This window comes from Nansenia antarctica, assembly GCF_963989245.1.
Source record: "Nansenia antarctica genome assembly, chromosome: 7".
Lineage (NCBI taxonomy): Eukaryota > Metazoa > Chordata > Actinopteri > Argentiniformes > Microstomatidae > Nansenia > Nansenia antarctica.
Window position 1 is genome coordinate 13,728,859 of NC_137677.1, and position 72,089 is coordinate 13,800,947.

The 72,089-nt window shown below is 44.0% G+C and overlaps 3 protein-coding genes across 3 annotated transcripts; all 3 read left to right on the forward strand.

Annotated features, from left to right (window-relative positions):
- The first annotated feature begins 2,365 nt into the window (after positions 1-2,365).
- scinla (scinderin like a) lies at positions 2,366-12,432 on the forward strand. The gene is made up of 17 exons (XM_080537156.1): positions 2,366-2,421; positions 4,718-4,902; positions 5,437-5,591; positions 6,803-6,964; positions 7,301-7,450; positions 7,719-7,808; positions 7,978-8,110; positions 8,583-8,671; positions 8,782-8,997; positions 9,132-9,265; positions 9,428-9,518; positions 9,700-9,870; positions 10,439-10,613; positions 11,235-11,350; positions 11,555-11,632; positions 11,816-11,876; positions 11,973-12,432. Exons 2-17 carry the CDS (start codon positions 4,722-4,724, stop codon positions 12,131-12,133), a joined length of 2,163 nt encoding a protein of 720 aa, XP_080393282.1. The 5' UTR covers positions 2,366-2,421; positions 4,718-4,721; the 3' UTR covers positions 12,134-12,432.
- Positions 12,433-28,007: 15,575 nt separating this feature from the next.
- dr1 (down-regulator of transcription 1) lies at positions 28,008-31,431 on the forward strand. The gene is made up of 3 exons (XM_080536104.1): positions 28,008-28,829; positions 28,995-29,158; positions 29,954-31,431. Exons 1-3 carry the CDS (start codon positions 28,610-28,612, stop codon positions 30,098-30,100), a joined length of 531 nt encoding a protein of 176 aa, XP_080392230.1. The 5' UTR covers positions 28,008-28,609; the 3' UTR covers positions 30,101-31,431.
- A 37,887-nt stretch (positions 31,432-69,318) lies between these two features.
- On the forward strand, positions 69,319-70,260 carry gng12b (guanine nucleotide binding protein (G protein), gamma 12b; the record flags this gene model as incomplete). The annotated part of the gene is made up of 2 exons (XM_080537175.1): positions 69,319-69,411; positions 70,135-70,260. The coding sequence occupies 2 exons, from the start codon at positions 69,319-69,321 to the stop codon at positions 70,258-70,260; spliced, it is 219 nt and encodes a 72-aa protein (XP_080393301.1).
- Between the last annotated feature and the right edge of the window lie 1,829 nt (positions 70,261-72,089).

Sequence of the window (72,089 nt, forward strand, 5' to 3'; positions counted from 1 at the left end):
GTGCTACATTGAAAACAACTCACTTGCTTCCTCTATTCTATTTTCAGACATAAAATAAATGCTTGATGACAAGATGATTGGGAGATGTATTTGATGTTCATGAGTATATAGCATCCAAAGTGAGAGGTTACTTTTTGGAGGATTTACATTGTTGTCCATTCAAAAATAGGAATAATCCTCTTAGAACTTATCTACCGTAGAAGTTGCAACTTTATACACTCAGCGAAATGACATGCTCAGTTTTGTTTAAGAAGATATTTATCAACAATATCGATACTATTTTCGAGATATAAGAACAGTATTACAACTTGTCTGTCTGTTGTCGATTTTCTTTAAGATTAGCTTTAAACTACGTCTCCATGAAGCACATGAACATTCGTTTACTTCTTCACTGCAACTGTTTGTGCCAACAATACCCGTCCATCCAGTAAAGCACTGTTACTGTGATAATAAATGACTAATATTAAACTACTGTGAGACGTGGCAGATTCTTATGCCAGATGGGTTTGCTTTTTTTTTTTAGAACTGTTTGACTGTTCAAAAAGATGCCATTAGTATTGCTTTGCTGTGCAGGAGTAAGGGCTGCTGCAGGAAATTAAAGTGGAGCAGCATCTGCAGCCGATTTGATCCTAATGCTGCCTCCAAATCTTTTCCTCCACTCATCCTAGATCTTGTGAGTAGGCAGCACAATACTGCTTCATTTAGGTTACAGGTGAGAAAGAGGCCACTGACTTCAGATCTGTCCGTTTGCAATGTCTATCATGGCATGGTAAGGATGGACTAGTAAAGACTCTGCTACTCAAACAGTGCTCACCAGCTGTTTGGGTGGGCTGGAATGTACATTTCCATCACTTGTGGGTTAGGCTGCTGTAACTTTTGCTCAAGTTAGGACACGTAAGGTGGTTTGTAGATTATAAGTTATGTGTTGGACAACAATGGTGGTTTGTGTCTGGAATTGTTTGAATGTTTGTGAGTATGTCTGTGTCTGTCTGTGTGTGTGTGTGTGTGTGTGTGTGTGTGTGTGTGTGTGTGTGTGTGTGTGTGTGTGTGTGCGTGTGTGTATGTGTGTGTTTAGAGCTGACAATAGTAGAATGTGCTGATGCTGCTCTCTGATAGAGGGAGTGATGGACCCAGCCTGAACCTGCCAGGCTCAGTCATCCAGCCCTAACACACCGAGCTCAGTCATCCAAGGGCTCACATGTAAACATGGCACATGCTATGGCCAAATACCCCGGCTGCTGACAGGTCACCACTACACAAAAGCGGCCAGTGTCAGGCCCCCTGCTCGTCCAAACGAAGTCGGAGTCGCACTTGATTTCGACTCTGGTTTGACAAACTAATATGCATATGGTCCGATTTCAGTCATTCTTCTCCAAAAATCATGCTATATCATGTCTATATTCGGATAGTGACTCAAAATTGAGACAGCTGTGATATATCCGTTCCATTTTCACAAACGGTCTTGCACGTGCAATTGAAGCTGCGTGCAGAGGGCTTTTATGGATGGATCTAGAGGGATTTCATGGGGAATATTAAAAGGAAAGCTTACTCGTTTTCAGTGCTGGTGTTCTGCCACTGGTCTGAGCCAGCTGCCAGGAAGTGGCTTTTCAACAGGTTGAGTTGTACTGGGAGGAGGAGGGCGTGGGGGTACAGTCACAGCACAGGACTTAAATATTGGGTGTGGATCCCATAATACTTGGAATGCTGTATAACCTGTAAGTCTCAGAAAGTCAAACTATCTCTAAATAAGATTCTGGGTTATGAGATGGTTACCTTCATTTTCATTTTTAATTAATTAAGATTCTACTTATTGTAGTTTAAATCCAATGATTTTATAGGAGAATATTGTGAGCACTTCAACATCACATTTCTCACCTATGAATGACTCCATTCTCCTATCAATAGGGCATACCATTTCATCCACCTCATTGTTGGACTGGAGTCAAAGTCCATGTTTATACTTGTGTCATAACATAAATCATCCTCATACATGTAATGGCACCGTAGTAGGGTATTGTGAAGGTGACGACTTCAGTACCTCACAAGCTCCCAGTTTTATCATATCCCCTGACAGATGGATGATGGCTCAGTAAATGATCAGCCCTCAGTAAATGACCAGCCTAGACATAGGTCTACGGTAAAGTACATAAAGTAACATCAATACATGCAAAACAATTATAAAACAAAAATTAATTTTAGTTGCAAGAAGAATTGGTTTTGGGGGGAACAAAAAAAGAGTAGCCTATTGTTTTTTATGCGCACGCTGGATTGGGCGTGACAGAAGTGCGCTGTCAAAGTCGGAGGGCTCTATATATAACAGCCTCTTTTACGGTCAATCTTTGCAGAATCTGGAATAGATCTTCACAACATCCACTTTTGCCGGCTCCACTTTGTACTTCTTCTTCAAAGCCCAACCATCAGGTAAATAGAAGAGGCAATTTGCATCGATCATTTACATAAACACTTCTCATTAGGCTTAATAATGTATTGGCGTATATGAAGTGAATAGTTTTAAAGATCACAAAAATGGGTCTGAAAGAAATGTATAATGTTCATCAGTAGGCTGCATGATTTACGTTACATTAGATGTATGTTTATGTAATTAGATCATCCGTGGATGCGGACATTACTCTGCCGTTTCCTCTTGATCATTCTATCCAAGGCTCCGAAGGGCAGATGGTTCAACTGAATCGATGTTTATTTAAACGTTTGGTATGGAAGTAACATGTTGCTGCCTGTCTCTCTGTATCCTGATATAATCATACCGTTTCCTTGAGTGCTTTACTTTTTCAATCTGGCAATTCGGTTTCCTCATCTAGAGAAAATCAATTAATGTTATTCCCTGAAATGAATAACGTTCAGAAGTGTCTGAAGGTTTATGTTTTAATGTCTTCTTTTATTATGTCATTCATAATTTCGGATGAACTGCTGCTTTAAAATTCTAGTGGGTGGGTCCCACGTCTTGATAAGAGAAAATATAATGTATTGTATGTTGGAAAGACTTTGACTGTTCTGCATTTTTACTGTTCTGTTGAATTGCTGTGTCAGCAGTTTGTTTACTGTTAACAGTGAAAATCTAGAGTGAGAATTACCCCCCCCCCCCCCAAAAAAAAAAAAATATAAAACAAATATAAAAAGGGGCATACTAGGCTATAGTGGTATTGGTATCAGAAGTTAGAAGAAAATCTGCATGAAGACGCATAGTGACATTTTTGCTTAAATTAGGTTTAATTTATTATTCATGCTTGAGTGTATTTTCTTCTAACTTCTGTCTTCAGAAGGTTGTAAAAATGTGATGAGGTGGGTTCTCACGCCATCTTTCCACTGGAGTGGTTTTGTGCTGTGAGTCATCTGAGGTCCAGGGGGACAAGCCATGTTTAGACTAGAGAACCACTTGGGCGTATGTTGTGTATGGATTCCTACTCTTGGGGGAAATGTCTCTTCAAACCCAACCCCATAAATCCCAGAATATTATAGACACACCATCACATTAAGTTTACCTATATATTATTGTATGATCTATTAGCTATTATCCTGATATTCTTAATGTGAATGGTTTAGAAAAAAAACTAATTACAGATGTTATGTAATGCCTTGAAAAAACGTCTGAAAATCTATTTCAAACATTGGAATACAACTTCAGTTGTGGAACATTGAGAAATGGGAAAGTCATCAGAGTACTAAAAGTGATGGAAAGGGAAGTTCTTCTATGAGTCAGATCATCCGATTCATTCTGACATGTGCACCACCCTGTAAATCAACACACACACATTGAGCAATTACAGTCACAGTTAACAGTGGGGGAGGAGGAGGGTATGATAATACAAAAATGCATTTGAGAGATATACTCTTTGTGTAAGTTGGGTTATGGAGATGTTTGACTTGAAGAAAACATTGTAGGGCTTATTACTAGTTTGTAATCCAATCCAACAGACATGTTAGTATTTTAGTTGTGTGGATATAATTAAATAGAATAGAATAGACTACACATCCGTGGTAAAGAGCTGCACTCATAACACACAAATATTTTCTGAGTGGTAGTTCTGCCATCATTTGTTGAATACATACATACCTGTCACATAATAGTATTGACAATAGCACCATCTGATGAGAGCTTTTCAGTGTGCCAATTAGAACCTGTTTGTCTGAAGAATATATTTACTCAAAGTGGAGAGCTCCGTTTTCACCCCTATGGCTTCGTTTTGCGCGTTCACGTTTAGGGTAGGGGTGTCCCAATTCATATTTCATCTAGGGCTAGGGGTAAGGGGGAGGGCTTTCCATGGCTTCGTTTAGAGCGGAATCATCCTCACCATAGCAGAGTATTGTGAAAGTGAGCACTCTAAGTTATTAAGCTACTCTAAGCTACTAATAAGCTTTTGGTATTAATGTCGGGAGTTAACCTTTAACGCTACAGAAGCAAATGCCAAGAAGCGATAATGAGCCATACATTTCATTTCACTATCCTTGACTTTACTCTGAATCTGGATGTTTGGTGTCAGCAATAACGGCAGCCTCGTAGTGTGCGTGAGTGAACTAGGAGACTTAGACATGGGGGTGTAAACTAAATAAAAGAGTGAGCTGGCCTGTGGAGCAGTTGACCCATGGTTATCTTTGTGTACACCGTGACCGAAGAAAAATGCAGACACTCCAAAAAACGACTTTCTGTTTAAAACACAATCTGGAATCCTTACGTCAATCTTCTGCTCTTTCCCCTCAGAACCATGGGGGTCCACAAAGAGTTCCAGACTGCAGGGAAGGAACCGGGCCTGCAGGTGTGGCGTTTGGAGAAAATGGACCTGAAGCCCGTTCCTAAACAGCTCCATGGGAACTTCTACTCTGGGGATGCCTATGTCCTGCTCTACACCACTGCTGCCCCCTCCTACTACATCCACATGTGGCTGGGTAAGAGACTAAACAGGTTAACTCTATGATGATAGACTATGACTCATCTCCTTCTGCTGTATCTTTGCAAGACACTCAGTCTCCATGATCCTCCATGATCCTCCATGATCCTCCATGATCCTCTATGTGCAGGAAATTATAATAAAGCCATATCAGACGATTGCATGCAACTGTTCAAGTTCTCCTGTCATATTTATTTGATTATTGACTTAACTATTGGTTTCCCTCTAGTGTGTTTATTAAGTTCTTAGTATTAGCTTTTTCGTGGCCTGGGGTGGTCCAGTGGTCTAGTGCTGCGGTCTGCGATGCACACATCATGCCCATGTCGGCATGGGTTCGAGTCCGGCCCATGCCCTCTCTCCCATCTTCTCCTTGCTTTCCTGTCTGTCTTCACTATATCTGTCAAATAAAATGAAAAATATGAGTGGGACTGCCCCCCTCAGAAAGAAATACTAAAAAAAAAGTATTAGCGTTTTCATTGGTATTCCTTAACATGATCCCTCTTGTCTCTGTGTTTGCTCCTCACACCATTAGGAAACGAGAGCTCTCAGGATGAGAAAGGTGCTGCCGCCATCTTTACCACCCAGCTGGATGACTTCCTGGGTGGTACTCCAGTGCAGTTCCGCGAGGTCCAGAACAATGAGTCGCTCGTCTTCTTGGGCTACTTCAAGTCTGGAATCAAGTACAAGGTAGGACACATTCACATATCTCACGAGGACAGCATATCAGTGTACTCTAGATATTCAGCTCTAAATCATTTCAGAAATAACTTCTCACTAACTTCTATAACACAGCCAATGTTATCCTTATATACTGTATATATAAGGATAAAAACCACTGCTTTTTGGTCAGGCTGCATTTGCAAATAAGAATTTGTTCTTACATGTTTGCCTGGTTAAATAAAGGTTAAAAAATAATAATATATATACTGGTGACACTAAGTGAGACTGAAGTGTACATGTATTGATCAGATCCTGCTTTAATTAGTGATATTCTAGTGACCATCCTAACTAAGTGTTGAAATACTTATGACACCATTGGAGTAACATTCTCCAACGCAGGTTTGATGCTCCTGTTAGGGAAATATTTAAGTATCTAAATATATATATATATATATATATATATAGTATCTAAAGTATCGAAAATAGAAAAAGGTAGCCTGATTTCTTCAAATCGTATAGAAAGCTATTTAATTGTCTTTTGCAAAAGGAAAACAGTTTACGAGCATGTCAAGATAAGTCTTGGCAGTGAAAGGTCCTCAGAAAAGTAAAGACAGAGAGGAAAACATGGATTTTTATACACAGGTAATCAGTCCCGCCCTCGGGTAAGGTTCAAGCCAGGCATTTCCTGTCTGCATCTGTGATGAGGAGGGGGTCATATGATGCTAGTCTCTTCTAGGTGCATGTTAAGAGAAAAGAGAGTAATTAGGTCTTTGTGATCATTTAAATGTGTTTGTTGTCTAGCCAATGTCAAGTTTCAAGTAGAGAAACTGTTTTTCATTGTAGAAGAGGTTGAGGTCGTTTAAGTATGTTAATCCTGCCCAGACAGTCTGACTCAGTGACTGACTCAGTGAGTTGCCATAGCGAGTTTGAAATGGCAAACAGACTGAGGGAGCCGGACACATCTGTGTCTAATTTCAGAACGCCAAATGGCTGCATATCTGGCAAGAGTGTAGGAAAGCAGAGTCGTCTATGGCTGTAGCCACTGTTGTATACGACAAGTAAGTAAGTCATCCACTGACAAATGTAGTTACGTCTGTAAATGAACTGTGTGAATAAACAACATTGTTAATGATATGGGTGGTCTGTTGTCAATGTTACTCACCTTGAAGTTGCTTAACTATGCATGGTTCTGTTGTCAGAGTTTATATGACCCAGTGTTATCACTGTCCCTCCCCCAGCAAGGAGGGGTCGCCTCTGGCTTCCAGCATGTGGTGACCAACGACATGAACGTTAAGCGCCTGCTGCACATTAAGGGCCGCCGGACGATCAGGGCCATAGAGGTGGCCATGTCCTGGACCAGCTTCAACAAAGGAGACTGCTTTATCATCGATCTAGGAAAGGTGATCTTGGATAGTAACTAATTAGCACAATAGAAGAAGAGGACCTCACTCACTATTTTGTGGAGCATGTATTACCACAAGCCATATCCGAAATGTGTCTAGCCATTACCAAAGTTACAGGTCATGTCCTATTAGATAACTTTCCTCAGGGGCCTAGGTGGTGTAGCTCACGTCCCTGGTTTGATTCGGCCATTGACCTATCCTCCGTGTCATCCTTCCTCTCTCTCACCCATCCTTCCTGTCAATCTCTATTAATCTCTATCCCAATGAGGCCGAAATGCCCTAGAAACATATATATATATATTAAAAAGATCACTTTTCTCCCTCAATTTGTAGGATATCTTTCAGTGGTGTGGCAGCCAGTGCAACCGCTTCGAGCGTCTGAAGGCTGCCCAGGTTTCCATCGATATTCGGGACAACGAGAGGAACGGCCGTGCTAAGCTTCACATGATTGAGGAGGGGGAAGAGCCACAGCCCGTCACCGACGTGGGTCATTTTTTTCCACCACTTCCTATAACACAGGAAACACTAGGACTATGGGAGGGTTACAGATATGGCATTGATGCTCTTTTAATGTCACTCTAAACAGCAGAGACATAACACAAGACAGAGAAAAGCTTGTTGGTGTTCTTGTGTAAAGGTCAGCCATTCTGTTTATGCAACGGTGGAGTCTCTGCTGGGCAGAGCTAATGAAGATACTGCAAGTTACTCCCCTTATCACAGAAATGCATTTGTATTTACTGTTTATTTTTAGGCTCTTGGACCCAAGCCCAACATCCCAGCCGGAAGTCCTGATGACGAGTCCGTTGACAGAGCCAACAAGAAGAAGGGAACTCTCTACATGGTCAGTATTTGTTGTGCACTATTTGTAATGACCATAAATCAAGATGCAGTGTAACCATACCAGTTAAATTTTTTGTTAGAAAGTACTTGATATCAATTTAGAAATAGGTGAGGGAGGGATGCAGATTCCTGTGTTGTAGATCATGTGAGCTCATCAGTATGTTTTGTAGATCTCTGATGCTGCTGGCTCAATGAAAGCATCTGTGGTGGCCCAGAGCAGCCCCTTCAGACAGGAGATGCTCTCCGCCGGCGAGTGCTACCTGCTGGACAACGGAGTGGACAGCAAGCTCTTTGTCTGGAAAGGTACTAGAGAATGGCTACTGAAGTTTTGATTCCATCCATGTGTGTACCACATGTACAAAAGAAGAGATTTGGTGAGGCTGCATTCTCATTTTATGCACCCAAATTGTGGAATGCACTGCCAGTTTACATTAGGGATGCAACCTCAGCAAATATGTTCAAGTCAAGACTAAAATATATTTTTTTAATATTTTGAATATTGCCTTTAAATGACTAAATAATTAAATTAAGATTATAAAAACCCATCCTTTTAATATTGCATTTAAGTTACAAAATAATTAAATTAAGATTATATAATGATTAAAGCACTTTGAGCTGCAACGTTTGCAGGAAAAGCGCTATACAAATAAAGTTATTATTATTATTATTATCCCAATTATTTGTTTGGTTGTTTGTTTACACCATTTAGAACTGATATCATTATCAAGCATTATACAGTAGGCATCTCTAACTGGTACAACACAATGAATTGCAGGACCCAGTGCCAATACTGCAGAGCGCAAGGCTGCCATGAAGGCTGCAGAGCAGTTTGTCAAGGAGAAGAACTACCCCAAGAACACCCAGGTAATGTCACACTAAACATGCCTCTTTACCCCCCTCTCCAATATCTGTCAATGCCTATACTCCGCTCTGGGACTGATCCAGTCCTGTGCTCTTTTACTGTCACCCAACAGATCCAGGTGATGCCAGGAGGGGGCGAGACCACCCTGTTCAAGCAGTTCTTCTGCGACTGGAAGGACAAGGACCAGACCTCTGGCCCTGGCCAGTCCTATAGCATTGGCAGGATTGCTCACGTGGAGCAGGTCCCCTTCGACTCCTCTACTCTGCACACCAACAAGACCATGGCCGCCCAGCACGGCATGGTGGACGACGGCTCTGGAAATGTTCAGGTACATTTGGACAATATCAGTGATAAAATGCTGTGATCTGACTACCTAACGCTACTGGTGTGAGAATTGTTTTGAACGATTAGCAATGTAACAATGAGGTCTGTGAGGTAAAGGTGTGTTTGATTGGTTCACAGGTTTGGCGTGTGGAAGGGGGTGACAGGGTCCCTGTGGACCCCTCCAACTACGGACAGTTCTACGGAGGTGACTGCTACCTGATCCTGTACAGCTACCGTCTGGGAGGTAGAGAGCAGCACATCATCTACACCTGGTGAGTGTTTTTTATGACCTTATATGGTCAGAAATGGGAGGCATCATTAGACTATAGTCTGTCCCCTGCAGTGACTCAGGCGATTGGCTTCCAACCTAATTCACCATCCAAATCAACATGTATACCTTGATTAATTGACACATTGGGGTTTGATGTTCTCAGGCAAGGGCTGAAGTGCACTCAGGATGAGTTGGCCGCCTCTGCCTTCCTCACCGTCAAACTGGACGACTCAATGGGAGGGTCCCCTGTCCAGGTAAGACACTTCTTACACAGATTCATCTGATTTCTGATGTACCACACCAGTCATTCAAACACAGAGTTCAAGGGGTTAATCTGAATATCACCTGCTTGAGTTTATTGATTGGGTGTGTGAAGCTTATGGTTGGACGGATGTGTTGAAGTGTCCCCTTTTCGAAACCTTTTTCATCCGTTAGGTGCGTGTCACTCAAGGCCAGGAGCCGCCCCACCTGATGAGCCTATTTAAAGGGAAGGTCATGATGATCCACTTGGGTGGGACGTCCCGTAAAGGGGGCCAGAGCCGGGCTGGCAGCACACGCCTCTTCCACATCCGTCAGAGCTCTACTAGAGCCACACGGGCCGTGGAGGTGAGTCAGAATACACAGACTTTATCACACCATGCCACAAGCTTGGAACAGTCCTTTTATTGATTATTAGTCATCATTAAATATAGTGTTATATATACTGTATATATATACTGTATGTATATGTTACGGTACATGTGAGAATACGGTACATGTGGGAAAACTAGGGTTAGGGTTAGGTGCTACGTCGACTTGGTACATGCTGGCATGTCTAACCCTAACCCTAATCTTAACCCTAACCCTAACCCTACCCCTAACCTTAACCCTAGCACCCTAGCACCTAACCCTAACCCTAGTTTTCTCACATGTACCGTATTCCCACATGTACCGTAACATATATATATATATATATATATATAGATATATATATATATATATAGTGTTAATCCATGAATTAGTGTTATTCTCTACATGTACATGTACAGTGATTCATTGATAATTGTGTTAATGGACTGGAAGAAGACACATTCTGCTTGTTGATATACAGTATATGACTTTAGAATGAGTATAAGAATCTCTGTACCTTTTATATATACTGTATGTTTATCCCTCTTCTTCTCTCCTGGTGTAGGTGGAGCCCTCTGCTGCCTGTCTGAACACCAACGACGTGTTTGTGCTGAAGTCCCGTGACGCCATGTTCCTGTGGAGAGGAGTGGGCGCCACGGAGGAGGAGATGGCTGCAGCCAAGTATGTCACCAGCTTCCTGGGAGGAAGTACCACTGACGTGTCTGAGGGCAAAGAGCCTGGTAGGTGTTCCCTCAGCCCCGTCACAGGCCAGGTGCCATGGTTGTGCTAAAATAGCTCTCAGGTCTTCTGACGCTGGTTTTCTCTGTGTACCACATGTACAAAAGAAGAGATTTGGTGAGGCTGCATTCTCATTTTATGCACCTAAATTGTGGAATGCACTGCCAGTTTACATTAGGGATGCAACCTTAGTAAATATGTTCAAGTCAAGACTAAAAACCCATCTTTTTAATATTGCCTTTAAATGACTAAATAATTAAATTAAGATTATAAAAACCCATCCTTTTAATATTGCATTTAAGTTACAAAATAATTAAATTAAGATTATATAATGATTAAAGCACTTTGAGCTGCAACGTTTGCAGGAAAAGCACTCTACAAATAAAGTTATTATTATTATTATTATTATTATTATTATTATTATTATTATTATTATTATTATTATTATTATTATTATTATTATAGGATTCGGTTGTGTTGTTCTTTTCTCCCGGGATGTTTTGTTTTGAGTCTATGCCCGTTTTTTCTTTCACTGTGAAATCTTTGAATGAGATATGATTCTCTATGCTTGAGGTATGTTTTGTTTTAATGTACCATAATGTACTGTTTTCATCGTCTTTCAGCTGGGTTCTGGTCAGCATTGGGTGGGAAGAAGGACTACCAGACCTCCAGGAGTCTGCAGAAGACGGTTAAGCCGCCACGTCTGTTTGGCTGTTCTAACAAGACCGGCAGGCTCATTGTGAGTACGGGAGTCTCTACCTCTGAGTGAAGTGACAGAGGTCTGGATTAGAAATACTCTCTAGTATACTCACAAGTATCTTTAGCATGCACGTTCTATTCTCCATTGGTTTGATTTGGTTTGTTTACTAGGTGTGTGGAGCTAGAAATAAATAGGTATTCTCTGTATTGACTAACTCTGTATGTATTGTTTTCTCTCTCTCAGGCAGAGGAGGTGTCTGGAGATTTCAATCAGTCAGACTTGGCAACCGATGATGTCATGCTCCTGGACACCGACGACCAGGTGAATTTTTAGCCTGATTATTGAAAACCATTATATGATATCCACATAAATGAACGATGTGACTCTCTTACCACTGAAGTCCTGTCATAGTTCTTTAGCAAAATGGTCCAATCCCTCCCCACATACTGATTTTTACTCTTTCCTTATCTCTAATATCCCCCTCTATCCCTACCCTCCTACCAGATCTTCCTCTGGATTGGCAACGAGGCGAACCAAGTGGAGAGGACTGGATCAGCGAAAATTGGTATGATTAATAGATAAGATCCATGACTTTTTTACCATTATGCATTATTGTTACTGCACAGTGTAGTTATTACCACAAATATTCTGTACGTTTCAGCCAAAGACTATGTGGAGTCAGACCCCTCTGGGCGTCGTGGCCTCCCCATCACCACTCTCAAGCAGGGCACAGAGCCTCCCACCTTCACCGGCTGGTTCCAGGCCTGGGACTCCAAGATGTGGGACACAGACCCTCTGGACCGCATCCGGGCCCGCTTTTAATCTCTGTCATCTGCACACCCATACCTCTGCCTCGCATGGCTTCGCTGCATAATCCTGTATTCAGCAAGGCCAAGACAAGCATACAGCGGTTATTGTCCAGCCGCAGTTGGCCTTATATGCACAATAAAAAGTGTTATATTATTGGACCAGTTTATAGCTTGGATAATTGTCTTAGAAAATATATTTCTTTATGTTATTATAGTACTTTAAAACTGTTGCCTCTAAACAAGACAATGTGGCCATTATCATGATGGCCATTTTTCCAGTGAATTATTGTTATTTTGATGTAACTCTTAGTCATAATTCCTATTCTGAATCAAACAAGTTACAATTCACTTTTGGAATAGAATTTGCAAATAATTGTTTAGTGAATTCTTTATGAATTAATTTATGAGTAAACTTGTTTTGGATAATTTGTAATAAAACAGCCTGCTTTTTGAAAAACTCTTGTGTCTTTTTCATTGAGTCTTCTGATTATGTGCAGAAAGAAAGTCTTTGCAATGTAATCCCATTCATAGAGTTTATGTGTGAAGTAGATTAACTATGAATCCACCATTTAATCCTATTTTACATATGCAAGCTGATGATTGATCCCTGTTACTCTGCTACTCCCTTCTCCCTAGATACTCAAATAACCAATCCGTTTTAGAACATAAGCATAAGCCTCAGTAGGTGTCTGGACTAGGTTTACCCCAAGCAGACTGTAATCACGGGTCCATATGCATTAAGCTAGTTTATGATGAATGAGACTCTGGTGGTTTAAGGAGCTTGGTTTTAAGAGCACCTTCACTCTCATCTTCTCCTCATGCTCTCCCAAATTCCCTCCCTCTTGCTGTAGCTCTGTATCAGACAATAATTTGATTTGATTTGATCTTTATTTATCTCGAACATTTCAACCATAAAAACACACACATTTGTAATAACAAAAAATAACACTAATAAAACTAAATTTAAAAAGAAAAAAGGGACAGAAAGAAGCAAAGCTTATCTGGTCCTGCCCCTTCCTTACAATATAATATTATTATGCAATAAATTATCTATCAATATCAAAAATAATATACCTATCCACTATAGCAAAAGATAACTAAATAATTACAAAAATACTAGTTCACGTTATTTTCAATGGACCAGAAGGTTATGTTAATCACTGACAGCTCCTTTAGCATCGGCCTGAAGCTGGCTGTCCACATAGTCACGGATGAGAAGAAGAGGTTAATGGGTAAAGGGGGTACCATTTGAGTGTAAATGTTTGTTGTTGCTGTGTATGGTTATGATCTCCACCGCTGTTATAAGAGAGCGTATTATCTCTAAGGGGTCATGAGAGAGGCTGCCTCCTGTGACGCTAATTGTCACAGCAGTGTCCAATCACGGTGGGTTTGGAATCTTTATGGTATCTTTATAAGTACATGTACTTTATAAACAATACATGTATACTATTCAAATGGTATAGGTCTAGTAAAATAATTGTGCCCTCTAGTGTATGCCATCGTGCGGAACCTGAATAAGGCCAGTGCAGACCAAAGATCCACGATCTTGAACTCGGCAACCACTTACAAGCAATGTTCTAAAACTGGGCAGTTCAGACCAAAGATTAAAGATTCAAGATAATTCAGACAACTAAGAAGCTGGACGTTCTAATTCGGTCTCGTCTTGTCGTGGATCTTTGATTTGAACTGGCTTTTAAGTTCCTGGAGATGAAACAGCTGGGTGTGTGTGATGAGATCGCCATCCAAAGCCTGTGTGGACAGCTTGCCTGGCGAGAGAGTGTGGACATACTCAGTACGTCTGACGTCTCTGTGCCATGAGATGTTGGTAGAGCTGAGCCGCACCACACCTGAGCCTCAGTCCATCTGGTGTTGCATGTTATCCCACAGCTTCTGTCTGTCTGAACACTATCTTCACTTACCTTAATTCGTTCTTTGCCTACAATTAAATGAGTATGAATGATTGTTTAACACTGACTATTTCCTCATCTCTTCCTTCCTGCTTTCCCTTCTCATTTTCAGAGTGTGACATACAGTAACTATACTTTAGGACTTTATTATTCACACACACTGCTCTCTTGGTGAGACTTAAATTGGTCTCACGAGGTTGAGATTAGAGAATGAAGGATGCACCATAGAGCAGCCTCCCCCTCCAGGGCTGACAGTTATGCAAACCCACACCTGTGGCCCACTCGTCTGTGTCCCACATGCTTGGGGCGTAGTGATTGCAATAACAGCTAAATCCCATCCAGGTTCTAGAGGACCTCCAGTATGAGAATTCCCAGCATGTTTGATGATTATCAAACTCCCCATAGGATTAGAGATGTAGGGAAGAGTAAAGGTATTCAAGAGATGTGTGTATTACCTACATTTGATTAATAACTCTTAACGACATGTTTGTTTTTTGAGGACATAGCAGAGGCCTACTTTTATTCAAGACAAAACAGGCAAAAATGTACCTAGCCCAGCTCATCAATACAATATGTCCTATCTGCTTTTCAATAAGACAGCTTTAGTTGACAAAAATTTGTTTGTTTAACAAACCATTTTTTTCTTTTTAACAAACCAAAGCAGATCAGGATTGTATGAACATGGCCTCTTTGTTCTAGTCAAAAAAGTCCGTCCGAAGCTAAATTAAAATCCACATTACGACATTTCAACAATAAGTCCCAACCTGAATATAGCACTGTGTGTGTGTATGCGTATGTGTGTGTGTGTGTGTGTGTGTGTGTGTGTGTGTGTGTGTGTGTGTGTGCACGTGCAGGTGTGTGTCTGTGTGTGTGTGTGTGTGTGTGTTAGCGTTAGCGTGACTGTAGTAGCCAGCAGCTAGTAAGAGTCAGCATGGTGAGAGGAGGAGGAGGAGGGGGGAGGGGGGGAGGGGGAGAGAGAGAGAGAGAGAGAGAGAGAGAGAGAGAGAGAGAGAGAGAGAGGAAGGGCAGAGAGAAGGGGGGGAGGAGAGAGAGAGAGAGATAAGAGAGAGAGCGATAACGAAGAGAGAGAGAGAGAGAGAGGAAGGGCAGAGAGAAGGGGGGGGGGAGTAGAGAGAGAGAGAGACAGATAACGAAGACAGAGAGAGAGAGGGAGGGTAGAGAGAGATAATGAAGAGAGAGAGGAGGGGGTGTCTAGGGGGGTGTAGCAGCTATCATCTCATCAGAGTACAGTACTGTACAGGAGTCGCCCTCCTTTGTGGTGTGATGTCATACCTCTGGGTCTACCTTTAAACAGCCACGTCTGAGTGACAGCTGTCCTGCTCCCATGGCCTTGAACAACCCCAAGTCTGAAATAAGGACGTTAAATAATCTTTCTGCTGTCTTACGCCTTTCCTCTCTTTTTCCTCCCTTTTCAGCTAAGATCTAAGCAAAACAAAACAAAACCTCCCCTCTGTAACCCCCCCCCCCCGTGCAATATGAGAAACTACTGTGCAATAACCAAGGGAATAGTGCCATGTTCTATAACCCTGCAATATGTTTACATTCTTGTGTTTAGGTTACATATACTGTAGCTATCTCACCTTCTCCCCCCCCCTTAACAGACTCTCATCTTCTCTCCCCCCCTTAACAGACTCTCACCTTCTCCCCCCCCTTAACAGACTATCTCACCTTCTCCCCCCCCCTTAACAGACTCTCACCTTCTCCCCCCCCCCTTAACAGACTATCTCACCTTCTCCCCCCCCTTAACAGACTATCTCACCTTCTCCCCCCCTTAACAGACTATCTCACCTTCTACCCCCCCCCCTTAACAGACTATCTCACCTTCTCCCCCCCCTTAACAGACTATCTCACCTTCTCCCCCCCTTAACAGACTATCTCACCTTCTACCCCCCCCCCCTTAACAGACTATCTCACCTTCTCCCCCCCTTAACAGACTATCTCACCTTCTACCCCCCCCCCTTAACAGACTATCTCACCTTCTCCCCCCCTTAACAGACTATCTCACCTTCTCCCCCCCCCCCTTAACAGACTATCTCACCTTCTACCCCCCCCCTTAACAGACTATCTCACCTTCTCCCCCCCCCTTAACAGACTATCTCACCTTCTCCCCCCCCTTAACAGACTCTCACCTTCTCCCCCCCCTTAACAGACTATCTCACCTTCTCCCCCCCCCTTAACAGACTATCTCACCTTCTCCCCCCCCCTTAACAGACTCTCACCTTCTCCCCCCCCCTTAACAGACTATCTCACCTTCTCCCCCCCCCTTAACAGACTATCTCACCTTCTCCCCCCCCCTTAACAGACTATCTCACCTTCTCCCCCCCCTTAACAGACTCTCACCTTCTCCCCCCCCCTTAACAGACTATCTCACCTTCTCCCCCCCCCTTAACAGACTATCTCACCTTCTCCCCCCCCCTTAACAGACTCTCACCTTCTCCCCCCCCCTTAACAGACTATCTCACCTTCTCCCCCCCCCTTAACAGACTATCTCACCTTCTCCCCCCCCTTAACAGACTATCTCACCTTCTCCCCCCCCCTTAACAGACTATCTCACCTTCTCCCCCCCCTTAACAGACTCTCACCTTCTCCCCCCCCCTTAACAGACTATCTCACCTTCTCCCCCCCCCTTAACAGACTATCTCACCTTCTCCCCCCCCCTTAACAGACTATCTCACCTTCTCCCCCCCCTTAACAGACTCTCACCTTCTCCCCCCCCCTTAACAGACTATCTCACCTTCTCCCCCCCCCTTAACAGACTATCTCACCTTCTCCCCCCCCCTTAACAGACTCTCACCTTCTCCCCCCCTTAACAGACTCTCACCTTCTCCCCCCCCTTAACAGACTATCTCACCTTCTCCCCCCCTTAACAGACTCTCACCTTCTCCCCCCCCCTTAACAGACTCTCACCTTCTCCCCCCCCTTAACAGACTCTCACCTTCTCCCCCCCCCGTAACAGACTCTCTCACCTTCTCCCCCCCCCTTAACAGACTATCTCACCTTCTCCCCCCCCCTTAACAGACTATCTCACCTTCTCCCCCCCCCTTAACAGACTATCTCACCTTCTCCCCCCCCCTTAACAGACTCTCTCACCTTCTCCCCCCCCCTTAACAGACTCTCACCTTCTCCCCCCCCCTTAACAGACTATCTCACCTTCTCCCCCCCCCTTAACAGACTCTCTCACCTTCTCCCCCCCCCTTAACAGACTCTCACCTTCTCCCCCCCCCTTAACAGACTATCTCACCTTCTCCCCCCCCCTTAACAGACTATCTCACCTTCTCCCCCCCCCTTAACAGACTATCTCACCTTCTCCCCCCCCTTAACAGACTATCTCACCTTCTCTCCCCCCCTTAACAGACTCTCTCACCTTCTCCCCCCCCCTTAACAGACTATCTCACCTTCTCCCCCCCCCTTAACAGACTCTCACCTTCTCCCCCCCCCTTAACAGACTATCTCACCTTCTCCCCCCCCTTAACAGACTCTCACCTTCTCCCCCCCCCTTAACAGACTATCTCACCTTCTCCCCCCCCCTTAACAGACTCTCACCTTCTCCCCCCCCTTAACAGACTATCTCACCTTCTCCCCCCCCTTAACAGACTCTCACCTTCTCCCCCCCCCTTAACAGACTATCTCACCTTCTCCCCCCCCCCCTTAACAGACTATCTCACCTTCTCCCCCCCCCCCTTAACAGACTCTCACCTTCTCCCCCCCCTTAACAGACTATCTCACCTTCTCCCCCCCCTTAACAGACTATCTCACCTTCTCCCCCCCCCCCCTTAACAGACTCTCACCTTCTCCCCCCCCCTTAACAGACTATCTCACCTTCTCCCCCCCCCTTAACAGACTATCTCACCTTCTCCCCCCCCCCCTTAACAGACTCTCACCTTCTCCCCCCCCCCCTTAACAGACTCTCACCTTCTCCCCCCCCCTTAACAGACTATCTCACCTTCTCCCCCCCCTTAACAGACTATCTCACCTTCTCCCCCCCCCTTAACAGACTATCTCACCTTCTCCCCCCCCCTTAACAGACTATCTCACCTTCTCCCCCCCCTTAACAGACTCTCACCTTCTCCCCCCCCCCTTAACAGACTATCTCACCTTCTCCCCCCCCTTAACAGACTCTCACCTTCTCCCCCCCCCTTAACAGACTATCTCACCTTCTCCCCCCCCCTTAACAGACTCTCACCTTCTCCCCCCCCCTTAACAGACTCTCACCTTCTCCCCCCCCCTTAACAGACTATCTCACCTTCTCCCCCCCCTTAACAGACTCTCACCTTCTCCCCCCCCTTAACAGACTATCTCACCTTCTCCCCCCCCTTAACAGACTATCACCTTCTCCCCCCCCTTAACAGACTATCTCACCTTCTCCCCCCCCCCTTAACAGACTATCTCACCTTCTCCCCCCCCCTTAACAGACTATCACCTTCTCCCCCCCCCTTAACAGACTATCACCTTCTCCCCCCCCTTAACAGACTCTCACCTTCTCCCCCCCCCTTAACAGACTATCTCACCTTCTCCCCCCCCCCTTAACAGACTATCTCACCTTCTCCCCCCCCCCCTTAACAGACTCTCACCTTCTCCCCCCCTTAACAGACTCTCACCTTCTCCCCCCCTTAACAGACTATCTCACCTTCTCCCCCCCCCCTTAACAGACTATCTCACCTTCTCCCCCCCCTTAACAGACTCTCACCTTCTCCCCCCCTTAACAGACTATCTCACCTTCTCTCCCCCCCTTAACAGACTATCTCACCTTCTCTCCCCCCCTTAACAGACTATCACCTTCTCCCCCCCCCTTAACAGACTATCTCACCTTCTCTCCCCCCCCCCCCCTTAACAGACTATCGTTCCCCTCGCCTAGAGGATAGTGAGTTGCACCAACCCCAAGTTTGTGTTCTCTGTGTGTGTATGCACGTGTGTGTGTGTGTGCGCGGGTGTTTTTTGCACATGGGTGTGTGTGCACATGAGAGTGTGTGTGTGTGTGTGTGTGTGCACGTGCAGGTGTGTATCTGTGTGTGTGTGTATGCGTCTGTGTGTGTTTGTGCGCCGGTGTTTTTGCACCTGGGTGTGTGTGCACATGTGTGTGTGTGTGCATGTGTGTGTGCAGGTGTGTGTGTGGCTGTAGTAGCCAGCAGCTAGTAAGAGCCAGCATGGTGAGAGGAGGAGAGGGGGGGGGGGGGGAGATAACGAAGAGAGAGAGAGGGAGGGGGGGAGAGGAGAGAGAGATAACGAAGAGAGAGAGAGAGAGTAGAGGGGGCAGAGAGAGAAAGGGGGGAGTAGAGAGAGAGAGAGAGAGAGATAACGAAGACAGAGAGAGAGGGAGGACAGAGAGAGAAAGGAGGGGGAAGTAGAGAGAGAGAGAGAGAAATAATGAAGAGAGAGAGGGGTGGGGAGTAGAGAGAGAGGGGGGGGTGTAGCAGCTATCATCTCATCAGAGTACAGTACTGTACAGGAGTCGCCCCCCCTCCTTTGTGGTGTGATGTCATACCTCTGGGTCTACCTTTAAACAGCCACGTCTGAGTGACAGCTGTCCTGCTCCCATGGCCTTAACAGACTGTTGGGCACCTTGCCTGGCGCAGTGGATAGTGAGTTGGACTGGTGATCGGGCATGAGTTCAAATCCCAACTGGGAACACCACCACTTGAGTAAGACCCTCAGCCCTAAGTTACTCCAGGGAGACTGTCTAACCCTGACCCTGAGTAAGACCCTCAGCCCTCAGTTACTCCAGGGAGATTGTCCCTGTAATCATTAACTAAGTTGCTTTGGATAAAAGCGTCTGCTAAATGGAGTAAATTCTAAATGCTAAAAGTTTAAATGTAAATGTAAATGGATCCCCTGAGCTTGAAGACCAGTCCAAAAGAATGAAGTACATATATATATAAGACAAAAGTCTATCAATATAGCTATATATATGTATAGGTATATATATATATATATGTATATATATGGGCCTAACTGTAGAATCCATTGCTGGAAATGTGTTTATTTGGTTTGTCTCATAAATCTCATATCAAAATATCCATAAATACGATCGGTCATATCCATAAGTACTTGAAATACAAAAATGCAATCTCATTTCGAAATGCATAGTAAGCGAATGATCTGTCATAACCATAAATACTTGAAATACGAACTTGAAATCGTCCTCAGCCACCGTAGTAAGGCGATGACGTAGTCCGAACCAAATATGCAAATATGCAGGCGCGGTATGATGACGCGCTTGAACCAAATGGTCTCCATGCGTCCGGGTGAAGCGCGTGTCGGATGCAGCTGGATATATAGTCAGGTTTGTTATATAATTTCGTGGGAATTTTGGGGGGATTTTCTAATCTATACATTTTTTGATAGGGCATTGTATGAGGAATCAGAAAATATATGTTTCCATTTGCACAGATGTCTGAAAGGCAGCCATCTTGGCATTTACAAAATGGCCGCCATAATACACATGTTTTGTAATATCTTGGCTTCTAAATAAGCTAGAACATTGATTTTAACTGCTAAACCTACATTTTCAGGGTCAAGGAATCCAATGGTTGTAGTTACAAAGCATTATTATTATTATTTTTTATATCATCACATACAAATGTGTAACTTATACTTTAAGAAATTTTAGTTTTTCTATTACTTCCATACGTGAGTCCACAGACCACAGTATGATCATGACAACCTCCTGCATTAGATGGTCTCGATGTTATGATTTAAACTTTTGTTGGCTTTTTGGGGGGATTTGCTAATCGATACATTTTTGGATGTTATGGCAACAGCCAGCAACCAGTAAGGCAATACAGAGGCAGCTAAATCTATAGCCTAATGGCATATTTAATTATCTTCTTTCGGCGTATGGGTAGTTGTTTTCCTCTCCACTCCACCAGGCTCGGGGCCGAGGGGCTACCCTTTTACCACCCCGAGACCTGGTTGAGGGGCTCACCCGGGCTATATTTCTGGACACCCCTCCAGAAGCCACGTCATCGTCTCGTCATCTAGTACCGACAGACCATGCATCCCGTTGGGTGGGTGGTACACCGGGCAATCCAGGATAACATGGTCTGCAGTTTGGTCCTCTGCGCCACACTCGCACGACGCATTTGGGGCCAAGCCCCATCTGTGCATTGATGAGTGGAAACGCCCGACGCCGGTCCGGAGACGATTGAGCCTCACCCAGGAATCAGGATAGCCTTGGCAAGTCCATCCCGAGGGGCTCAGGGCCGGCGACTGGGATGTGGTCGCGGAGTTTGGAGGTGTTTGCCTCCCACTCCGCGCGCCACATATAATCCGCCCATCCTGCTGCACTGATGTTAAGATCTCTGCATTGCTGCCTGAGATCCTGTGCGGCAGGCACAAATGGGTGTCTCGACTTGAGACGCCGGGAGGGCTCCGCTGTTATAGTGAGCCTATCGTGGAGCAGATGGTTATTAAGCTCCACGGCCCGGCAGGCGAGACGTGCTGTGGTTCCCATGCGGCGGAGGCCTGCGGGCTGGATGCCTGCTAGGATGGGAAGGTTGTCCACGGGGGTTGGACGCAGGCATCCTGTCACAAACTGCAAGGCTTCGTTTATAGGGGAGTCGATGAGGCGGGTGTGGGCACTGCGACACCATACTGGGGCGCAGTATTCACTAGTTGAATAAACGAGGGCTAGGGCTGCCGTGCGCAAGGTCTTTGCGCCCGCGCCCCAGCCTGAGCCAACCAGTCGCCTCATCAACGCCACACGAGCTGTTAACTTCTTGCGCAGTGACTCGAGGTGCCGGCGAAACGTGAGCGTCCTGTCCAATGTCACACCGAGATAGATTGGCTCAGCGGAACATGGCAGGGGAGTTCCATCTAGGTATACTCTAAGCTCACATTTAGCCTCCCTGTTGTTAAGGTGGAAGGCAGCCGACACCGTCTTTGCCTCGCTAAGCTTCAATCTCCATTTCCGGAAGTATGCCACTAGTGTCTGCATGTCCTGGCTCAGAATCCCCTCCACAGACTGCCAATTTCCAGCAGAGTACACCACTGCGAGGTCGTCTGCGTAGGCGTACTTCCGCGAGAGTGTGTTGGGCAGGTCATAGGTGTAGATATTATAGAGGAGGGGGGCCAGGACCGATCCCTGAGGGTCCGCAGAGGTACTGCAGGGGGTCCGCCAATTTTTTTCAGAATAATTTACAATTTTCACCAAAATAATTTGTGACAATTAAAAAATATAACAAAAGTTATATTGAGTAAACTACAAGCATCAATAGGCAATAATAAACTACTTTTGACGAAAAACTATTTACAAAATAAATTATTCCAATGGAGCAGAATCGAACGTTAGCCGTTATAGCAAGCTCGGTGTTGCGAACAACAGAACATGAACAGCGGAACAGAACAACAGAACTACATTGAAGTAATAGTCAATAATTAGCATATCGTTAGCAATCAATATTTAGCATAACAATACTAAAAGTAAAAACTATATATTATTAGTTACTACTATTAATTAGTGAAGCAGGATGGATACATTTGTAACAGTAACGAGACCTCGAGCTCGAGATCCAACGGCTAGGCCTACTCCTTCCACCTCGGCCCCAGCAGCGCCTGCCCCAAGGGCAGATAAACGCAAAAGAGAAAAGTCCCGAAAATATTCAGAAGTGTACCTAAAGTTTGGATTTACTTTCAAAGAAACCGAAGGAGTGGAATTGCCGGTGTGTGTTGTTTGTGCGGCGACGCTCTCAAACAAAAGCATGAAGCCATCAAAGCTGCAACGACACTTGGAGACAAATCATGGCCACTTACAAGATAGAGCACTGGACTACTTTCAGGCTCGTCTGCACTCTCTCCAAGGCCAACAGACAATGATAAGAAAATATGCGAAAGTCGGTGAGCTTGCTTTGAAAGCCTCATATCAAGTTGCTCTTCGCGTTGCCCAGTGTAAAAAAACCATACACAATTGCAGAAGATTTGATATTGCCTGCGGCCACTGATATGTGCAAGACCACGTTTGGGAATGATGGATATGCAGAAAAGTTGAAGACTATCCCATTGTTAGACACAATTGCTCGGCGAATTGGTGAAATGGCATCGGATGTGAGGGTGCAGTTAATTGAGAAATTACAAACGGCGGAGGCAGTTGCACTCCAGTTGGATGAATCAGTGGACATGTCCAAAGACGCACAGCTCTTGGCATTTGTGCGCTTTGTTGACCAAGACGAAATGTGTGAAGAGTTCTTGTTTTGTAAGAAGCTTCCTGAACGCACAACAAGTGCTGAAATGTTCAAAGTGATTGATGACTTTTTCGGTGAAAATGACTTAAGTTGGGCAAAGTGTGTCGCGGTGTGTACCGACGGTGCACGCGCTATGACTGGGCAAAAGAGTGGACTGATGGCGCTTGTCAGAAAAGTAGCCCCCAAAGTGATGTGGACTCACTGCATGCTGCACAGAGAATCCCTCGCCGCTAAAGAAATGAGTGCTGAGTTTGCCGATGTTATGAATGAATGAATGAATGAATGAATGGTCTTTATTGTCATTGCTACAGTACAGGTACCAAACAACGAAATTTAGGAGGGGTGGCTCCCCTGGTGTTAGGAAAGATTATTATTTTTTAAATCACAAGAAGGGAAGGAGCTGGTTTACATAAATAAAGGCTATGTACACTATCCACTATACTATACTGTACAGATAGACGACTAGGGTTGTCATATTGCACAATAGTGTTATTGCACATTTATTTAAAGTGTCGCAGTTTGCAGGCTTGAAATGTACATATTTGTGCCTCAGCACTACACCTGATTTTTTTTCATTCCAGCAGCTGCCATCAATCCGTCCAGACTGTCCAGGGCCCAGAACCTAGGTCTTTGCTGTGTTCAGGGCCTGGACGGCCCTGTGGTAGAAGCTGTTCTTCAGTCTGTTTGTCCTTGCGGCCAAGGTCCTGAACCGCCTTTTCGAGGGCAGCCGGGTAAAGTGTTCGTACCCAGGGTGGGTTGGGTCCCTGGAGATCTTGGAGGCCTTCCTGAGACAGCGTGTGTTGTACAGCTCTTCCAGAGAGGGGAGGGGGCCGCCGGTGATCTTCTGTGCTGTTCTCACGACTCTCTGTAGCGCATTTCTCTCCGCGGTTGTGCAGCTGGAGAACCAGTTGCAGATGCCGTAGGTGAGGATGCTCTCCACTGCGCCGCGGTAGAAGGTCACCAGTATCTCCTGCTTGCTGTGTTCCTTCCTGAGGACTCTCAGGATGTATAGCCGCTGTTGTGCCTTCTTGATGGTGGCTTTTGTGTTGTCCTTCCAGGTCAGGTCATCCCGCATGTGCATCCCCAGGAATCGGAGGGTTGAGACTCTCTCCACGCTCTCTCCGTCGATGAGCAGGGGCTGGATCTCGGACTTTTTCCTCCTGAAGTCTACGATGATTTCCTGGGTCTTTGACTTGTTCAGCAGCAGGTTGTTAACCTTGCACAGCTTGCTCAGTTGCTCTACCTCATCCCTGTACGCCGCCTCGTCCCCCCCCGAGATGCATCCCACCACGGTGGTGTCGTCTGCAAACTTTACGATGGAGTTGCTGGGGTGGACGGGGGTGAAGTCGTAGGTGTAGAGGTTGTAGAGGATGGGGCTTAGCACGCAGCCCTGGGGGGACCCAGTGCTGAGTCTGAGGGCTGTGGAGGTGTGGGGGCCCACCCGCACCCTCTGGGGGCGGTCGGTCAGGAAGTCCTTGATCCATGCACATATAGAGTGTGATAGACCCAGGTCTAGTAGTTTGGTCACTAGCCTGTCTGGAAGGATGGTGTTGAAGGCGGAGCTGAAGTCCACAAAGAGCAGTCTCGCGTAGCTGTTTCCCCTCTCCAGGTGGGATAGAGTGGCGTGGAGAGTCGTCGCGATGGCGTCCTCTGTGGACCTGTGGGCTCTGTAGGCGAACTGGTATGGATCCAGGTTGGGCGGGAGGCGTGTGAGTATGTGGGCCCGGACTAGTTTCTCGAAGCACTTCATGATGATTGGTGTGAGTGCCACCGGGCGGTAGTCGTTTAGGCAGCTCACCGTGCTTTTCTTCGGGACTGGGATGATAGTTGAGGTTTTCAGGCAGGGTGGGATGGTGGCCTGGGACAGGGACTGGTTGAAGATGTTGGTGAAAACCCAGGCCAGCTGGTCGGCGCAGTCCCTCAGCACCCGTCCCAGGACGCCATCCGGCCCCGAGGCTTTCCTGGGGTCCACCGCCTTCAGCACGCGTCTCACTTCATGCTCTGTGAGGGTGAGGCTGCTGAGAGCTGGAGAGAGTGGTGTTTGTGTTGTGGTTACCTCCGTTCGCCCCTCGTCGAACCGGGCGTAGAAGGAGTTCAGCTTTCCCGCCAGCAGGGGGTCGTCCTCTGCGGCTGTGAGCCTGTTGGCTCTGAAGTTTGTCATGTGCTGAACCCCCTGCCACATCCGCCTGGAGTCCGTTATGGACACTGTTGTAAAGGCTGTAAATGTTATTAAGAAGAGTGCCCTACAAACTCGCCTCTTCGCTTCTTTATGCGCCGCTACAGGAGAGGAACACACTTAAAAATGTTTATTACATGTGGGGGTCCCTGTTCTGGTTGTCTTTCGTCCAAGGGGTCCTTGGGCTGAAAAAGGTTGAAGACCCCTGTCCTAGGATACTGGGTGCAGGGTGGTGTGGGGCTGAGTGGGGCTGGCGCCATCTAGCGGTGAACATGGGTACTGCTGAGGAGCCTTGGCAGGGGGAAGTTACCAGGGGCCTGTTCCACTATGCGAGATTAACTCCACTATGCAGGGGTCCTACTTTTGCGCAGCATTCCGATTTATTGATCTTTATGAAGACGGAAAAATAAGATGTAAAATAGTGCAATACTGCCGCAATTAACAAGGCGAGGGAAATGGTTTGGCAAGAAATTGCTGACCGATTAAATGCGTAGGTCATACTAGCCCCAGTTATTGTTATATGTTCATATTTTAATAAATGAATATTTACTACTGTGGTGATATTAGCAACAGGCTATACACCATAATATCGTCACGATGGCCTAGTGGTATTGACCGCTGCCATAGTATTTATTCATCATTTTAAGACCGTGGTTCAAATCCCTCTTCTGACAAACTTTTTACTGCATTTCGTTGTCTGAATCTAATCTAAAATCTCATCTAAAAAAGTATGTAGGCTATAAAATGATGGTGCAGGCTAATTTACAAGAACTGACACGATTACAATGGTGTTTGAAGCCTTTCTGGGTGGTAAATTATGTTCTTGGACACTGGATTTGGCATTGATTATTTTTTCTTAAGATTACTGATGGATAGATGATCCACTTAGACAGATATATCTATTGTAAATCGATTTGCATGAAGGCTTCGGTTAAATGTAAAAAAACAACAAAAAAACATCACTTAAATCAAATCTCGAACTCGCAACCTTCGGAACTCTAGCTGGCTGTCTTAACCCCTGCGCCAACCAGACTGCTGTGATGTTAGCAATGCAAGTTGATAGACATACCTATTTTATTTTATTATATTTTTACACTTTTTTATTTATCTATCGATCGATCTATCTATCTATCTATCTATCTATCTATCTATCACACTTTCAAAATATCAACATCACACAATCAAACTATCTATCTATCGATCGATCACACTTTCAAAATATCAAATCATCTATCTATCACACAGTCAAACTATCTATCTATCTATCTCGTAAAAAGTGGGAACTAATATTTCCTAAAAGACACTTGAAGGAACTGTCGTTCGGGATATAGTTTCCGCCTGTGAGACAATTTTGACGCACGTCTTACCTAAACCAACCTCTAAGCCTGCTCGCGACCAGAATAACTCGGGAGGATAGGTTGCATAGCAACCAAACAGCGAATTATTTGAGCCACATTGATGGAACCGAACGCAAGATTAAATTATCGCCGATTAGAACATTACCGCCGATTAGAAGATAATCTCGCTTAGTGGAACGGGGCCCAGGAGGCTATTCCACGGTTGATTAGTATATCTGCGCTAAAAATAAATCAGGCGATCAGGCAACTCGGGATTGGAATTCAAGCCTCAGGTGATTCCTCGAATTCCTTATGATTACTGATGGATAGATGATTCACTTAGACAGATATATCTATTGTAAATCGATTTGCATGAAGGCTTCGGTTAAATGTAAAAAAAAACGCAACTTTAATCAAGTCTCGAACTCGCAACCATTGGAACTCTACCTGGCTGCCCTAACCCCTGCGCCAGCCAGACCACTGTGACAATAGCAATGTAAGTTGATATACATACCTATTTTTTTTTACACTTTTTTATTTATCTATCTATCTATCTATCACACTTTCAAAATATCAAGTTATCTATCACACAATCAAACTATCTATCTATCGACCGATCACACTTTCAAAATAGTCTATCTATCTATCTATCTCGTAAAAAGTGGGAACTAATATTTCCTAAAAGACACTTGACGGAACTGTCGTTCGGGATATAGTTTCCGTCTGTGAGACAATTTTGACGCACGTATTACCTAAACCAACCTCTAAACCTGCTCGCGACCAGAATTACTCAGAAGGATTGGTTGCATAGCAACCAAGCAGCGAATTCTTTGAGCCACATTGATGGAACCGAACGCAAAATGAAATTATCGCCGATTAGAATATTATCACCGATTAGAAGATAATCTCGTATAGTGGAACAGGCCCCTGAGGCTTGAATTCCAATCCCGAGTTGCCTGATCGCCCGATTAATTTTTTTATCGCGGTGTGAAAATCACACTGATTGATATTACCGCTCAACGAAACTTCTCTTCGTGCGTTCATCTGTTGGTAAATGTTTGTTTGAGCGAACGAAGTGCAGAGCACGTTAAGACACCTCTGTACAGTTTCAACCTGAGGGAATTATGCATCTGAACCTTTATATACAACGTTTTTCCTCCGAGACGGTAGACGGCGAAAAATCTGTCATGCCAAAGCAAACACCCAGAGACAGAAGAAGAAGAAGAACATCCGGATATGGAAATTGTTCGTATGAGGCCGTTTCCGGTGACTACCACTTCAGATGAAGCGGACACAACAGAAGGAATGAATTAGCTAAAATTGTTTCGTTTGGGTCGATATTGGGACTGTTTCTTTTTTGGAATTGCATGTGGGATTTGGTTCGAAACGGCTTCGTTGATCATAACTAAACCACCCTGGTGACAAATCACCGGTGCTAGCAGCGTTAGCCATGATCTCAAAAGCCGCTTGCAGTGCTGTGGCTAGCTAAGCTAGCTGACGTTGTTCTAGCTAGCCACACACACTGTGAGAGGCACCGGTGGCTTTATAACTATCTGATCTATCTGTCTGGTTCATCTACAATCGATCTGATCTCTCTGTCTTCGGCGTCCTGTTCTCGTTGGACCCTTTCGTTTACATTCCCATGCTGTGTCAGACACAAGGAGGTTCTGTTTGTGTTTTAGTTTTGATTCATGACAGTTTCATAAGTTGAACTGGAGAAGTTTTAACTGGGGAGAGCCCAGCTGAAGCTTCACGTTGACCATCATCGTTCAACACAAAAGGCCACAACGAAAACAACATTAGACGCTTTAGATAGGCTTTGTGCCTCCAGCTGTTGTGTTTTTTTGCAACCTGACTTTATACTTTATAGCCATGGCCTCCTCGTCTGGGAACGATGACGACCTCACCATCCCCAGGGCAGCGATCAACAAGATGATCAAGGAAACCCTGCCCAACGTGCGGGTCGCCAACGACGCCAGGGAGCTGGTGGTGAACTGTTGCACAGAGTTCATCCATCTCATCTCATCGGAGGCCAATGAAATATGCAACAAGTCTGAAAAGAAGACCATCTCTCCTGAACACGTCATTAATGGTTAGTCAAAGTCACAAGTCACAAGTGGGCCATCATGATCATCTAGTCTTATATCTGGGCTGTCTCCCTTTCCTTGTCATGTGTTTTTGAAGCTGCACCCCATAAATCAGTCAAGGTATGTGACAGTGACACTTGTGTCTGTTTTCTCTTACCATTTGTTCGTAGCACTTGAAAGCCTTGGTTTTGCATCGTACATCACAGAGGTAAAAGATGTCCTGCAGGAGTGTAAAACCGTAGCACTGAAGAGGAGGAAGGCAAGCTCTCGCCTGGAGAATCTCGGCATTCCGGAGGAAGAGCTCCTCAGACAACAACAGGAATTGTTTGCCAAGGTAAAGAATCTCAATCGTTTGACACTTTCTCCCCTGCTCTTCTGCTTTTTCTCATCCAGGTCACCATACTGCCCAGGACAGTCCGGACGGATTGTATGGCAGCTAGTGCTGAGGCACAAACATGTACATTTTCAAGCCTGCAAACTGTGACACTTTAAAATAATGTGAAAAAATACTCTTGTGCAATATGACAACCCTAGTTGACTATCTGTGCAGTATAGTACAGTGGATTGTGTACATAGCCTTTATTGATGTAAACCAGCTCCTTACCTTCTTGTGATTTTATGCTTTTATGCTTTTTCTAAAATGTTTTTTATTTTTTTTATTTTTTTCCTTTCCTAACACCAGGGGAGCCACCCCTCCTAAATTTCGTTGTTTGGTACCTGTACTGTAGCAATGACAAATAAAGTCCATTCCATTCCATTCCATGTATGGTTGGCGGTGTAAATGTTACGGTACATGTGGGAATACGGTACATGTGGGAAAACTAGGGTTAGGGTTAGGGTTAGGTGCTATGTCGACTTGGTACATGCTGGCATGTCTTACCCTAACCCTAACCGTAGCACCCTAGCACCTAACCCTAACCCTAGTTTTCCCACATGTACCGTGTTCCCACATGTACCGTAACATAAATAATGGCATTTATCTGTGTTGTGTTTGGAGCACAGAACCAATATAGCCTACTATCATCTATGGTTTACAATCTGGTAACATTTTTATACTCCATCTGTGCTCCTCTATTCGGCCACCTGTATTTATGACTCTGTCTGATTGGTGCATGTGTTTGTGTTGCAGGCCCGGCAGCAGCAGGCGGAGCTTGCACAGCAGGAGTGGTTGCAGATGCAGCAGGCTGCCCAACAGGCACAGTTGGCTGCCGCATCTGCCAGTGCTTCCCAGCAGGCTGGTTCCTCCCAGGATGAAGACGAGGAGGATGACATTTGATATTCTGGCAACAATGATTCAGGCCAAATCCCCCTCTTCAGACTGTCACAGCAACCCCTCGCTTTACCAACACTTTTATTGGCAGAGATCTGAGCTGTGTTTGGACATCTCTAATCCCATCAGTTCTGCATCATCAGTACACATTTGAGTGGACAGTTTCATGGTAGATGTGGGGGATTTCTACGTAGAGACATCAAGTTCTGTTTTTTGCAGCAGTACCTGAAAATACATATTTGGATAAAAGCATGTTTCTAGCTTTCATTCAACTCATCTCAGTTTTACTTTTTTTGCCAATCGCAAATGTTATGCCTAATCATGGAATTCTTATGTTCTCTGTACTTTGTGGATCAGAGATTGTCAGATGTGTGACGCAAGAAAAATACTGAGGACAAAAGGTGCAAACGATGTGTTTCAGTGATCTTGGCTATATTCAGAAAACTTTGTTTATGTCTTCAGGTACTGTTCCTTAAGGTTGTTTGTGTTATCCAGAACTTGGATCAAATAGTATTTGAGTTTTCTTTAAAATACTTATCTGTACTTTATTGGGCTTGTTTGATGAAATGGAACCAATAGCCCTAAAAGGGCATGCCTGACCCATCTGGCATGCTATACAGGCTCAATCAGTTGCTCAAAAGTATTTGAAAGAAAACAAATATTATTTGAAACCTAGTCTGGTTTATCCTTTGTTCAAGTTTAATTTTGGGGGGTTAAGGAGAACAGCTCCTTGCCCTCGCCATTGTAATGATATTGATTCCTCCTATTGGCCTATTGTCCTTTTCTGAAAGTAACTTTTATAGAAATGAATTCTTACCCCCCTCTAGGTTGTGTGTAACAGAATATCTTTCTGAATCATGTTGAGGGGTTGTGAATATGTATTTGAATTTGGTTTGTTAAATAGAATTCAAAAATGAAACTTTTTGTTTCATTTTAGCTCTGTCTTATATGATGCTTTTTTTCTTATGTTCACCCACAGTATTGCTATTAAACAAATTAGCTACTCCTTTCAGAATCTTTTTGACTATAGAACCAAAGATAGAAGAGAGTCTAACACCCCTTAGTATGTGAGATCCTAAGGTGTATGTTCAATGTGTAGAATAATAATGCTTGGAATGCGGATTTCATTCAAATATTCTTGGATGCGGATTACATTCAAGTTACTACACAATGCCGATGGTAAAACTTTCACTTTGTACAATGCTTTGATATCCTGGCTGAATGTTTGTTTTTGTTTTCTCCGGTGCAGTATGCAAGTTTCAAAATGTGCATTGTGAATGTGTGGTGAATCCTAAATATGTAAAGATTGGTAACCTCTAGTTGTGATGCACATTCACTTGCCTACTGAAAACTTGTATTCTTTAAGCAATAAAGTTAACATGTTTTATAGAGACTAATCTTTTCCCTTGCTTCTTTTATTTAGCTCTCTTCCTCTCTCTCCTCTCTCTCCTCTCCTCTCTCTCTCTCTCTCACCTGTGTGTGACCTTGAGGTGGGAGGGGCCTATGAGGCTGGTGTTGGGCCTGGGCCTGGCTTGCGTGAGGCCCATTCCACTGAACTCCTCCTCCGCGTCACCGATTGGTCCCCGGCTGCGGTTTCCAGGGGCGACGGGCCGGTATCCGTCCTCCAGGTCCACGGCGTACAGGTCTTCCTCCGTCTCGACGGAGCGGCTGAACCTGTTACGGGTGTAGCTCTTCATGGCCTTCAGCTCTGGGTTGACACACACACACACACACACACACACACACACACACATCATCATGGGCAAAAGCCACACATCTTCTTAGTTGATTGTTCACCTGAGAAATACAGCAGAGGCTGTAGTGGCAACAATCATGACATAAGTCCTTCTCATTCAGGGGGTGTGATGGTGTGGGGAATGTTTTCTTGGCACACTTTGGGCCTGTTAATACCAATCAATTATCACTTGAATGCCACAGCCTGTTTGAGTATTGTTGACCATGTGCATCGCTTCATGGCCACAATGTACCCATCTTCTAATGGCTACATCCAGCATGATAATGCACCATGTCACAAAACAAAAGTCGTCTCAAACTGGTTTCATGAACATGACAATGAGTTCAGTGTTCTTCAGTGGCCTTCCCAGTCACCGGATCTGAATCCAATAGAACACCTTTGGGATGTGGTAGAACGGAAGATTCACAGCTTGAAACTGCACCTGAAAAATCAGCAGGAATTGTCACAAGATGAAAACGAGACTAAATCACTTGGTGATTAATTGTAACAGACATTTAAACCAGGGGGGTGCCCACATTTTTTTCACCCCACTGTATGTATGGGATTAGATTAGGTAACGTCACTCCTGTTTAAAAGTGATACTGTAGGTGGAGGTAAGAGCCTGTTGTTTTAAAAGGAAATGTACAGCTCAAGCACTCTCTGTATCCTCTGATATGACTGTATGTGTTCTTTAGATGAGAGCTCTAAGCCTGTAGATGAAATCCTTTGCCACGCTCTAAGAGCTTTAAAATGCTTCAGATTCAGGAGAATAGGGGGAATGTTGTAATATGTTTGACTGCTTGAGTGCTTTGGTCTGATATCACCTACTTATAGGCATTGGATCAACACATTTGGCTTGCCTTCATGAAAGGCAGGTAACCTTACAACATAGAATGCAGGTGTAACATTTGGAGTGCAGACTCAAAGCCTTGCTCCACTGACTGTTCATACATGTTGATATTTGCCCTGGGTGTCTCTGTGGGTTCTCTGTGGGCTTGGAGTGGACCTGGATGCTGGTGTTTGACCATGTTCGGCATGGTATAATGATTGGGATTGTCCTTAACCACAATCACAGATGAACTTCTGTATACCTGTACTTCTTTTTCCTCTGTGTCATGGTACACCATGTATTCCAGAACATCAGTGGGAAAATAAGTCAATTGCCGGGGATAACATAGGCCAGAAAACGCTATAAGGTGGGAGACCAGGGTGACCTTGTTGGGCACAGTACCTACCCATACCCTGCTGTTCTTTTCAATACTGACATGCTTTTCTGTCTTGGTTTTGAGAGGTTATTTTAATCAGGTTCAAGTTCTTGATGCTGGTGACTGGTGTGTACAGCCTTGACTGTCACCTTCTTTATCATCAGTCAGGTAAAAGCAACTACCTTACTCTTGGAGAACCAGAGAAAGTATGAGGGAGGAGATCTGCATGCAATGTATCTGTTATAGGGTTAAAATAAAGTAAAAACACTTGTAATAACCTACGACCTATAATGTACTACCTAATATACTGTATATATATATATTTCTAGATAGGCCTATATATATATATCTCTCTCTCACACTCTCTCTCTCTCTCTCTGTCTCTCTCTCTCTCTCTCTCTCTCTCTCTCTCTCTCTCTCTCTCTCTCTCTCTCTCTCTCTCTCTCTCTCTCTCTATATATATATATATATATATATATATATATGTTGTGGATTACCTAGGACACATAGGTCTTCTGTATGTTCCAAACTGAAATTGTTACCTGTATTACCTATATAATCTTCCATATGAAATAAGATTTAGGATTAAATCATGTTCTTTTTTCAAAATGACATGGAACTGAGGAAAAGCCTTAACAAATAAACGATTGTGGAAAGAAAGAAAAAAAAAGATTGTGCCTGTTTCTAGCAGCACGCAGATTCAGTTAAGAGTCCGGCTAACAGACAGAGGGCGCCCTGTGTTGAGAATGGGGAGATGAAAGAGAAATTGCACAATTCAAGTCCTCCAGCCTTTCCACCATTCCATGTACTTCCATGGACAGAGTAGTGAAAAGGTAGTTTCTCCTGTCACCCGTGCAACCGAGCGGATTCGCAAAGGGGCCAGGCAGCTTATTGAATTGGTCGTTGCCGAAGGTTTAAAAGTATTTAATTAGGCTATCATTCATTTGTTTAAAAAAAAAAATAATAAAAAGCTGCGCTGCGCTGGAACCGAGACCAGGTGAGTGGACAGCTTTCAAGGTAACTAGAAGTATATGTGGACGTATAGGCCATACAGTATCGTGACGTTAGAATTATAAGGTTCTATCTCCATTTTTGTCAAAATTGAGTTTTTTACATAATCCGGTCCATTAGGTGTTTATTAATTTTTTTAAATGTTGACATTTTTTAGTTAGTAATTCATAAAATACAAAGGTTCCATCTCGCAAAACATAATGGAATGTAAAAACTTTGACGCTCAATATCTCTGAACTACCCTAAACGGAGATAGAACCTTATCATTCTAAGCTCACGGTATGTCTATCATTCTATACAAATATGTAGTAATATCTTCCAGTGCGCACGTTGGACCGATTCATTGCACTGTGTATCTTGTTTACCACTTATTCATGTTTCCCTGACTATAATAAACATAATAGGCTACCAATTGTGCCATATGTACTATGGGCGTGAACAAACAACCTGTAATCATAGCCGACAATTATGTTTTTGAAAAACATGAACGATGTGTGAGGCGCATAAGATGCTGTCCAGTTGATGTTACTAACTCAAATGTATAGCTATAGCCCTCGTTAATAACATGAATGAATGAATGAATGAATGATAGGCCTTACATTTAATGTCAAACGAACATATTTAGTTGCCTTAACAAAGAGTTAGATTATTTTAGACAGATCTTAAGATTCTACTTACAAAATTGCTCGGAATCCTTTTCAATGCAATTACATTGTGAAGTATACCATGCCATCGCCAACTTTTAATGATCTCACACATTTACAGAACAGCGACCCAACAGTCATTTGTTCTGTTGAAATGAGTTCAATCCAACAATTCCCCACTTAAATGAAATAACCAACATTTCAAACAGTAGAATGGTGTCTGGTGATATACTCTAAACACATGTTATGACCTGAACTTATCTGTGACACCAGTGCATGCATCTGAATCGGTGGCATTATCAATGAAAAATATGGATCTTGTGAGACTACTGTAGCTTGTTGACAATTAAAAAGCTGTCCCGCAATGAAATGACCAAAAGTCTGTAGGCTAAACCTCATGTGATGCATGCATGAGTGAAGGCCCTGGCTCTGAGCTTGTGTGGTTGTAACACAAACCATTTAGCCATTTTGGACAGCCACTACCAGACAATTAGGAGCAGTTACTTCACAATCTACTGGTCACTTGTGCAGAACTCAAACCCACACTCAAGAATGAGCAAACTCATTGTGATACATTTACACCGTGTTTGTGACACTGAGTTGGGTTGTGGTGGGGAGGTGTGGAGCTTTTTCCTGGTCAATTCAACCACAAATCAACACATTTCCTGTTCACACACTGTATCAGCATAGTCTGAATGAAGTGTGATGAGTCTTTGAAACTTGTGACCCTTGAGTATGTGCTGTTAATACAGGATGAGTAATAATGTGTTATGGTCTCCCTGGCCCTGCTGAACATTTCACTCAAGATTAACATCTCCATTTGGCATTTAACACAATTAGCAAAAAAAAAAGGGGGGGAAATATTATTTAATTTAAAGAATTATCTGAACACCTGATATTGTCACTGCATGTGCTCTCGGCACACTCAGGAGTGTTTTTACACTGATGAAGGTCTCTTGACCGACAACATCAGTGATCATGCAGGGTGGAGTCCTCAAGATCTGTGTGTAACTCCCCAACGTTTGCATACATCTTGCATTCATACATGGGCGTTGGAGCTATTATGAGGGTGGGACACGTTTAGACCCCCCCACTTTTACCATGTTTTTACCCTGTCGAAAATCAGTGTATCTGTCTGTTGCAGCCATTATGTCTGTGCTGGATGTCATGTTTACTGTTGACCACTGAGTGGCGAGGGCATAGGAGTGCACAGGTATATAGGTGAGCTCACCGGTAGCCACAGGTGTTACTGATTGAACTGGTGAGCACACAGTCTTTGACCGTGTTGCCACACGCGAAACTGTTTTAGTGTATCATGTTTTTATATTAAAGTAAACAAATGATTGCAACGTACAGAAGTCGTCGGTGTTGGTATCACGAGTCAACTAAAGTTCACAGTTCAACAGTCGCGGTGACTAAGGAGGAAACAGTCACCACATTTAAGTCAAAGACTAGCTCATTTGGGCGAGTGGACTAATTGGTGAAGTGTTGCGCTTCAAGAAAGAAGAATTGGAAACCGATGTATGGAACCGAGAGGACCAGTGGACAACTCGACTTAGTAGGCTATCCATTTCAGATCCACCCGTTTCAGAGCTCTGGGTGAGTGATTGAATTGCTACAGCGGAAATCTGCCGTTGAGTGGTGAGTAGCCAAGTCGCTGGAGATAATTTGTTTGAAAACAAAGCGTAAACAAATGACTGAATACAATGGCTACAGCGCAAAGTAACAATTGTGAAGATGCACAGCTGGTGGGCGTGGCTACTGCCAGCCCTGTGGAAATGAGCCCAGAGGATTTAAAACGCAAAAGGCAGCTCACCACAAAAGCTTTGCTAGACAAAATAGACACTTTGCAAACAAAAAGAAAATGTCATTTGAACAAAGCAAGCAAACTAAAGGAGACTATTAATAAACTGATGTCTAACAGCAACAACGATGGTAAAGAACCAGTGAAATGCGAGTTTGACAAGTTTAAACTGATGTGCCATGACGCACAAAATGCACACACAACTCTATTACCTTTGCTGCCAGCCGATGAAGCTGACAAGCATGAAGTGTGGTATAAAGCCAAAATGTTGAGTGTCAATGAATTTACAGATGTGGTTACAAAATGGTTGGAATGTGAAATGGATAATGAATCGACTGGTGCAGTTACAAAATGGTTGGAAAGCAATAATGATGTTGATGGAGCTGTGAATCACTACAAAATTGACGACGAAGATGAGGTGCATCCTTATGACAGTGTTTCTAATGTGGGAACGCAGGTTTCAAGTAAACGATCACAGAAGAGCCGTGGCAGCTCAAGGAGTGGCCGATCTTCTACATTCTCATTAAAATGCATTGAAGCTGCAGCCGAGAAAGCTGCACTAGAAACGCGCGCTGCTGCTTTGCGTGACAAACATGTATTGCAGGAGCAGGCTGAGCAGCTTCGGAGGAAACAGGAACAGCTTGAACTTAACACCGAGATTGCAGTGTCTTCTGCTAAACTAGCAGTGTTTATGAAATCTGATGGAGGGAGTTCAATTAAAGAATCGTACACAAAGAAAGGTGCAAAGACAAAGGAAAGGAAAACACCTCTCAATCCTGGGGCCAATGAATTCAATCCATTTCCAAGCACTGTTATGAAAAACATGTATGTGCAGCCAAAGCAAAATATAGGCCTACAGTCTCATTCACAATCCAACCAGAAGGCATCAAGGTTAAAGAGACATGGAACAACAAACCAAATGATGGATTCTGGACAGGTCATGGAATCTTCCCACATTCTGGATGCTGCACAGGTCATACAATCTCCTCACATGCAGATTTCACACAGTCAGGATTCTGAACATGCCGTTCAATCTTCTCACGGTCAGGCTAACCGTGGTGTTGTACCTTCTCCTAACACCCAGGATGGCAATATTTACAGTCTACTTCAATCACAAAATCAAATAACGGCGCTCTTGGTGCAACAGCAAAACATGAATTCCCTTCCAATAAGAGAAATTCCAGTGTTTCATGGAGATCCTCTGTCATACAGAGCTTTCGTCCGAGCATTTCAACACTGTGTGGTAAATAAGACCAACAACAAAGGTGATTGTTTGTACTTCCTACAGCAGTACACAAGAGGGCAGCCTCAGGAGCTAGTCCGCAGTTGTCAACTTATGCCTCCCGACAGAGGTTATGAAAGAGCAATGGAACTGCTGCAGGAGCATTTTGGGGATGAGTTGAAAATTACCGCTGCATATGTGGACAAGGTGCTTGGCTGGCCATTGGTGAAGGCTGAGGATGTCAAAGGACTGCAAGCATATTCACTCCTTTTGCGTGAGTGCTGTAACGCAATGGAAGAATTGAAATACATCAATGAACTTGACATGCCAGCTAACATGCGAGCCGTGATTCAGAAACTCCCCTACAAGTTGAAAGAAAAATGGAGAACAAAGGCGTGTGAGCTTTGGGAGCGCCATCAGCGTAGAGCTCAGTTGTTAGATATTGTTCTTTTTGTTGAGCGCCAAGTGAGAATTGCATCCGAACCTATTTTTGGAGATTTACAGTACAGTAGCTATGAAAAAACAACTAAGCCTGTAGAGAAGAAACCATTTGGTGACAGGAACAGATCACCATCAAGGATCAAGGGAAATGCCTATGCTACAACTATTGTAAACACTGAACAGAGTGATGTTGCAGAGTCTACAAGTAATGACAGAAGCAAGAGACAAAGTGTACAGTACAAGACTACAAAATCAAATCTGTGTCTGTGTTGCTCCCTTGAGCATGGGTTGGAGCAATGCCCACAATTGGAAAAGAAAGCACACACACAGAAGATAAGTTTCCTGAAGGAGAAAGGCGTTTGTTTTGCTTGTTTGCAAACTGGACATATGAGCAAACACTGTGAAAGGCGCATGAGTTGCAAGGTGTGTGGTCAGAAACATCCAAGTGTTCTCCACATAAACATGGAAAAGAAAATTGACACAGATGGGCTACAGGAAAAATCAAGTGACCGCACACACATCTCTACCTTTTCTGGACATACAGGAGCTGGTAGCAGTGACGGCATTCTCTCAATCCTCCCAGTGCAAGTTAAGTCCTCCAAAGGTGACATAATAATTCAAACATATGCATTTTTGGACCCAGGAAGCACTTCAACATTCTGCTCTGAAAGCTTGATGACAAGGTTGAAAATGACTGGAAGGAGAGTAAAGGTTCAGTTGCGTACCATGGCGCCAGATCAGGAAGTTTCTAGCTTTATTCTTCAAGGTTTGGAGATTGCTGGCTGTAACGATGGACAGTTTTACAGCCTTCCTGAAGTTTTGACCCAAGAGAAAATGCCTGTGTCAACATCTAATATAATCTCAGATGAAGAAGTGGCGAAGTGGTCATATTTGAATGGCATCTGCATCCCTCACATCCAAGCCCAGGTGGAATTGCTGATTGGCACCAATGCCTCCAGGCTAATGGAACCCTGGGAGGTGGTGAACAGTGTTGGAGAGGGGCCGTACGCTTTTAAAACCCTGCTGGGATGGGTGATAAGTGGACCCCTCCAAGGAATCTGCATCGAGCAAAATGACTGCTCTCCGGTGGTTGTGAATAGAATTGCAGTGGATAAGCTGGAGGAGCTGCTTGTCAATCAGTATAATACAGATTTTAACGAGAAGACCTCAAGTGAACAAGAGGAGATGTCCAGAGAAGACAGGAGATTCATGGATGTCGTATCCAGCTCAGTCCAGTTGCAAGATGGACATTACAAGATGAAACTCCCCTTCAAGAGAGATGTTGTTATGCTTCCAAACAATCTCAGTGTGGCTAAACAGAGAATCTGTGGATTACGGAAGAGGTTTCTGCGGGACCAAGCCTTCCATCGTGAATATGTCGTTTTCATGGAGGATGTTATCAGCAAAGGATACGCGGAGAGAGTACCCCAACATCAGTTGAATCAGCCTGATGGTAAAATGTGGTATATACCCCATCATGGAGTACGTCACCCCAAGAAGGGAACACTGCGGGTCGTTTTTGACTGTGCGGCCGAGTTCAGGGGAACATCGCTAAATCAGCAGCTGGTGCAAGGGCCCAATCTGACCAGCTCTTTGGTGGGAGTGCTGACCAGATTCAGACTGGAACCAGTGGCAGTCATGGCAGATGTGAAAGCCATGTTTCACCAGGTCAAGGTTGCAGATGAACATACTGATTTGTTGAGGTTCTTGTGGTGGCCAGCAGGTGACATCAAACAGGAGCCGGTGCAGCACCGTATGACTGTTCACCTTTTTGGTGCGGCCTCCTCACCCAGTTGTGCGTGTTACGCCCTTCACAAGACAGCGGAAGATAACAAACACAAATTCCCTGCCGAAGTGATTAACACCCTTACACACAACTTTTATGTGGACGATCTGCTTAAGAGCTTGTCAACGGAGGAGGAGACTGTGCACATGGTTGAGGACCTAATGGCACTATGCAAAGAAGGAGGATTCCAGCTGACAAAATGGACTAGCAATAGCCGTAAAGTGTTGCAGGCCATTGCCAAGGAGCACAGGTCAGCACCTATGCATGACCTGGATCTTGACCAAGACAAGTTGCCATTGGAGAGGGCTTTGGGCCTACACTGGTGTGTTGAGACGGACACATTCACATTCAAGCTCGCCATCAAAGAGCAGCCGCACACAAGACGTGGAATCTTGTCCATGGTCAGCTCTGTGTATGATCCTTTGGGATTTTTAGCACCACTTACACTCGTGCCAAAAATGATGTTGCAGGAGCTTTGTCGCATGAAGTATAAGTGGGATGATCCAGTGCCTCAGGTTCTACAAAAGAAATGGAGAAAGTGGTTGACTGACCTTGAAAGGGTGACAGACTTCAGAGTCAGTCGATGTTTTAAGCCAAAAAGCTTTGGACAACCAACAAGTGTTCAGTTGCATCATTTTTCTGATGCCAGCCAGGATGGATATGGCACTGTCAGCTACATCAGGATGCAACATGAAGAGAGCAGTCACGTCGCCTTCGTCCTTGGCAAGGCAAGGGTGGCGCCCCTGAAGCAAATGACGATCCCTCGCATGGAGCTCACAGCTGCTGTTGTCGCAGTCAGAGTTGACCGAATGCTTCAAGCAGAACTGGGCCTTGAACTGGAGAAATCTGTATTTTGGACAGACAGCACCTCAGTTCTCAAGTACATCAAAAACGAGGATAAAAGGTTCCATACATTTGTTGCCAATCGAGTGTCCACCATCAGGGAAGAATCTGACATATCACAGTGGAGATATATCCCTACGGCACAAAATCCGGCAGATGACGCCTCAAGAGGACTGAGAGTGGAACATCTTTTGACACAAAACAGATGGATTGAAGGACCAGAGTTTCTGAGAATGTCAGAGGGGAAGTGGCCAAGTGAAAGATCAGACTCAGTCATTGTTGAAGGTGACCCAGAGGTAAAGAGGGATCTCATGGTAAACGCTGTTGTGGTTGCCGACAGCCCTAATGCCACTCACCAGCTAATGACATACTTTTCAGACTGGAAGAAGCTAAGAAACTCTGTTGCATGGTTCATGAAGGTGACAAGGACTCTACTAAAGTTGAGTCAGAGGAGAAGGCTTTTACAGGAAAAGGCCCAAGTGAATCCTCATGTTCAAGTGGAGGATGAAATGCAGCAGCTGAAAGGTACTCTTGGTGGACAAAGTCTGTCGGTGAAGGATCTTCAGGAGGCGGAAACAGCCATAATGTACTTCAGCCAGGAGGAAACGTTCCACAAGGAAATTGAAGCATTGACATCTGGTAGTTCTGGAGTAAAACGGGACAGTGCTATCTACAAGTTGGATCCTGTGCTGCAAGAGGGGTTGCTGAGAGTCGGAGGGCGTTTGGGCAAGGCGGCAATGCCTGAAACCACAAAACATCCCGTCATTATCTCCAAGGAGCATCATGTGTCCTCTTTGATTCTGAAGCACATCCATAACCAGCTGGGTCATGCCGGACGAAATCATATGCTCTCCAGGTTGCGCAGAAATTACTGGATTACAAATGCCAATACTGCAGCGAGGAAAGTGATTTCAAACTGTGGAGTCTGCAAGCGACAAAGGGCACAACCAGGTGAACAGAAGATGGCCGATTTACCGAAAGAGAGGATTTCTCCCGATCTTCCTCCTTTTACAAATGTGGGAGTGGACTATTTTGGACCAGTGGAAGTGAAAAGAGGACGCAGCAAAGTGAAACGCTACGGGGTCATTTTCACGTGCATGGCAAGCAGGGCAGTCCATCTGGAGTGCGCCTACTCATTGGACACAGACTCGTGTATCAATGCTCTACGAAGATTCATCTGTCGGCGTGGGCAAGTTGTGCACATGAGATCGGATAATGGAACGAATTTCATCGGAGCAGAGAGGGAGTTGAGAGAGACGCTGGCTTCTCTGAACCACAGCAAAATCCAGAGAGCTTTTCTGCAAGATGGAATCGAGTGGAGTTTCAACCCGCCTGCTGCGTCCCACCACGGAGGTGTGTGGGAACGAATTATCCGGATGATAAGGAAGATACTTACCTCCGTTTTTCAGCAGCAGACATTGGATGACGAGAGCTTTCACACAGTGTTGTGTGAAGTTGAGGCCATCTTAAACGATAGGCCTATCACAAAGGTATCTGATGATCCAAATGATCTTGAAGCTCTTACTCCCAGTCACCTGTTGACAATGAAAGGACTGCCTGTATTACCACCAGGATTGTTTAAAGATGAAGACTGCTATGGCAGGAGACGCTGGAAACAGGTGCAATACATCTCAGACTTGTTCTGGAAAAGGTGGATGCGGGAGTATTTACCTTTACTCCAGGAGCGTTCCAAATGGAATAGAGAGAAGAGGAATCTTGTTCCAGGAGACGTGGTTTTGGTAGCTGACTCTACCGCTCCTCGCAGTTCTTGGCTGTTGGGCCGAATACAGGACACGTTTGCGGACAAGCGTGGATTTGTACGTTCTGTGAGGGTCAAGACCAAGACTAGCGTTCTGGTCAGGCCCATCACCAAGCTGTGTCTTCTGCAAGCGGCACAGTAACTGTCGTTTTTTTTGGGGATTATGGACTATGATTTTTTTAAGAAAACCTCTTGCTACAGTATGTATGGTGTTGCTGCATAATGGCTTTGTTGTTTGAATTGTATTTGTTAGTGTCTCTAGCCAATGAACAAATAGGAGCCGGAGTGTTGCAGCCATTATGTCTGTGCTGGATGTCATGTTTACTGTTGACCACTGAGTGGCGAGGGCATAGGAGTGCACAGGTATATAGGTGAGCTCACCGGTAGCCACAGGTGTTACTGATTGAACTGGTGAGCACACAGTCTTTGACCGTGTTGCCACACGCGAAACTGTTTTAGTGTATCATGTTTTTATATTAAAGTAAACAAATGATTGCAACGTACAGAAGTCGTCGGTGTTGGTATCACGAGTCAACTAAAGTTCACAGTTCAACAGTCGCGGTGACTAAGGAGGAAACAGTCACCACACTGTCTATCCACTCAGCACTGTTTTTTCAGATCACTGTGTCAGTGCTCCATGATCAAATCCATTCCGCTTGCTTATTGAGAGAATGAGAGAATGAATCAATTAAATTCCATACCACGTTTTCACTCCTACCTTGCACCCACGGTTAGTTAACTGTTAATGAGGAGGAGCGAGGCTAGTTTTCGTTTGTTACTGTAGAGTAGACTGGTGTATATTTGGCTGACGATCTCTTGGTTTGATATGATATTTAATATGTGATCTGGGGCCAACCACTTCCTCTGGATGAAATTACAAAATGTACCCATATTTTTTTTTCTCATGCTAGGATAACCAGATAAAACTATCTAACCTCCTGTTAAAAGGCACCAGAATACAGGACATGACATTTACTCTGTTAAAAATAATCGGGGGGAGAACCCCCAGGCCTCTCTTGTCCCACCCAAATTTCAATGCTTCCTACGGCCATGCATTCATGTCAGTTAATTTACGTGTGCGGATCTCTTCCACCCTAAACGCGGTGACCTTAAGGCAATTAAGCACGGTCTCATGGAGTTTTTCTTCAGTTTCAAATTCTTTAATGTAAAGGAAGGGTAGATTTGTCGATGGCATGCTGCACCATGCTCATGAACACGTAGGCCAAAATGTTGTTAGTTTCCAGGAAGATAGAACAATCCAGTGGACTTGGCTGTTGCCCAGATAAAAAATTATGTCTTCTGTTGAATCACATAAATTGCATGATCTTTCCTAGCCCTCATTTTGTCAATTAAGATGTTATTTTTAAATGACAAAAACACACCACATGAGATCTATGAACTTGCTCAGGAAGTTAAGTTATCGTATTAAAGTTGTACTACCAGCCTAGTTAGTCATTTGTAGTCAGGCCTGACTTATGCAGTGTTATGTCCATGACGTACTGCTAGGTCTACACATTAATCCTCTTGAAATGCCTTCTTGTTGAAATGACTACCCTATGAATCGTGTCTGATTGACCTTTATCAGGGTCACAGTGTTCTACCACACACATTTCTGTACATTTGTAAAGATCTGTACAGGACAGATTTTGAATTGAGAAATTCAATGAAATTGTAATGTAGAGATCGCAATTGAACAAAAAGGAAGTTAGAAAGTTATGAATGATTGTGATAGATTCTATGTCACCTTGATCTCATTTGATGAACCAGTTAACAAGGCCTGGCATTGATAAATATGTATCAACACACGGATAAGGGATGTGATTAGGGATGATTAGGAATAACTGTTTCTTTCTTTTGGGCTTTCGGCATCTCAGTCTCATACCACCTGAGAGGGGATTTGGTGATGACGTAGGCTGCTACATGTTGCGTAGTTACAGTGTTTGGACCCTTGTGTGGGTTAATCTCGTGAGAGGGTGGCCCACCTCCCCATCCCCCACCACCCCCTCCTCCTCCTCCTCCCACTTTTCCACTCAAATTCCAAGCTTGGCCTCTGGGGAGCTTGTCTTTGCGTCACTAGCCTGGTCACAAAGCCCCTCAGAGAATGCTTCTATTTCGATTCTATGCATCTCAATTGCTTGGCTGGCCATCATCAACTTGCAAGCCCAGCTAGTGCTTCATATGGGGGAATAGGTCCACATGTTTTGGCTCAGGCCAGTCCCTCCTCACTAGAGCATTTCAAAGTGATTAACTTATGTTATAATCATTGGCTCTGTCAACTAGTGCTCCAGCCTACTCAGTAAGCCAGAACTTTGTTGGGATGGCAAAATGATCGATTTTTTTTCTTCGTAGTATGTATTGCTAAACACATCATAATTAAACTTAATTTGATGCTCATTATGAAATGCACAAACTGTCTTTGCAATGAATTTTGCAAGTAGTGTTATACTTATTATACAAGTTTGAAGTACCTTTCAATTTGGTTCATGAGTAGATGAGGAGACCGTTTTTCTTTGACCATGTCCAAATATTTATTTGACAAAATGATTAATAGAAAAATGTAGTCGTGCTCCAGAAACATTCTCTTATAACGTCATAACAACATTATCATCCAACCTTCCTTTGAACGTTACAGGGGCTTTGATGTGATAAAAAAAGTGAATGTCCTAACTCAATATTCAAGGAATATTGATGGAAGAATGAATTCCTGTCATGTCAGGAATCACCATGAGCAGGTCAGTAAGGACAATTCTACCTGTTCCTCAGCAGGCTCCGGAATCAAAGGTCCGTTAAGGCAGGGATGGAACAATGACGTCAGAGAGTGTTGCCTGGACAACTGAACAGCATAGATGGAATTAACAAGCCTCCATGTCTCTCCTCATCTGTGTCATTGGGTTAACAGGGCGTCTCCCTTTCACACTGGCACCCACTAGTTAGCAGCGGTGGCTTCTGTGTTGGTCCCTATATGTCTGCCTGTTAAACAAACCAGGCTAACCACGGCGTGATACAGAAGTCTGCTGGGATGTTAGGAGGAGAATTTCATCACATTGAAAAATTATACCACAGAGATTAGTGTGGATAAAAATGGGTGAAAAACAGCACAACAATCAGCCTATGATGGACACCGGCCTTATTGTTATGAATCTGGTGGCAAAGGGGATAAATATGATTTCAAACATATTTTCAAATGCTACAGTGAGATTTTAACTGTGAAATAATTGTTGTCTACGCCTCTGGGACCAGTTTGCCATACGGTTTTGGGCACCCTAGCGAAAGCCAGCTGAAAATTGCTTTCGGTTCCTGTGAATGCCATTTAAAGGGGCTATTCCATTGGGAGTGGTGCATGAGTGGGGTGAAGGAAGAGGAGGGGGTGATGGGAGGAAGTTATTTTTGGAAGTAGGCATCAGTGACGTTAGCCCTGTTTGCGTTTGTGGTTCCCATTCAGAGTCTGTCACTGTTGAGTCCCTGTCAGTGAGCCATGCCACCATTACTGCCCAGTGCATTATGTTTACACACATATTAGAGAGATATTCTGTCCACAGCATCTCCCTTCTAAGTCTCTTTGTCTTACAATTTGTTCATCCTGTTGCTGAATAAAAAGGATCTGTGTTGCTTGAATAGGCAATTCTTTTATTTGGGGTTCGTCTCCCTTAAATTGGCACATGATCCGTATTTATTGTTCATCTCTGAGAGCTAATGAGTGTAGTGTGTGTGGGTGTGTGTGTGCGTGTGTGTGAGTATGAGTGTGTGTGTGTGTGTGTGTGTGTGTGTGTGTGTGTGTGTGTGTCTGTGTGTGTGTGTGTCTGTGTGTGTGTGTCTGTGTGTGTGTGTGTGTCTGTGTGTGTGTGTGTCTGTGTGTGTGTGTCTGTATGTGTGTGTGTGTGTGTGTGTGTGTGTGTGTGTGTGTGTGTCTGTGTGTGTGTGTGTGTGTGTGTGTGTGTGTGTGTGTGTCTTGTGTGTGTGCCATCCTGTGGAGCACAATGGTCCTGTTGCTGTATCAATCAATCATCAAACTTTATTATAGCACAAGTCATCCTTTGAATCCAAGTGCTGAACAATGGTAAATACACCACAATACAATAAAACAAATGGTAGGAGATAAGAAAAATAGACATAGTAATAAGACCAGGAATAAAACCAAGAACAAAAACAAAAACAACAATTAGGAGATAAGAAATAGGGGTAAAAGTGCCAAAGACACTAGGTAAAGGCCAGGCTAAAATGTGTGTTTTAAGCTTACTTTGAAAAATATCCACACTCTCTGCCACCCTCAAGTATGGGTCTTTGTCCAGACCCCTGGAACAATCAAGAGACCAGTACCAGAAGGCCTGGGGGATCTAGTGGGTGCCTAATTTAAAACCATATCCGAAATGTAGTTGGGAGCAAGACCATGTAGTGCCTTGTAAACCAATAAAATAATCTTAAAATCAATTCTACAACTAACAGGTGGCCAGGGCAGAGATTTTAGGGCAGCGGTTTTAAAACAGGTGTAAAGTGTTGCTCTCCTTCTAGTCTGGTTAAAACACAAGCAGCTTGATTTTGTACAAGCTGGAGTTGATCAATGGCTTTTTTAAGTAGACCACAGAGGACAGCATTACAATTAGTCCAGCCTGATTGTGCTAAAAGCGTGCACTAGTATCTCAGTATCGGCCTGGGAGAGAAACTGACGCACTCTGGAAATATTTTTTAAGTGATAGAAGGCAGATTTGGTTACATTCCTAATGGAATGTGGCCATCGAAAGTTCAAATGGAATCAATGATGACCCCCTGTATGCTGCCACAACACTTCCCACTCCTGTTCCTCAGACAGGATGTCCTTGTTTCCCAGTGTCATTACCATCAGAGGCAGACATCCTGCTGAGCCCAGGTAAATCCTGCCTCTTAGAAGACTATGGTGGTGTTTAGAATACAGCTAATGGTCGTGGCTGATACTTAACCCTGGTGAGGTCACCTCCAGTAAGATGTCATCATGGATGACAGTGATACACTTTATAGACTCTTGCCTATCACCGACTGGCTAACCTAAAGTGTCCTCTAACTTCCTCCAATTTCCAGGCACGGCCATTGGGCACAATTGCGTACTTGCGCGCTCCGTCTGCGACACGTCTCCTAGGTGCTTCTCCTAGGTGCTCTGGGACTGCACTTTCCAATTAAGCATGTCACAATTAAAATGACTTCAGTAATTAACATTGTCCTCTCCATAGACCTTTATCCTGTGAGTCACTGGTGTTTTGCCTGTGGGACCTAGAGGATGAGTAATTGAGGTTACCCCGAGCCCAAGCACTGTTCCTCTTAAGTATTGGCTTAATGGGGGCCCTTAGGTGGCGTAGCGGGTTAAGCGTTGACCATGTAACCGCAGGGTCCCCGGTTCGATTCCTGCATGTCATCCCTCCTCTCTCTCTCACGCATCCTTCCTGTCTAAAATCTCTTCTGTATCTGTCAATAAAATGAAAAATGGGACTGCTCCACTCAGAAAAAATTACTTATTTTAAAAATAAAATAAGTATTGGCTTAATGGAACTGATCGAAGCTGGGAAGCAAAGCTGAGTGAACTCTCTGATCAGGTTCAGGTGAAGAACGGATGGCACAAGAGTGGGAAATTGGGCATATCCAGACTGATTGATACCATATCATCAATTTGATTATTTCTAGATAGCCTACTGTACTTTTAGGCAAGGTGGTCATGGTGAGGCCACACCCTTGCAGTACAATTGTCTCTGTCACCTGAGATCTCAGAAAGGGACTTTGGCCATGGTGACATTGGAGCTGGTGAGATGAGGCTTTGGATAAAACAGTGTTATGCAAGCCACTCTCAACAGTCTTGGCTACTTGCTACAAACTATAAGAGTAGTCCAGTTGAGGTGACATACCATCGTTGCTCGGATGATTATTGTATGCTAAAGAAGAATTCAATGGCCAATTTCAGAGATGTGGTTTAGAGCTGACAGACTCTCCACCAGCAAAGCTGAAGGCTGCCCAGGAGCTATAGCAAAGGAAAGCTGGCTAGGGGGTTGCTTAGCAACTGCAAGACACAGTGGGTAATAAAACATCTTTTGTTTCAGCATCGTACAATAACAGACCCTTCACTGCTTTAGTCGATGAAATCTGTAGTTTATTCTAGGTTATCATGGCTACTATGTCAGATTTGGGGTAGTCTGGTAGATATCTGTGTGACCATCCTAAAGGGACCTTAAAAAATAGAAAAATCTATATTTCCTTTATCCTCATTCTATGAACTGTCTTTTGTGGCTCTGTCTTATTTTAACTTTTAAATAGTGCTGACATGCCATAGTTTCCCTCTAATTACACATGCACAATCATATCCTGTTTTTAGTAAATGTGACCCACACAGCACCTTTCTGTCCCCTTGCCCAATACAATCCCTTATCTTATGTGTTGGGGGTTTATTGGAATACACCCCGAAGTTAAAACTGTGTTTCCCCTCAAGTTTGATGCATTGATGAATCATGGAAATATAAACAACAGCCTTTGTCAATCTCTCAAAGATCATATTCTTAAGTTTCCTTTTAGTTTCATATTTTAAAAGCTATTAAGATGAACAAAAAAAACAACCCCATTATCAGAAGATTCAAATCAATGAATGTAGTTTAGCATTTTGTACTCTGCCTGTCCCTCACTTTATGACGTGGTATTTTGGAGGTTGTTTCTTCTGAGAGTGCACTCTCTGGATGACAATTTTCCTGCCTGTTGTTGCCTAGCAATTTCAGAATAAGCTCCATATGGCTCCAGTTCTTCACTAAAGTAGCTTGGCATTGCCATTGCTTATTTTAGACACTCACCAAGTTTCCTGACTGTAATTCAAAACGAAAACTAATTGGGACAGTCCTCCTTGTGTATAGGGAATTTCCTATCATGTGACCCATAAAACAAAGCATTACTTTCCCGTGTTGCTGCAGACCTGTTCTGTCTTGGACTTTTAATGTTGTTTAGCGCCATTCCTCGGTTTTCCAGATACATTTTCAATGACATACTAAGTAGGGCTTCACCCTTCTATTTCCATCCATTAGTATGCTGATTAAAAATGATCTGTGTTGTGAAACAGTTCTTAATCTAATGTCAATTATCATGTCAGATTTTTGATGAAGACGAAATCTTAAGATGATCTTACATAAGTCTCTATTTAGGCTAATTGCCAGCCTGTTGCCTAGCAATACACCCAGACCGAGGCCTTCATCAATCTCAGGAAAAACTGAGAAGGTGTACAGATGTTCCTAATAAAGTGTCAAGTGAGTGTAGTGTATGTGTTGTTGCTGATGCAACTGAGCTATCACTATTCAATGTTTCTGCTATGTAGAAGCTAGGGTACATACAGTATGTACAGTATTTGCACAAACAGTTCTACTTAATTCCCATAAACGCCTGATCATTTTAGCCAGTTCTTATGCACCGGATAACATTGAAAAAAAGGTCACTCTCACTGCTCAGTGTTTCATCTGAACCTGAACCTGAACTCTGAACTGAGACGACCACTCCATTGCATTGGTGATGTCCTGATAAAGGAGAAAACATATTTATATTGGGCGGTTGGTTGCTCAAGTCCCGTGTAAAACCACTGTGTGGGTTAAAGTGTATAGATCACAGCTAGCCTGCATGGCTAACAACCTGCATGGTTGGATCATGTTGGGCCTCATGTTGGGTCAGACTGTCCAACTCCCCTTCTTGTCCACTCACACTCCAAAGAAAGGACAAGATCTAAGTTGCTTATGTACAGTTGTGAAAACAAATCTATTCTCCAGGATTCCCTCCCTAAAATTCTCAATTCTCTTAGAACATCAGTGAGGTGACACTGCTGTCCGGCTATGGAAAAGTAACAAAACAATACAATACATAAAAATGCATCACACGTCAGACCTCATCTTTCATTTTCTATTCTTCAGCAGAGGATTAAATCTCAGTTTGAATGTGATACAGTGTGGCATTGTATTTTATACACCATTCACTGCACCTTATATATAGTGTACTTCTGATCCTGTATCAATAATGTCAAGTTATTTGAGATAATACTAGAGCTGATGTTAAATCAATGTCTTCAGTAGGCTTATTTTTGTCTTGAGATTTACTTCCCAGTAACGTAACCGACAGAACTAGCTAGCTATTCAAATGAGATGCATACAATGCACATATAGCAATCATCAGAGTTGTGTAGAGTATACTTAGTGTATTAATTGTGGTGTGAACAAGATGGTCACCTTGCTATAGATAAGGTGAAACCCTGTGGAGGTTTTTCCCTGCTTTGTGTTAGTTAACTTTAGAGAGAGCGTGGCTTTGCCCGAGAGCTCTGAGATCTGTGAACCAGACGTCTGACTGGTTTCACTGGAATGTGGTGAAGAATGCTAAGTTGAGTTAGCTGACTGGCAATGATGGTGAGCAGAGGAAGACTCCACCCATAATGACTGTGGTCATCATCAGTCAATGCTACCTACCATGGGTAGCGCTTGTGAGTTTTGGTAAGTGATACTAACTGTCTGTCTACTGTACCTAGAATGATGAATACAAGGTGAGACTGTCTGTGCTAGGGTTGGAGAATATTATGCATTGTTCTCTCAGCTTTAGTTCATCACTCATCTCTGCTCTTGGACTAGTCTCACATAGTCGTACCTCCAAATCACATTGTTCTCACACCTTCTTTGGAGGTCTGGAGACTTTTAGATGAGCTGATCTAGCTTGCATCGAACAGGACAGAGCGATGGGAGAATGTGCTCACAATTTGATTGGATGTTACATTCCCAGAACCCTCTCCCACCACATGCGCATAGAATGGTTGCTTATTGTTAAGTGTGTTGTCTTTTTTTGGCTTTTAAGACTATTTTGCAGAGAGTTGTTGCCTAGAGGCTAGCTTGCAACATTGAAGGAAAATGGAAGAAAACCTGAAGGAAAAACTTAATTCCGTTTTTTTGTGTGTTTTTTTTTAAGCCTTGCCCAATGTATTTGGTTGGTTTGACATGTCGGGAGGAATTACTCATTTAGGGTTTGGGTTCCACTCCTTTGTAGTTACTGCAAAGGATTTTCCCCAGGCTTTCCGAACTAGGAACTAGCCTTCATGAGAGTAGGCAGGCTGGCTGCTGCCCTCTCCTGGGAGAAGAAATCATTGCAAACAGCGAAGGCTCATATTGTAACCCTAACCCTCTAACCCTAACCCATAAGTAAATGGTAAATGGACTGCACTTATATAGCACCTTTTTTGCTGCTCCAAAGCTGCTCCAAAGCGCTTTACAACAGCCTCTCATTCACCCATTCACATGCATATTCGCACACCAATGGCGGCAAGCTGCCATGCAAGGCGCTGGCCCCGCTCACTGGGAGCAATTTTGGGGTTCAGTGTCTTGCCTGAGGACATGTGGCCAGCCGGGGCTCGAACTGCCGATCTGCCAACCTTGCGATCATTAGGCGGCGACTCTACCTCCTGTGCCACAGCTGCCCCTAAAGTATCATATTGTATCCGTTACTAATAAATGTGTTTGTTTTTTTCCTATAAATCCATCAGTATAATAAGGCAAGCACTTCCTACCGTTGACTACATTTCCTGAATTATTCTCCCCTCTCAGGTTTCCCCAATTGTGCAGGACCAGAGGATAACGAGCACGTTCACATCCCCACACAGAAAGGTCAGTTTTGCTCTCCAGACACACATCACACTTTCTTTCTAGCCTACCAGGTGGACCTGGTGACTCCATATTGTAATCAAGGGCTTTGTTAGAATGCATCAGGTTACAAACATGATTTTGTCAAACTAGATACATTAGTCAGCCCTTTCCAGGATTCCCTCCCTAAAATTCTTAATTCTCTGCCGTCCGGTTATAGAAAAGTAACAAAACAATACAAAAAAATGCATCACACTTAAATCTATTATGTCGGTATTTCCCTGGTTGCGAGATCTAAACTAGGCTACTAGAACTGAAAGCGGCAAGTAACAGGCACGTAACGTTACATGTTTTAAGGCTGATCTGTGCACGATAGTGCTGCATTTTGACATAATTCTTATCGCATTTCCCCCCGCTGAGCTGTATAGCGGCACTTATTACAGTGAAGTGCTCTGACACGTAACTCCTCCTACAGTCCCGGGTCGTTCCTGGTCTCTTGTGTATAGTGGAGAACGTATCCTATATGGAACTTTTCAAAAGCGTGCCGAGCCGAGCCGAGCCGAACCGGTCTGGTCAATGGAAAAGCGCCATTAACCCTAACCCTCATCTTTAATTTTCTATTCTTTAGTATGGAGTAAATCGCTGTTTGAACGGGATGCGGTGTGGCATTGTATTTTATATATCATTCACTGGACCTTGGTGTACTTCTGATCCTGTATCAATAATGTCAAGTTATATTGATATATTCATATTATAGCTGATGTTAAATCAACGTCTTTTCTCTTTATATTCCAGTAACTGATAAACCTAACTAGTTATTACAATTAAATGTATACAATGTACATAGAGAAAATTCTAAGGTGTGTAGAGTATACTTTAATATTTGTGGTGTTCTTTGTTTGAGGTAATGTTGTAGACCTATGATCTGTTCATGCAACTGATTAGCCACAAGATGGCGCTGTTGGGCAGCATTTTGTATTCCATACTACTACACTCACTTCTTTGTCTATTTGGATCTTATCATTCGATTTATGGAATTTGTATATGTTATCCACAAACCTAGGCCATTGTCATATTGCAATGCACACCACTGTGTATAACAGACTGCATCTGAGATTATAATGACATGCAAGCCCGTCCTAAAAGTCAACCATGTTCTTTGACAGTAATCAGGCCACCGTGAGCCTGTTTGAGGACACAACAATGTCTTGGGATAATTGGAGAATATATATAGCCTAGCCTACAGTGTGATAGACTCTCAGCCATGTATTAAGGTTTTTTCTCACAAGGTTCAGGAAAACCATGATCTCAACCATGATCTCAAGGATCAGGAAAACACCTCAAGGGTATACCCATGTACAGTACAGCTGTCCAACTGGTTCCCTCGGGGGGAGTATGTAATGTGTGTCTACTGTCTCTTGTAATTGCAGTGGAGGAGTGAGAGTAGGAGAGAGAGAGAGAGCCAGGCTGATTACACAGGTGTTCAACAATGGCTCTTTCTCCCAGTTAGACAGGTGTGATGCAGGTGGGGGCCTCTCTTCTGCACACACAGAAGATGACTCTCTCATAGTCTTAATTCAAACACTGACGTTGGGAGCTTTGCGTTGATACCTTTCCTTTGGAGCAACTACCAAAGAAAATCACATTTTATCGTGACAAAACCTTGATATGATCGATTGCAATGTGAGATCCTCTCTGCATCTTACAGGACCTCATGTACAGTATGTCAATGTTGCATCATGCAACAGTTGTCACTATAAAGATACTTAGAGGGTAGCCTATGGTGTCATAATGAATGGTTAGGGTTAGTTTCTATATGAGGCCATAAGAACTGAGCTGTTCGAGTATGTACAGTAACACGCCTGTGTTTAATGATAGATATATATGTGTAGGATCAGGATGTGGTGTATACATTACTGCATTGTTGGCCCACTCAATGCCTTTCTTCCATCCTGTTTTAGAAGCCTCTGCTCATATATGGGCACGGCATCCTCCCCCCTGAGTCGGCTGTGTTCCGCTCTGTCCATTTCCTGTTCCCCCCCACGCCTGTTAGCAAAGGATGCAGACAGGCTTGGTGTTCTGCAGGAAGTGTGGTCGATATACTCCTTTTAATCAGGAGCTTTGGTTTTGATCTGTCATAATAAAGACCATGAGACAAAGCTTGCTTATACGGTTTCTCGTCGTTTTGTTGACCTTGTTTAGTTGACTTTGGGTAGGCTGTTTTCAGCACTCCTAAGATACTTTGGCACACAAGTAGCAAACATTCCTGTAAATGCATGTTCAACGAAAGAGTATTTCCTCTTCGTGAGAACACAATAAGGACATGTGCTTCGTTAGAACCAGGGGCACAATTTTTGCAGCTTCCCTTTTCTTGGAAAAGGAGGGAGAACCTGTTTTGATCTGGAGCAGATAGACAGACAGAGTAGAGTTCAAGGCACTCTCCCCCTGCAGCCCCTCAGGCACTGCTGCCCTTTGTTCCTCTCTGCTGTGTGGCAATGGGAGGTCCTCTCACTGCCAGGTGGCTGACTGAGATACAAGGCCAATAGTCTCTGTTGAAACAGCTATCTGTTCCCCGCAGAACTTTCGCAGGAAGTTTCGGATGAAATGATTGGTTTTCTACACGTGGCTTGTAAAAAAAATGCAGCCGGCTTTTTATCTTGCTTGACTGGTACTTCTTGCTTCTTCTTCTACTTCTTGCTTAATAACCTTAACCGGCACCACTAAAGTTCTGGAGATTTCGATCATGAATTCTATTGTGCAAATGGCTATGCTGTACTGTTACCTCAATCGGTTCATTGACCTTAACTTGTGCCACATGCGCCTGTCTGAGATCACATATGCCATCTGCACAACCCGTAATGTAGTCCACTATTGCCTTTGTTTAAGTAGGACATCAATCTTACACCACCAGTGATCACTTGGTGCTTCCCTATTCCCTGTATATACTTCTCTTTGTTCCAGGGCTACTGTGTGGAGGGGGTAGAATTGTGCAGTGAATTTAGTTTTGTTTTATGCTGGTGATCAATGTTTTTTGCGTGCTTGGGTTTATGCAAACAATAAAATAGAAAATAATTAAATAACATTTGACTTCCTTAGCCTAAGCTCCCAGTTCTGTATATTGTGGGAATAAACTAAAGAATGGACTATGTGATTGTCATTCTTGACATGTAGACCTGCATTATTAACCTGTTGCCCTACTCCCTATCATCCCCAGCACAACCGGGTCACAGCAGATCAGGTTTCCACAACTCAGAGTTTCTCACAATCATTTTGGGCCAGGCTTGTGACTGACTGGGTCTGTCTGTCTGTGAAGCCAATAAAATGCATGTTTTGGGTGTCAATCAAAAACGCCCCTGTTTAGAAAGTTCTGAGAAAAAAGGGTATCGCTACACTGAATGTTATCTTTTTGAGAGGTTGGTGGTGTTCTGCCTGGTCTGACAATCATACACACCGCATTCTCTGTGGGGTCTGATCTGCGCACATGCCCCGGTTTCCTCTCTGAAATGCTGTCCCGTGATGTAGGCTATTCCAGCCTTTCTTTCCGAGTCAGAGTCATCTCTGGTTTAGGAGCCATCCGGGGAATGCTGAGCGTCACTAGGCAGAATGGGATCTTGATGTGGCTCTGTCCGGAAAAATCAGCTCAGCCGTCGCATGCCTGGAATTCCTTTGCCAAGCTGCTTTTTCCTGTTTTTTCCTTTCCTTTTGATTTTCTTTTTCAAGTCCGTCTGAATCGGGTTTTCTCCTCCCAGACAGGGGAAAAATAAATATTTGCCCGTCCAGAAATAACTTAGTTTAATTGCGTCGCCCAGTGCAGTTGGTTGGTGGTCCTGCAGAACTATAAAAATGTGCTTTTGATTGATGTTCATTTGGGGGAGGGGGGCAGGGTGGTGCTCAGCATTGCAGATGTGTTCTGTTGGAGGTATACTGTACTCCCAACAAACCACTGCAGCCGACCACTTACATACCTTCCCTGTGAGATCTCCTGCATTTAATGAATACCTCCTTATCCCCATAGACTTTGAAACCCATACCAGAAAAAGTATGAGTATTAGTTGTATGAGTATTATACCACTTCTAAATAATGAGTACTGTAGTTCCTTGCATTTTGCTTATTTGGTTGCTGCTAAGTTTGTGGTCAGTGTTAACCTAGTCCTAGATCATTCTTTGCTGTGTATTACGGTAAGCTATTCAAAACCCTGGTCTGGGACTGTGAATGACTCATTTATTGCACATTGGCACATAATCGTGTTAAACGTGTAAAAACAAACCAACACTAAAATAGTGGAGTTCTCTGACTCCCTCTGTAGATTTTTTTCAGAGCAAGGCTTTGTCTCCCTGACCAACTCCCACACACCTCTCTGTGCTACCCCAGTGCTGTCCTGTAGAAGGTTTGGCTAGAGTGTGTGTATTCATTGGGTTTCGACCATAGCTTTGTGAGAGGAATGGGCTGTTGAGTGGCACTGCTTCCTGTTACATAAACCCAGCTCCCAACTATACAAATATAGCTTACGGGCAGTGACTGTCGACTCCCTAGGTGTCAGAGTGCTGAGAGAGAGAGTTGCAAAGAGTTCATGATCACACTGTGAATTTGAGACACTCAAGATGTAAGAAGCAGAACCGTCCCACGTGCATCAGTTGCACCTTGTGAAGCCAGATGCCATGTGATGGGTGTGGGGCAGGCAGTCTGCATGCAGCATTCCTTTGTTGTAAACACACTCGTGTCCCTATCTGAACTTAAAGTCTGTCAGGGCAGATGTGCATCATGTGTTGTGCAGCTGAGTGACGGGTCTGGTCTGTCTGTCTGCCTGCCTGTTTGTCTGTCTGTCTGTCTGTCTGTCTGTCTGTCTGTCTGTCTGTCTGTCTGTCTGTCTCTGTCTCTGTCTGTCTGTCTGTCTGTCTGTCTGCCTGTCTGTCTGTCTGTCTGTCTATCTGTAGTACACCCCTGTAGAAAGATTTGGTTATGCCCCAGTCGGTTGCGTCTACAGAGCAGGACCAGACCAGACCGCCCCAGGGCTTGTTGGGTGTCACGTCCCATTAAAATTGGAATGGACTTAAACCACGCCTGCAGTCTAGTCAGGACCAGACACAGACACCACACAGACACACCCAAACATCCATACATGCACACTCTGAGGATCTAACTGGAAGCCGTGAGAGTCCATGCCGTGCGTGGCGAGCACGCCGTGCTGTTTTGATGCCGCCACCCCTATGGTCTGGTGAATGTCTGCGTCTGTCAGGGGCCAGACGGTGAGAGTGTCCAGCCTCTAGACGCTGCCTCGACCGCCGTTACATCACTTGAAATGTCATCATTGCGTGGCTTATTAGAGTGGTATTGCATCCTAGAGTGATTGAAAAGTATTGTAATTGTTTTACTACCTATTACTTCATTGTAATATAGTGTCTGACATTGTAGGGTGTACAGTAGGCATCTGTATATATAACTTAATGTATCTGTGCCAGGAAAGGGAGGGTCAGTCCGAGGGGCCAGTAGCAATGAGCAGACTGATGCGTGCGTCGTTGGAACTAGTACGCCAAACTGAGACTGTCATCCACATCTGTCAGGTTGTGTAGTGTAAGACCCAGGGGTAAGACATGAGACAATAAGGGAAATGTGAGAATAACACAGGAAAACACTACAGAATAATAAATCACAGGAATACTCCAGACAGAGATCAAGATACAACCTAGAGATGAGATCCTCAGGTTTCGAGCATGTGGTAGACGATTTCGAGCAAAGACAACTGAACAACAGAATACAGCGCCCTCTCTTATGGAGAGGTCATTAGGGTCAAGATCAGGAACACCACCTGTGGTCCAATAGTCTCTGGGGTGCGATCTCTGTCGCCCTCTGGTGGGGGGAGAGGGAGTGCTGGGAAGCGATTTCCAGAGATGGGCTATGCCCTTCTCTCTCTCTGGGGCGTTATCAGCATAAACCCACCCCCATTAAGACCTGTTAATGACCCCCCCCCCCTTGTGTTAGTCAACTCCAATACATAGATTATTCAACAATGTGGTCAAAGTTTACAGTGTTTGAGTGTGTAAAACATTCATAATGATAGGAGCTTTTAAGAGTTGACCTCTCACTTACTTACTGACATTTTTGTACAAAGTGATATTGTATGTTTTGGTGTTTTCAGTGCATACGGTGACAAATGGCTCCTGCTCTACTTCCTGTTGTGGATTAAAAGTCTGTGAATCAGGGATTCAAAGCGCCCTGCATATGGCACATAATGGCACAAAGGCAATGTGAAACAAGACTGATAAACTTTAGGTTGACTCCTAAGCACCCTACAAAAGAAAGGGAAATTCTGAGTTCAGTCAATCTCTCTCTCACACACACACACTATCATGTGTCAGCACTTCACACTTTTTTTGCACAGAGTCTTTCCCATGATCCACTGCTCATAAAGGCTCTAGTTGCCCTGGGAAGTTCTCTTTCTATTTGTAACCTGATACTCTCTCTCATTGACTAGGAGAAAAAAAAGCAATTGGCTCCGTTTCAGGTTGAGGGACCGTTTCATTTTCGCTTTGCCAAGGTTGGCCAGTGAATTCCAAGAAATGAAGAGGGAAATGATAGAACATGTGACATGTGACATAAATCAAGTTAAAGATTAACAACAGTTAACTGTTTGTGTACACAAGCTGATCCTCACCTACTCTTTTATGGTCACACACTATTATATCGAATACATGAATATGAGCAATTTTAAGAAGCATATTCAGGCTTGGATGAGTGGTGGCATTCATTGATAGAGGAGGAGGAGGAGGGCTGAGACTTTCCCTCAGCTGACTCTGCACGTTTTGCACTTTTTCACATCGGCCCTCACAGACGCCGGGCTTGTGCATGGTGGTGCAATGAATGAACAAGCATCTGTAGGCTTTTTTCAGCCTAGTAAAGTTTTATGTAGCTCAGCTCAAGATATCAGTGTTTTAGCCTGGTCATTCTGGTCACAGCGTTGAATCTTTTCTTTTAAGTTATTTTTTCTGAGTGAGGCAGTCCCACTCATATTTTCATTTTTATTGTGACAGAGACAGTAGAGATTTGACAGGAAGGATGGGTGAGAGAGAGAGAGAGGAGGGATGACATGCAGGACATGTCCGCGGCCGGAATCGAACCGGGAACCCTGCGGTTACATGGTCAACGCTTAACCCGCTACGCCACCTAAGCGCCCTCACAGTGTTGAGTCTTAAGTACAGTAGAAGCAGGGTCGAGGTTGACTCATAGTGCAGGACTGCATGGCCCATAGTCAGGTGGCCTCCTGTCAGGGAATCATTGAATAATGCCTAATAATGTTATGAGGAGCCAGCACTCTTTCCTCCTCATACCCTCCCTACAGAGAGAGAGAGAGAGGGAGATGGTATCCTTAGGTTTAAAGTCCACCCTGCGTGCCTCCTCCAGGACAGCTCAAAATTCACAGCCAAAGAGGCTCTGGGGCATTCCAAAGTTCACAGGAGGGGGGGGGGGCATTCCTGTCAGTGAGGTCAGCCAGCTCTGTGTTATTCTTCTCCAACCATCCCTTCCACTGCTTCTTCTCCCAATGTAGCAATGATAAGCATTCAGGTGTCAGTGCTGAACTATCCATGCACAGTGGGCCCCCCCCGTGCCCTGATTAGATCATTCTCATTCCAACTACGTCACATCATTTCCTCAACACAAAGGAAAAGAATGTCTGTGTTTCTAACTCAACTTAAAACATGCAACTGTAACTAGGAGTCTCCACTCTCCAAACTGCATTTGAAATGTGTTCTCTCTGATCTACAGTAATAATAATAATAATAATAATAATAATAATAATAATAATAATAATAATAACTTTAATTTATATAGCGCCTTTCAAAAAGCCCAAGGAGGCTTTACAGGGGAATGATCGGACAGACAGAACAGAAAACAAACAAAACAAAACTGAAACAATGACTAGGGGACAAAGGCCTTGGTGAACAGATGAGTTTTGAGGGCTAGTTTGAAGGAGTCCAGGGTGGGGGCGTTGCGGATCACTGTGGGGAGGGAGTTCCAGAGGGTAGGTGCGGCCACGCTGAAGGCTCTGTCCCCAAAGGTCCGTAGGTTGGTGCGGGGGGATAGCAGGCCCATGTCAGCGGACCGCAGGTTCCGGGAAGGGGTATGCTGGGGGAGGAGGTCAGTTAGGTACTGGGGGGCGCAGGCGTGGAGGGATTTGTCGGTGAGGAGGAGGATTTTGTAGGTGATGCGGGACTTGACCGGGAGCCAGTGGAGGTGAATGAGGGTATACTCATCATTTACCTACACTTTTGCATCAGTCATGACAGTCCTTCTATGCATGGTGTATTCTTGGTGCATCGCCTGCCCTGCCATTATTACAACTGGAGGCTTGTGACCGCAAGGCCCTTCTACACCCAATCAGCATGATCGAAACACAGGTCCTGTGGCCTGGGGTGGTCCAGTGGTCTAGCACCGCGGTCTACAGTGCACACGTTTGCCCATGTCAGCATGGGATCGAATCCGGCTTCTCTCCCTTCTTCTCCTACTTTCCTGTCTGTCTTCACTCTATCTGTCCAATAAAATGAAAAATATGAGTGGGACTGCCCCACTCAGAAAAATAACTTTAAAAAAAAGAAACACAGATCCGACTGATTTACACAGATACAAAGAAGCTGCACCACAGGAACCTTCTGTTCATCCTGCTGCCCCTCCTGTACTTTGAGCTGCCTGTTTTACAGTCGTAAAAAAGGGAGTCAACTTGGAATGTTGCTTTATGGTCATAATGTAAACATCTACACGTTGCTCTGAACAAGTTCATTTTGTACTTGTACAAGCACATAGATTTGTTTGCTTACACATGATGAGCATGTCTTTTTCTGTTATCCTGTTTATGGGAAATGTTTTTAGAGTTGTACTGAGTGACAACAAAGTGACAACAAATCTCTCATTCTGTATTCATTCCTTTGGAGCTCTTATGCTAAGAATGTACATATCTGCAAGCTTTGTCTTGTACCACTGAGTGAGCATAGTCTGTACCATACTGTACAAAGTCATGTTTATAGGACTTGAGGCATGAGAGATAAGAGAAAGTACATGAAGGACCCGTCATGCATGTGATCATCATGAATGACAGATAAGGGACTTAAAACGTCGGCCCACATTCCATTTCGGTGCCCAAATGATGTGTCATGAAAGCTGGCAATGTCTCATCTCTGCAGTTTTGTCCTCTTTTGTCCTCTCTCTCTCTCTCTCTCTGCATGCATTCCCTCTGAGAGTGGTCATTGGGATTATGGGATGTTTTTGTGCTTAGTTTGCTGCTTAGACACACTACCTCATCCCTCAGGCAACATTGACATTCTGTCTGTTGTCATTTAGAACGATCTTGCCAACGTCAATGTCATTTATTGTTGCATCAAATAGTTTCAATGTACTCAATGGAACCCTAGACTATTTTTACTGAGATTTGCCAATAGTTGCATATTGCATTATGGTCTTGCAAGACAGTTTAGTGAAAATAATGAAATAATCCGTCATTCAACAGAATATGATGCAACCTGCACTCCCCAATGTGCTGCAATGAATCCACTGTTCAAAGTGTACTTATTGCTTGATAGATAGATATTTGATATGTGTTTGATCATTGAACTCTTGATATATCCTAATTTGTTGCCTCCATTTCAAGAGTCAAGGATGTGTCTTGGTACAAGGCTGTCACCTTGAAGGGATTGCATGGATAAAACATCAAATTGAACTTTGCACATGATGATCACCAATGTTTTGACACAGATTTGCACAGCATATCTGAACAATTGGAAGGGGCTTAAGATACATCAAAAAAGAGAACTACATTTGCTGTTGTAAATGTCTCCCTTAAGTTTTCACTGTTGGCATTTACGTGGCACTTTACATTACAGCTCGGAATGAGTGGGTAATAACATGGCAATAAGCGTGGTCATTACTAGTAATTACTGATCAGTCACCAGTAACAAGAAAGACAATTACCTTGTTATTACTGTAGTTTCTACTTGGATGAAAGATGCTTGTTTCCATATTATTGTTACATTGTATCCATTTTGTTCTTGAATCATTGGAGAAGGTAGTATAGATGGTATATATATATATATATATATATATATATATATATATATATATATATAGAAGTATATATAGAAGTATAACGTGGTATTAGAGAAGAAAAATGCTGTTTCCGTTTTGTTCTACACTTGTATCCCATAAGACCATTATTTACCATGGTTAGACCATCAGTCAGTGGTAATACAGAATACCTATCAGTATGCCTACATCCTTTGCAGCATGAATACAGCAATACGCTACAGTACCCAGTGGGTCTAAATTAATACATAGGCCTACATGAGGGTTTTTTGGATGACTTCATGGTCTTAGTGCTGAGCACTGGCGGACTCAGAGCGGGGGCAGGGGGGGCGACCGCCCCTCCTGGAGCCCCCATGGTTGAAAAAGTCTCGCTTAAGTGCCCTTTTGAGTGGCAAAAATGCCCTTTTGAGTGGCGAAAATTAGAGGATGTGCCCTATTGGTGCTCCTCCAATGGTCTAAACTTGACCATGTGCCCCCACTGTTGAAAAACGTCGCACTAAAATGCCCTTTTGAGCGGCAAAATTAGAGGATGTGCCCTATTGGCTGCCCCTCCAATGGTCTAAACTTGACCATGTGCACTGACGGGGTCCCATGTTGTGCCGTAGGTGCCCTTTTTTTCTTTTCGCCCCTGCCCTTCAAACAGCCTGAGTCCACCACTGGTGCTGAGGTTAAGATGGGATACAAGGCTCTGATTCCACCTTCAAGCATCTCTCACGCAAAAAGAATGACAAACTTACCTTTTAATAATAATAAGGTAATTGTCCTTCTTGTTACTGGTAACTACAGGTAATTACTGGTAATTACCATGGTTATTACCATGTTATTACCCACTTAATCCGAGCTGTAATGTGCTACCAGAATGGGTCACAATTTAGTACGTAGACTATGTCTACTTGTCCTCTGGTCTCATTTAGGATTTTAATTGGTGAAAATATGCCTGCTGCAGCTGTGCAGTCACTAGAACACTTTCTCTGAAAAGAACTTCTGTTTTTCATAATTCTAAGAGAATTTTGTGTCTCAGTGAGATTGAGCAATTGAAAGTAATGAGAGAAATGTGTGTCAGAGAATAGTTTAGGGGGCTGCATTTTAAGTGCAGGGTAAAGAGATATACTGTAACAATGTAACAATGAGCTCTGTGAGTTTGGCTGTTTGGTGCATTGTGAGAGAGAGGCACAAGGTACTGTGAGAAAGAGGAGTTGTGGGTTTGCTGGATTCCTATCCAGTGAGCTGAATCCTGCCCTCTGTCTAGACAAAGGCCAGTCGTCAGGGAGACCCAGGCACAGAAATCTAGAAGTGCGCCAGGCAACAGGAAGTTTTGTATATAAGGGAGGAGGGAGAGATGAGATTTTTTCTTTTCTTTCGCTAACTTCTCACTTCTCAGGGGATTTAAGCAAATGTGGTCGACGGCTACAAGCCAGCTACTTTTTGGTGGTGGGAATTTTTTCTCTCATGAGAGGGTGGAGACACACAGTCCAGTAGAGTTCTAGTGGTATCAGTACAGCAGCGGAGGCCACAGTCCTTTCAACTCCCTCACTCAACAGGAAACAGTGGCTGGGTCTGGCAGCCGTGCGTAATAAGCAGTTACCGCACTGTCCTGCTCCGAATGGATTTCCTGCTCTCCAGTAGCTTGAAGCGCTAATGACCAAATGTTCAAATGCGTTTTGCTGGGCAGGGAAAGAGAGATGTAGATATATCTAGAATAATAAATCCAAACAAATACCAAACCATCTCCACAATAGATAAGGCACAGACAGTCGGCATAACGACTGACAGTTAGATAGGGATGACTGAAGGTTAAACTGTTGAACTGGTGCCCTCTGGAAGTCAAGCACACGCTGTCCCAAGCTTTTGTTTTCAGATTATACTGCGTGATGACAACACTTCAAAACACGTGTATCACTTGAACAGTCATGTATTCTAGTGTTTATGAATTGTAAAGTAAGGAATGTAGAATGACATGTAAAAGCAGCGTCAACAGACACACAAAGACTGGCTGTCCCTCGCTAGTCTCACGTCATTGGCTCACTTAGCTTCCTAATGTTCTATTTTAGAGAGTAGAAAAAAACGTATGTAATTAGCTTTGCGTCTCTGGCTGTTCCAAAGTAAGAATTTCAGTTACAGGCTTGACAGAGATTAAAAAAAAGTTGTTAATGGACCTCACGAGAGTTGCGTGCAAGGCCCTTTTCATTATGCTACTTCAAAGTAAACGGACTGCGTGCAACAGGTTTGCATGACACCCTTGCCCCCCTTCCTCCCCCTCTGTGTGTGTGTGTGTGTGTGTGTGTGTGTGTGTGTGTGTGTGTGTGTGTGTGTGTGTGTGTGTGTGTGTGTGTGTGCGTGTGTGTGTATACATGTGCACTTGTGTATTAATAGAAACAGACGGCATGGCGGGGCATTTCACTGATGTTGCATCTGGCCATCCAGACTGTGCTGCTCCAAACAGACTCTCTCTCTCTCTCTCTCTCTCTCTCTCTCTCTCTCTCTCTCTCTCTCTCTCTCTCGTCTGCTGCAGGGCTTATGTCACTGGACCGTATTTACTTGGCTAAAGGCCGCAGATAAAAACAGTAGGGGGAAGACAATCGAGGTTAGAACAGTGTGATTCCTGAATAGAAATCATGCACATGCATGGTGATGTGTAACCACAACTACCGCCACACCTGGTTGTAGAACGTGCTTGGTTGCAGCTTTTTACTTGTCCTCTGATGTATTTGTGAAAACACTTCAAAGAAAACCCGTAATCCTTGGAAGTTGCTCACCTAACTTTACTTCACTGCACGGGGTGGGTGTGTATGAAGCCATAGATGGGGCTGCTGGGCTCTCCGAAAATCAAAGACATTTACTTACTCTTTGATCACATGCTGACTGGCAAACTGTCGAGTGTAGAGTGGGGACTGGCCTCACGCAAGCACACCTCTGGGTTGAGTGGTTGGGAGCTACAGAGAAAAAGAGAACCTGTTTGTCTGCATATGGGGCCCAGGTGGGAAGAGGACAGAGGAAAAGAATGACTGAGGCCGCCCAGAGGGAGAGACATTGTCCTGCTCTTGACCCCACCCCCTATGAATGTGTTACAAGCCTACACAGAGCCTAATGGAAGAGCAGTGAGAGGGTATAGCGTGTGTGGGAGCCAAGAGAAGAAGTCTGCCGCCTCTGACTCAGTGGCTAAGAACCCCATCTATCCTGTTGAGTCGACAATGTCAACAAAACACCCTCGCAAAAAAACGTTTCACCTCCTAATGACTTCACACCTGAAACTTCCAGATCGCTTTGGAACGGCACGCAACTTCACTGTAAATCTGTCATCAGTCATCACACCTTGTGATCAATCAACGACTGGACTTCTTGAATGTCGTGTTTATTGCATTGGTCACGCAAGTCTTTCAGCGTCCAAAATTAGCGGTCCTTTTTAAGTTTGGGACTCTTTCCCCCCTTGCACGACTGACTGCCGTCAGTGCCGTCACTGACTTGTTGTCCTGGACAGTCTGGCTCCCAGATTAGCATCAGGTTGTCTGAGATTTAGTACTCTCATGAGGGTGCAGCAGTTAAACTTGGAAAAGCTCTGTGGGGGCGTGTCCTCCCACTGATAGTACGTCTGCATTGTTGCTTTGTCCCAGAACGGCCCTCAGTGCTCATTGTAGCCATCAGACACATTTCCTGGCCCCGTGCGTGAAGCCAAACCATCTTGTTGCTAAGCAATATAGTAGTGCAGGGGACAGATAAAAACAGAGCTGCTTATTCTCAGTTTAGCCCACCAGGTTAGCGACTGTGCAACTGATAAGAGATCGTTCTCACAGTTCAGCCAAGTCTCTGTTCTCACAATCACCCCTCAGTGAATAAAGCCTGGGCAGCATAGGAACAAACACAGAATCTGTTTACTAATTTAGTCATTATGAATAACTGTAACCAGCAATGATAGTAGTAATAACCATTTTGTTGTTGTTTATAAACATTGCTATTGTTACACTATTAAATAATTCACAAAACTAGACTTAGTATTAAGTCAACGGTTTAGGCATTTCAGTGATAGATGTGGTTTATTGATAGTAGTCGATAACTCTAAAGAGAATGCTAGGCTGTAAATATAGCTTCACAAGGCAGGCTTGCTTGTTTGACCTTTTAGGAACCTGCTTCTTTTGGTGGAGTGAAAACCCACCTGTGCACACGGTATAGCCACAAGAAAGTTGTGCCTCTGTGGTGAATCTATGAATATGAATATGAATGGCGTTAGTATCAGTGCTGCAGTGTGCTGCATAGCTTGGGCATTAGAAAACACTCCAATGTTGCGTCCATCGAGGCGGCTGGGCAGTAGGATGATGGGAGGCAGCTGGGCAGTAGGATGATGGGAGGCAGCTGGGCAGTAGGATGATGGGAGGCAGCTGGGCAGTAGGATGATGGGAGGCAGCTGGGCAGTAGGATGATGGGAGGCAGCTGGGCAGTAGGATGATGGGATCATGCTAGCTAGTGTGAATGGTATTTCCTACAGCTGAGTTTCCTGGATGGAAGGGCAGATCAGGAGGTCAGTCTGTTGTTATTTATATGTAATGTGAGAGTCTTAGAACCCCATAGTCCTTCCACTGTTGCTGACGGAGTGGCCTCACTAAGGCCTTTCCTGCCTGGGAACGGCAAGTTATTTCAGGGGGGTAGCACATGAGTTGCCAGGGACATCAGTGGAGAAGACGGTGATCAGCACATCTTGGGGCCAAAACCAGAGGGAAACCCCCTTCCAGACCACCAAGGACAGTAGTGGTGTTACAATTAAGTGTAACACTCACAAAGTCACAGAGATGTTAAATATACAGAAGTGTAACCATCCATCATATTTCAAGACTTCATTTGGTGTTACTTTTGTATTGTCTTCAGAGTTTGCCAGATCCATAAATCTAGCCTCTTTTACTCGTCTGAATAGTGGGTCAGTATAAGGTGACTGTGAGCTAAGACACAACAAGTCAAGTAAAGAAGCTTCAACAGAAAACTAGAATGAGCCACAAACCTCAGTGCCCCTGCTCTCCCCCTCATATCATTGAGTTGATTAGACGAGAGCCTGGTTGTGAGTGTAGCACACGACCCATTGCACCTCAAGTGCCTCCTTCCACTCAAAGCCCTTTGCTGCTAGCGTAATGTTCCGTCTACAGACGTAAGACAGAAGCTCATGTTTGACCTGTGGATTACGGCGTCCTTCCTGTGTCCACCCTCGTCTGGTCACTGCAGTGGTTAGGCTGTCTGTGGGTTTAAAACCCACTGTTGCGTAAAAAACAGAGCCCTGTGTGCCAACAACTACTCAGGTGTGTCTGCAAACCATGACACACATAAAGTGTTTGATTTTGTATATGTTTGCCATCATAGCAACACTTGTGGAGAATAAAAGATGGCTTTTAGCTCTTGCTCGCAGGTTTTTGTATCGAGGGTCTAATTGTGCTCTGTGAAGTAATTTCATGAGGGAAAGATGTTTTTACAGACTGTGGTCTTTGACTGTTTATTTTAGTTACCGGTACCCTTAATCCTACTCCCAATCCTTGCAGTAAAGCTTTGTGTTTCGGAGTATACAACCACTACAACTCCACTCTTCCGGCTCTGATCTATTTTTAAAAACCGGAACATATTTAATCATTTATACATCAGAGGGGAACTGGGGATACTGCTTCCTGTGGAGGGAGCGGAAAGGAGCGGGTGGGTTGATTAGAGAAGTGGTCTCCACTTTGTACTGTGCACTGTGGCTGTGGAGTCCTCTTCCTGTTTCTGTGTATCCTCCTCCTCCTCCTCCTTCTCCTCCTCCTCCTCCTCCTCCTCTTCCATGAAACCCTCCTCAGACTAAAGCAGATGCAGAATCCCAGATTGGATAACCTTATTACACATTAAAAGAACGTCATTGCCGCGCTACACCACTATGTGATGTATTTTAGCAATGCTGGCACCAGCTGCGTGACGTCCGAGAATTCCTTCCAACTGCTCTGCTTACACAGACGCAAATGTTTTCTCTGCCAATTCATGTTTAAGACTCTCAGAACACAGTGAATGTCCTGTGTGTCCTCCGACTCGCAGCAGAAGCTGTTTAACCCAGACATATTTCCCTCTCAGTAATGGACACACTAATTCCAAGATAAGGCTGATTACTGAGCAGACCTGCCCCAGCTAGCGAGCTTGTTGGTCAGCAGTCAGTGGCCCTCTATTGGCAAAAGCTGTCGGCACAGCATTTTGCTCATCAACTTTATGATGACCCAACGCCACAAACAGTGGTCCATTGTCACACTGCCATCGGCTAGCTGAGAACTCGGCCAAAGATAGGACATCGGCAAGCCGACACCTGCAACCATCAACTGCTCTGGCTCTCTGCTCCTTTGCCACCCATTTCACACTACCTCGCCCTACAATCTTCCACTCCTTTAGCTAGCTTTATATTTAGCTGAAATGGCTGGAGCATGAGCCATCACATACCAGGATTATAGGTTTGACTGTCAGTCTACCCCTGGGATGCAGACTAGAGGTCTACCATTTGCACACTGACGTCTGTGCAGTGAATAGCAACGTTTGCACAATGATATCACGCACGTTGTTCTACCATTGTCACACCGTCATCTGTCTTCCATTGGCTTACCAACTGTCTGTTCTAGCGGTGCCCCAGGCAATCTTATCACGTCCAGACTAGAGCAGACTTCCGTCTTCCATCTTGATGTCACCGTGTGTGTGCTTCGTTCGTAGGTTAAGCCAGTTCCAGGTGATCGTGGCTGTCACTTTTGGGAAGTTGTGCGTGGGATGTATTGAGAGCAGTGGAGCAACAGCTGTCAGATAGAAGAGATTGGGATATCTTGTATAACGCCCTATAGTGTAGCATCTGGTGGCAGTAAAAAAGAAGGGCCAGCATAGCTACAGGGATTGGCTGCTCTGCTGTCTCTACAGTCAGCTGTGATTACATGGATGAGCAAATTAAGATTTAAGGCTATTTTTGTTTTTATTTTTCAGATAACAGCAGGATCCAGACTCATTATTGCTCCGGGGTTGTGGAAGGTAATCCCAATGTTTGTGAAATATTGCATGCAAAACATATTTAATAGGCTAAATGAAGACCAAGACCAGTGTATGTGTGTTTTAACACAGGTGTGTGAAGGACTAAAATGTCATCAAAAATGCAGAGTTCAAATAACATAGCCCAGGCCAGGAGGACAGTCCAGCAGCTCAGAGCAGAGGCCAGCGTCGAGAGGATAAAGGTACAGTCTTCACACATTTTTTTTTTTGTAATCAATTATTTATTGCAAAACAGTACACATGAAAAACTCACATTATTACACCAAACAAAATAAGTGTCTGTCCTGATTTCCTCCCCCCCCCTTATCTTACCCCCCCCCCCCCCCCCCCCCCCCCCCCCCCCCACACACACACACACACACACACACACACACACACACACACACACACACACACACACACACACACACACACACACACACACACACACACACACACTATAAACACATGAGTAACCCCCCCTCCCCCCATGGCGATAACATCTGTTCCCCCCACCCCATAGTTCTTCATTACACTATATTTGGTATATCATAAAATCATAACAATACAACAATTACAGGTTACATTCACATACAACACAGCCTACAAACACAGTCACTCCATCAACTCTTTTATCCTATGTATTGCAGAGGTCCATGTTTGAATTGTTCTTTCTTTAGCTCCATGTATTCTGGCTAGTCTTCACACATTATTGATGATTCAACAAGACACTCTGCACCTCCTATCTCCCAGAGAGAACTTGACCCTGCACAAAACCTTGATGATCATCAGTGATCTTGTTGCCTTGTTCTGTATGTTAGAAGCCTAAGAAGAGGCCCTAATTACTTTTCATTCATTCTATGTTATGTGTCGGTGTGTTTTTTCCAAGACAATTCAACTATGTACTGTGTTATTCTGTCCTGCAGGTGTCCAAGGCTTCAGCAGACCTGATGCACTACTGTGGGGAACATGCCAAGTACGACCCCCTGCTCATGGGCATCCCTGCTTCAGAAAACCCCTTCAAGGACAAAAAGCCTTGCACTATATTGTAGTGGGACCCCTGAACTTTAATTTTGTTTATTTTGTTTATTATTATATAGAGAAGCCTGATACATACACTACTTGCCTTAACACCAGCCCTACTTCACCTTTTCCCATGCCCCTTAGCTCCCCAGACATGTGCAGTTTGATCTGGAATGTAACTCCTCCCTTTCAATCAGATACAAGTAAGACCAAAGAGCACTAAGAGGGGTAACATGCTAAAGTAATTTGTGGCCCCGAAAACAAAAGTGTTCAGTTCAATCAGTCATGAATGAACGCTTGTACTGATGCTCAGCCAAAGAGACGAGTGTTCTTTGTGATTGTTATCTTTTACAATCCAGGCCTGTGTCTTCTGCAGTAAAGACCAGGGTCTGAATGAGAAGGTCTCAACTCTGTAATTGACACAAGAGGCATAAACAATGGCCCTAAATGATTAAACCCAACAATACGTAATGTCTTTCAGCTCCCGATTGCGTCAGCAGCTCCTCATCTTGTCTTAGGGAAACAATTGATATACATTGTATGCTACTGATAAGCGGCAATAACCTCACTATGTAAAGAGAGAGATAGTACTCCTCTTCTGAAATGTAAACTGACAGGACTGTCCATCGCAAGAAAAGATGGCGGGCGGCCAAAGGTCCTTGTCTCTGACGTAACAGAACTCTAACATACAGCACCTTTTAAGGAAAGCTAGAGCCAACTTCTATACATTTTAAGGACCAGAAAGAAGTAGGGCTTTGTAATGTCCACGTAGTCATGTTTAATATTGTTTAAAAAAATATATATATATATATATATATCCTTCTCCATAGTGTTTAGGCTGAGATTAATTCAAACCAATTGGCCCCTAAAATCATTCCACTTCTTATGTTTGTAACATTTGATCCCATTCATCTGATTTTGATTCATCTGGTTTTCAATTGAGATGCTCTTATCTTCTGACTTTTATGAAGGAGCACACATCTCTGAGCTTGATATTTTGTTATTGGTTTAGTGTCATTGGATTAGTGTGCCTAAATGACATGCTTTAGGTATAGGACAGAATCTCTCACTTCTGTTACCTGCCTGCACTACAGTATGTGATTCACATGAAGTTTAAGTTCTGTTTGATAACTCTATTTCTGTCTGACTACAGTTTGAGCAGAGGATTAACTCAAGGCCATGCTTATAGGGGTGCTGGGGGGTGCTTATAGGGGTGCAGAAAAAAACTGTCTCCTAGTCATATGTTACTATATCACATACCAGATTGCAGGATTCTCCTCCCAGATATGAAAGTAGGACTAAAATTAAGTGTATGCTCTGAATGCATTTGCCTTAGACCACCTTTTGTGACTTTCATAGTTGGAGCTAATGTGGTAGATAAAGTAGCAATATGATATACTGTATTGTTGCAGATCATGTCATCTTTTAAATGAGTGTATGTATGCCTAATAAGAAGCTGAGATCTGTCTGTGCCATCATGTCCATCAAAAGTGTACCAGCATTAGAGGAAATGTACAGTTTTTCGGATCTTATTGCCAGTGCTTTTAGTGTTTCACTCTAAACAAGTTTATTGATTAGGTAAATGACCTCTGACCTGACAGGGACTGTGATCTACCCATTAACATGTAACGACTGTTATGATCTCTTGAGTTTTAATATTCCATGTTTACAACCACTCTAGTCTCTTATTTACAGCGTTCACGATGGCCATGCATTGAATAATTGTTAACGTGTCTGTTAAGGTGTGTCTGGGTGTCTTTGCACATGACCGGCAGAAGCAGCTAAGAGACCAGCATAAAGGGATGGCTCAGCCTATTTTCATGTTTCTGTGAAATAGAAAGTAGTGAAAGCTTCTCTG

What these genes read in the sequence shown, in the direction of transcription:
- dr1 (XM_080536104.1), top strand. Translation starts at nt 28,610, where the DNA reads ATGGCCTCCTCGTCTGGGAACGATGACGACCTCACCATCCCCAGGGCA. An exon ending in TCCTGAACACGTCATTAATG is followed by an intron (nt 28,830 to 28,994) that starts GTTAGTCAAAGT and finishes ATTTGTTCGTAG; the next exon opens with CACTTGAAAGCCTTGGTTTT. An exon ending in AACAGGAATTGTTTGCCAAG is followed by an intron (nt 29,159 to 29,953) that starts GTAAAGAATCTC and finishes TTTGTGTTGCAG; the next exon opens with GCCCGGCAGCAGCAGGCGGA.
- scinla (XM_080537156.1), top strand. Translation starts at nt 4,722, where the DNA reads ATGGGGGTCCACAAAGAGTTCCAGACTGCAGGGAAGGAACCGGGCCTG. An exon ending in AGTCTGGAATCAAGTACAAG is followed by an intron (nt 5,592 to 6,802) that starts GTAGGACACATT and finishes TCCCTCCCCCAG; the next exon opens with CAAGGAGGGGTCGCCTCTGG. An exon ending in GAGCCACACGGGCCGTGGAG is followed by an intron (nt 9,871 to 10,438) that starts GTGAGTCAGAAT and finishes CTCCTGGTGTAG; the next exon opens with GTGGAGCCCTCTGCTGCCTG.